At 45.1% G+C, this 71,111-nt stretch overlaps 3 protein-coding genes and 1 pseudogene across 4 annotated transcripts; 2 read left to right on the top strand and 2 right to left on the bottom strand.

Moving 5' to 3' along the window:
* Positions 1–5,218: 5,218 nt before the first annotated feature.
* Positions 5,219–16,875, top strand: SYCE1 (synaptonemal complex central element protein 1). 2 transcript variants are annotated; one of them, XM_065920179.1, is made up of 13 exons: positions 5,219–5,350; positions 11,820–11,882; positions 12,535–12,594; positions 12,930–13,004; positions 13,635–13,682; positions 13,928–13,982; positions 14,673–14,762; positions 15,009–15,072; positions 15,831–15,897; positions 15,975–16,095; positions 16,166–16,276; positions 16,427–16,514; positions 16,741–16,875. In XM_065920179.1, exons 1-13 carry the CDS (start codon positions 5,281–5,283, stop codon positions 16,798–16,800), a joined length of 972 nt encoding a protein of 323 aa, XP_065776251.1. In that variant the 5' UTR covers positions 5,219–5,280; the 3' UTR covers positions 16,801–16,875. The 2 variants fall into 2 exon arrangements, with proteins under 2 accessions (XP_065776251.1, XP_065776252.1); XM_065920180.1 differs by lacking the exon at positions 12,930–13,004.
* A 15,912-nt stretch (positions 16,876–32,787) lies between these two features.
* Positions 32,788–34,917, top strand: LOC136157319 (craniofacial development protein 2-like; annotated as a pseudogene).
* A 3,811-nt stretch (positions 34,918–38,728) lies between these two features.
* CYP2E1 (cytochrome P450 family 2 subfamily E member 1) lies at positions 38,729–48,983 on the bottom strand. Its single transcript, XM_065920178.1, has 9 exons — positions 48,807–48,983; positions 47,757–47,916; positions 44,522–44,671; positions 44,079–44,239; positions 43,450–43,626; positions 42,314–42,455; positions 40,243–40,430; positions 39,628–39,769; positions 38,729–38,919 (listed from the first exon to the last, which is right to left on the bottom strand). Exons 1-9 carry the CDS (start codon positions 48,981–48,983, stop codon positions 38,729–38,731), a joined length of 1,488 nt encoding a protein of 495 aa, XP_065776250.1.
* Positions 48,984–56,437: 7,454 nt separating this feature from the next.
* On the bottom strand, positions 56,438–62,821 carry LOC136157318 (olfactory receptor 13A1-like; the record flags this gene model as incomplete). The annotated part of the gene is made up of 2 exons (XM_065919240.1): positions 61,877–62,821; positions 56,438–56,449 (listed from the first exon to the last, which is right to left on the bottom strand). Coding segments are annotated over exons 1-2 (957 nt in total), but the record flags the coding sequence as incomplete, so codon positions are not given.
* Positions 62,822–71,111: the final 8,290 nt, after the last annotated feature.

Raw genomic sequence — 71,111 nt, 5'->3', positions numbered from 1 at the left:
CAAGGAGAGATAAGAAAGCCTTCCCCAGAGATCAATGCAAACAAATAGAGGAAAACAATAGAATGGGAAAGACTAGAGACATCTTCAAGAAAATTAGATATACCAAGGGAATACTTCATGCTAAGATGGGCACAATAAAGGACAGAAATGGTATGGACCTAATGAAGCAGAAGATATTAAGAAGAGGTGTCAGGGATACACAGAAGAACTATACAAAAAAGATCTTCATGACTCAGATAATCACAATGGTGTGATCACTCACCTAGAGCCAGATATCCTGGAGTGTGAAGTCAAGTGGGCCTCAGGAAGCACCACTATGAGCAAAGCTAGGGGAGGTGATGGAATTCCAGTTGAGCTATTTCAAATCCTAAAAGATGATGTTGTGAAAGTGCTGCACTCAATATGCCAGCAAATTTGGAAAACTCAACAGTGGCCATAGAACTGGAAAAGGTCAGTTTTCATTTCAATCCCAAAGAAAGGCAATGCCAAAGAATGCTCAAACTACTGAACAATTGCATTCATCTCACATGCTAGCAAAGTAATGCTCAAAATTCCCCAAACCAGGCTCCAAAAGTATGTGAATCATGAACTTCCAGGTGTTCAAGCTGGATTTAGAAAAGGCAGAGGTTGGATGGCATCACCAAATCAATGGACATAAGTTCGAGTAAACACCAGTATTTGGTGATGGACTGGGAGGCCTGGTGTGCTGCAGCCCATGGGGTTGCACAGAGTCAGACACTACTGAGTGACTGAACTGAACTGGCCAAGAAAATAATCATCTTGTCCAGGCCTGGTTGCCAGTTTCTTTTATGAATCAGAGATGGGGAGAAGGTGAGGGAACAAAGTAAAAAGACTATTCAATCCTTGCAAATGTCCCCTAGAATGGTGAGCCTCAGGCAAGGGAATGTGTTAGTTTCACTTCCTTACAGTCCTTTAGGAGTGGGCAGCTCAGGTTATCTCCCTGAAGTAGGCCATTTTGTATGTTTATGATAACAAAAAAGGGTTAAAGTCACAGAAGCAGATCCAGCTTAAATTTAAAATCAACCCTTCCTTGTTACTATTCCTGCCTCTCAAAGTCCATCCCACTATCTTGTGGGAGAAGAGGGGCTGTTTTGCTTGTCAGATGGATCTTCCTGGGAGTGTCTGCCATCAGTGCCACTATTTTTAAATGTTGAGACTTGTCTTCCTTTATCCCCCTTGGAAAAGTACCTACTTTATACCTGCAGACTTAGAAATGCTAAACTTCAAATGGAAGAGGCAGCATCTCAAGTTAAGAAATTCAGTGCTTTTCTATGCGTGGGAAGATGCAAGAGTCAGGGCTCATCGAATCTATTTTATATATCTTAGATATCTGGGGCCTGTAATCCTGCATTCTCAGAGTTTCCTCAAGGTTCACCACAGGGAGTGACTGCAGTGGCTGCAGTCTGATAACTGCCAGGTGGCAGGTGCATTCCCCGTTCTCAGGGCACACTGGCTCACACTGAAGAGCTGCAATTGCTGATTCCATTTCTCAGGTATTCCCCTCTTGGTCATGAATGACCATTAATGGGAAACATTTAAAGATCAATGTTTGTCCCATGTCAATGGAAAGTTCATCCCAGTTCAGTCAAAACACTCTTGATATATCACTTTAGGGGTTAAGTTTTGGACCAGGCCCCATCAATAATTAAAATTCTCTGAATTCTGTCTAACTATAATCCAGGAGACATTTTCCCTTGTTGTTTCTTCCCATATCTAGAATCACACTATTACAATTACTTCCTTAAATATTTTTAGTCATATTAACTTTGTTGAAGGTCTGATTAACACACTGGCTACTCTAAGAGGCAACAACCTTACAAATCAGACAGAATGTAAGCACCGCAGCGCAGAGTGGCGGACGCAGGCATCAGAAGGCAGGAAGCACATGCTGAAGACGGAACGCGAACGCGTGTGACTGGCGACTGGTGGGGGTGCCTCTGACCCAGAGGAGAGGACACGGCCCCAGAGGCCCTGCTGAGCCCCCTGATGCTCCAGGCCGCTTGCATCCATCTGGGACTGCATCTTCCTATAATAAATCTTTCTCTGCCTGACTGCCTGACTCGCTCTCTTTTTCTCCACGCTTACCCTACACATGTGTCATTTTGAATTCTGATATTCTCTGGATCTAAACCCAGCAATGGGATTGCCAGATCATATGGTACCCCTGTGTTTAGTTTTTTAAGGAACCTCCATTTTATTTTCCAGAGTTCCCACACCCGTTCATACTCCTCCCCAGAGAAAAGGAGGATTTCCCTTTCCCTATGCCCTCTGCAGGATTTAGTCTTTGTAGATCTTTTTGATGCTGGCCAATGTGACCAGTGTGAGCTGATTCTTCATGGTACTTTTGGTTTGCATTGATTTAATAGTGAATGAGGTACAGTATTTTTCCAGATGCTTTTGGAAATTACACATCATGAATACCATTTACCTCTTGAAACTGACCTCCTGGAGTCGCCGTTTTGAATTATCTTCCAATGACTTACCCTGGGACATTACTTGAGAGCACGTGTCAAGACAGCCCTGGAGGGCTTCAGAGCGATGAGTCCATCAGCACTGATTTTTAGTTTCTGTTACAGGAAGTGGCCACACGGCAGCAGCATTTCTTCATGCCCGATTCTGTTTCCTTGGGCAAGTAGAGTTTAGGGAAAACCCTGTTCCCAGATTGTCAATTAGAAAGGAATATTCCAGAAGAAGCACTCAAGGCTTGTGTTTCATTACTTCATCCCCCTTACCTTGATCCCCAAGACACATCCCAATTCCTGCAACACTACTCTGTGGAGGATGCTAGCATTTGTAGGTTCAGTTCAGTTCAGTCACTCAGTTGTGGAGGACACTGTGACCCCATGGACTGCAGCATACCAGGCTTCCCCGTCCATCACCAACTCCCAGAGCTTGCTCAGACTCATGTCCATCGAGTCAGAAATGCCATCCAACCATCTCATCCTCTGCCGTTCCCTTTTCCTCCTGCCCTCAATCTTTTCTAGCATCAGAGTCTTTTCCAATGAGTCGCTTTGTCACATCAGGTGGCCAAAGTATTGGAGCTTCAGCATCAGTCCTTCCAATGAATATTCAGGACTCATTTCCTTTAGGATGGACTGGTTGGATCTCCTTGCAGTCCAAGGGCTTCTCAAGAGCCTTCTCCAACACTGCAGTTCAAAAGCATCAATTCTTCAGTGTTCAGCTTCCTTTTATGGTCCAACTCTCACATCCATGCATGACTACTGGAAAAACCATAGCTTTAACTAGATGGATTTTGTCAGCAAAGTAATGTCTCTGCTTTTTAATATGTTGTCTAGCTTCCCTTCCAAGGAAGGCAGTCACCATCTGCAGTGATTTTGGAGCCCAAGAGAATAAAATATGTCACTGTTTGCATTGTTTCCCCATCTATTTTCCAAGAAGTGATGGGACCGGATGCCATGATCTTAGTTTTTTTAACATTGAGTTTTAAGTTAGCTATTCACTCTCCTCTTTCACTTTCATCAAGAGGCTCCTCAGTTCCTCTTCATTTTCTGCCATAAGGGTGGTGTCATCTGCATATCTGAGGTTATTGACATTTCTCCCAGAAAGCTTGATTCCAGCTTGTGCTTCATCCAGCCCAGCATTTCCCATGAAGTACTCTGCATATAAGCTAAACAAGCAGGGTGACAATATACAGCCTTGACGTACTCCTTTCCCTATTTGGAACCAGTCTGTTGTTCCATGTCCAGTTCTAACTGTTGCTTCCTGACCTGCATACAGACTTCTTAGGAGGCAGATCAGGTGATCTGGTATTCCGATCTCTTGAGAATTTTTCAGTTTGTTGTGTTCCACACAGTCAAAGACTTTGGCATAGTCAATAAAGCAGAAGTCGATGTTTCTGTGGAACTCTCTTGCTTTTGCTAAGATCCAGCAAACGTTGACAATTTGATCTCTGTTTTCTCTGCCTTTTCTAAATCCAGCTTGAACATTTGGAAGTTCTCAGTTCACATACTGTTGAAGCCTCACTGGGAGAATTTTGAGTATTACTTTGCTAGTGTGTGAGATGAGTGCAATTGTGCAGTAGTTTGAACATTTTTGGCATTATCCTTCTTTCAGACTGGAATGAAAATTGACCTTTTCCAGTCCTGTGGCCACTTTTGAGTTTTCCAAATTTGCTGGCATATTTAATGCAGCACTTTAACAGCATCATCTTTTAGGATTAGGAATAGCTCAGCTAGAATTCCATCACCTCCACTAGCTTTGTTCATAGCGATTCTTCCTAAGGCCCACTTGACTTCAGACTCCAGGATGTCTGGTTCTAGGTGAGTGATCACACCATCGTGATTATCTGGGTCATGAAAATCTTTTTTGTATAGTTCTTCTGTGTATTCTTGTCACCTTCTTAATGTCTTCTGCTTCTGTTAGGTCCATACCATTTCTGTCCTTTACTGTGCCCATCTTTGCATGAAATATTCCCTTGGTATCTCTAATTTTCTTGAAGAGATCTCTAGTCTTTCCCATGCTATTGGTTTTCTCTATATCTTTGCATTGATCACTGATTAAGGCTTTCTTATCTCTCCTTGCTATTCTTTGGAACTCTGCATTCAGATGGGTATATCTTTTCTATTCTTCTTTACCTTTTGCTTCTCTTCTCAGCTATTTGTAGGGCCTCTCAGACAACCACTTTTCCTTTTTGCATTTCTCTTTCTTAGGAATGGTCTTGATCACTGCCTCCTGTACACAGGAATCTCTGTCCACAGTTCTTCGGCACTCCATCAGATCTAATCCCTAGAATCTATTTGTCACGTCCACTGCATAATTGTAAGGGATCTGATTGAGGTCATACCTGAATGTTTTAGTGGTTTTCCCTACTTTCTTCCATTTAAGTCTGAATTTTGAGGGGAAATTCATGGCCAACCTCCAGAAGGACACCCGGAGGCCTTGGGTAAACCGCCAGCCTCTCAGCATGTGAAGAGACTGGCTCCCCACCACCAGGTTCGGGTGGGCGACGCCACGTGGGACTGGGGCTGAGACCTCTGTCACGCGCAGTCGCCTGCTCCTCAACTAGCCAATCGCCAGCCTGGATGACAGACCCTGCGCGACCCACACCTGCTCTGCATGGAATCTGTTCCGGGTGGACTCAAGCGTGCGCACTGGCGCTCGCCCAACCGTCACCCTAACTGTCCGCCAGAAGGAGCGTGCGGCGCAGGGGCGCACTGCGCAGGCGTCCTGAGGACGCCCCGCCCCTGGCGCGGGTTCTGTCCAATCCCAGAGGCTCCCACGCGGGCGAGCTGAGAGGACATGGCTGGGCGGCCCGGATCCTCCAATGCGGAACCGGCGGGAGCCGTGGGCCCGACTGACGAGGCCAGAGGTAGAGCTGGGCCTGGCGGCGGCCCCCAAACTATACTGTAGAGGGCTGGGCAGGCAGGGAATGTATGCGGGCGTTGCTTCCTCAGAGTCTGGGCGGGCGTGAGGAAAAATGACCTTCAGCCCCATGAGAAGGATCTTGGCAGCTCTGCCGGGTACCGCGAGGAATCTCACCCACAGGCCCGTGTCCCCCGTTCACTCACTTCCTTTGGCCTCGTTTGCCCCCGTCTGCTCTGCTTAAGTAGCTTAAAGTAGGCAGAGGACATTCTTTCAGTCTCATCCTAAGCGTCTCCACAGGCATCTCCTGCAACGGAAAGGGACTTGTTCTTGGGGCTGTCTCACCCGAGGGGAGGCGTCTGTCCCATATCTCTCACCTCACAGCACCGAACACCTGAATTTCGCTGTTCCATAATGGGCCTCAAAAACAGATTCCCCCTCCCCCTAAACCAGGATCCAGACTCCACCCCCACCCCCCCCGCCCCCCATAGCATTACGTATTTTTCCTTCCTGACACTGACCTGTTGAGCAGTGGCTCCCACCTCACCGGGAAAGGAGAGGCATGGCAGCTCATTATGGTTATAAAGTTTTCTGAAATTACAGCCTAGCATAGAGAAGAAAGATAAAAAAATATTCCCAGGCTTGTTCACCCCTCGAAGGATATGCTCCTAGGTGTTAACACAAAAGGGGAGAGAATTGTACAAGGAACACCCATCCCTCAGCTTGTTGACTCTGCTTTTCTTGGCCTACCTGTCTCCCCGTATTAGGATTCTCTCACGGACCCCCCTTGGTCATATCCTTCACACCTGCAGGCAGTAGTGCAGTTTTGGTTAGAACATGACAGGTGCTTTGTGGCCTTTTCTTTTTTATATAAGTAAAATGAAAGTTTAAATAATGAAATAAACTTAGCACAGAAAGCTTGCTTGGGGCAGAGAGTGGCATCCAGTGATAATCCTCAGCTAAGAACAAAAAGAAAAACAGAACAGATGCATATAGATCTCTTTTCTTAAGCACCTACTGTGGTCACCACTGTGCTAAGGAAACTTCTTAGTATCTTTGTTTCAAGTTCATTAAGCTAGCATATTTAGATGAAGCTGCAGTTGACTTCACCAGTGTCTTATATCTGGTGAAATACCATTTCTTGTGTGTGGTGAAGACCAGTTTCTTGAATCTTAGATGTCCATCTGTGTCTTCACAGCACAATGGGCAAGGGAACTCTCTAGGTTCTCTTATAATGTGCTAATCTCATTCATGAGAGCTGCAGCCTCATGACCTAATCACCTCCCAAAGGCCCCATCCCTTAATACCATCTTATCAGACTTTAGGATGGCAGCAAATGAAATATGGAGGGACACAAACATTCATTCTATAGCAATGAAAGAAAATAAGGAACATCAAGATTCCATTTTCAATCTATTAGGTTGTTTAAAAAAGGGGGCAGTGGTACTATCTAGTGTTAACAATAGTGTAAAGTTACAGACCATATCATACTCAGATGAGAGGAAGAAAGGGTAAAAGCTTTTCAGTAGTCCTTCTGGCACACATTTTAACATTTAAATTATTTTTTCTCCTTTTTGGTCACATTCCTAGAGGATTGCACAAGACATACATAGACGCATGGATTGGATAGTCACTGGCGCCTAGATGGTGGTAGGAAAACTTGGGAAGGGAATAGCTAAATCCCATGCACACTGGGATATACCTGTGTGGTGGATTTCTAAAGTGAAGAGGAAGTGGAATTAAAATCTACTTAACCAAGTCAACTTTAAAATTATTAGACATACAGATACAATATGATCTTCAAACAGAATTTTTATGAGAGTAAAGCAAGATGGAAAAATTGCAATACTGTGTAGGTTGCACAGAAATATGTCTGGAGGCTGCTTTCCTAATTGATGACTCTGATGGAGGGATCTAGTTTCTGAGGGCAATGCAAAGGTGAAGGAACGTTTTTAATCTTAATATTTGTTTTTTTCTACCAAGACTATGTAATTGACACTTGTGGAACTTTTAATTTATAAAAGTGAAAGTGGGAGATATTTTTTAAATGCCACTTGATGATCACATGTTAATATATGTCACTGCTATTCTGTTTTAATTGTTGTACTGTTGTTACTACACAGGAGCATGTCCTTGTACTTCAGAACTTCACACTGGGGTGTTTGGGAGTAATAAAGAATTGTGTATGCAACTTATTCTCAAAGTTCAGGATTATTAGCAAATGTAAAATCGGGGTGAAGGGCACATAGAGCCATGTGTTCTATTTCTGCAACTTTTAAGTAAATTTGAAATTATTTTAAAATAAGTAAAAAGTAGGGGGCTCATACAACATAAGCAGCTTTGTACCCTTGATTTTTTTTATTAGCAATATGTTAGTTGACTTGGTTCAACAGATATATTCTGCTTTCCCACTCTGTGCCTTACCTTATAATATGAAATAAAGAAAAAAATAAAGGTGCAGCTCACTGCATAGTCTATTAACAATAATACCTGGGCAAATGGTTGCTCAAGAAAACTATAAATTCATTTTTGGATCACCTAGGGAAGTCTATTAACTTTTAAAAGTAAAACCATATGCAGAAGTATACAGTGAAAAGTAAACATTCTCTTACCTATCCTTCCACTTCTACTCTCCAGAAGTTGAAAATACTTTTGTGTGATCTGGGCCAGAAATTTTCTAGAAGTAAGACACATATATTTTTAGACTGACAAAATATTTTTTCACCTCTTTTTGTAGCCAGATGGGATTCTATAATATACCATTTTGCACTTCCTTTCCTTTCAGTCTATCTAGGATCTCTTTCATTGTTAATACATATAAATCTACCTCCTTTTCAATGTCTGCACAGTATTCTCTTGTGAGCATGAATCATAAGTTCTCTACTGATGGGCATTCAAGTTTCCCATTTTTGACATAGATATGTAACCAAGCATATCTGATGGATAAATTCCTAGAAGTGAAATTTTGTCTTGAAAATGTTGATGCAGCCAACCTGTCCTCTGGAAGTTTGCATCAGTTTCCACAGTCTGTCAGTGTGCATTAGTGCCTGTTTCCCTACATTGTAATAAACATGAGGCATTATCAGACTTACTAATCTTTACCAAGCTGCTAGATACAACTTGTCATTTTCATCTTTTTAATTATGACTAAGGTTGTACATCTTTTCAGATATTATTAACCATTAGTGTAGTTTTTGGTTACCTGTTTTCTCCATTTTTCCATTCTTCTGTAGAAATGATTACTTACCTTCTCTATTTTGATTGGTTGTTTGGTTGGGTGATTTTTTTAAAACCTTTTTATTATGGAAAAGTGTAAGCATATACAAAAGAATATAGGCACATGAAGAGATACTCAACATTGCTAATTATTACAGAAAAACACATCAAAGCTACACTAAGATATCACCTCACACTGATCAGAATGACAATCATGAAAAAAAAAAATCTACAAATAATAAGTGCTGGAGAGGATGTGAAGAGAAGAGAATCCCCCCATACAATGTTAATCAACCCTGAATAGTCACTGGAAAGTCGGATGCTAAAGCTGAGGCTCCAGTACTTTGGCCACCTGATGCAAAGAACTGACTCATTGAAAAAGACCTTGATCCTGGGAAAGATAGAAAGCAAAAGGAAAGGGGGGCAGCAGAGGATGAGATGGTTGGATGGCATCACCGACTCAATGGACATGAGTTTGAGCAAACTCCAGGTGATAGTGGATGATAGGAGCCTGGTGTGCTGCAGTCTAAGGGCTCATAAAGAGTCAGATATGACTTAGTGAATGAGCAACAAACAAGATAAAAAGAATGAAATAATGCCATTTGCAGCAACATAGGTGGACCTAGAGGTTATCATACTAAATGAAGTAAATCAGACAGAAAAAGATAAATATCATATGATATCATTTATGTGTGGAATTGAAATGCAAATATAGTCAACAGGACCCTACTGTATAGTACAGGAAACTGTATTCAATATATTCAATATTTTATAATCTATAATAGAAAAGAATCTTAAAATGTTTATATATATTGCTGTGCAAGGAGGAACTTATACAACATTGTTGACTAACTGTAACTCAATTTTTAAAAAAATTAACAACTAAGGATAATTACCCTGTGAACTCATCTTTCAGTTTTAGCAGTTATCAGCTCTTGACCAATCTTGTTTCTTCGTTATCCTCACCCACTGCCTACCACCTACTCCACTGTTTTATTTTGAAGTATCCCAGGCATCATAACATATCATCCATAAATATTTGCATGTATATCTCTAAAAAATAAGTACTGTTTTCAGAAAAGTAACCACAGTGGCATTACCACTTCTGAATGTGTGTGTTAGTTGCTTAGTTGTGTCCAGCTCCTTGGACCTCATGAACTGTAGCCCACCGGGCTTCTCTGTCCATGGAATTCTCCAGGCAAGAATACTGGAATGGGTCACCATTGCCTTCTCCAGGGAGTCTTCCTGACCCAGGGATTGAACCTGGGTCTCCTTCATTGCATTTATCATCAGAGCCACCAGGGTAGCCCCACATCTGAATAACAGCTACAATAATTCCTTTGTTTCAACTATTTATAGTCAGTTTTCAAATTTCCCTGATAGTGTCATCAATATTTTAAAAAGCATGCTGTATTGAATCAAAATCCAAATATTGTCCATTTATTGAGATTGGTCTATATGTTTCTTTAATCTCTTTTTGTCTGTAAGGGTCTTCTTGTCTCCTTTTTCCCCTAAAATCTTTTTTTTTTAATCTTTTTAAATTAAAAAAAACTTGAGTCATTTTTCCTGTGAAGTTTCCCAGTGTGGATGTTGCTAATTGCATGCCCATGTGCCACTTAAATGGTCCTCTATCCCTGTATTTCCTCTAAATTGGTTATTGAGATTGATAGGCTTAACAAGTGTTAGCATCATTTTTTTGACAAGAATCCTCCATTGTATTTTTATATCAAATAGCTCATGATGTCCAGTTATCTTTATTGTCATGTTAATAGCACTAATAATAATTGCCTGGATCTACTAATTTATTAAGGATTTAAAAATAAATGTCTATGTTGACTATAAGTAAGTTAATATGAAACATATATATAGAAAAGCTATTTGTATTTATATGTTTAAAGATACATCATTAGATTTTCTCACTATTCCTTGTGAGGTTTCTTTGGGTAACAGTCTCTATAAATCTATAGTTGATTATAGATGACATTATAGATGACAATCTACCAGTTACAATGACTTCTAGCTCCTTGTTTCCAATTTTTAATACTACTTCTTTTTTTCTGTTATTACATCCTGAGCTTTGACCAAGATTTGAACAGTACCAGCAGAATGTTCAGTTCATTCACTCAGTCGTGCCCGACTCTTTGCGACCCCATGAATCACAGCACGCCAGGTCTCCCTATCCATCACCAACTCCTGGAGTTCACCCAAACCCATGTTCATTGAGTCAGTGATGCCATCCAACCATCTCATCCTCTGTCGTCCCCTTCTCCTCCTGCCCTCAATCTTTCCCAGCATCAGGGTCTTTTCAAATGAGTCAGCTCTTCTCATCAGGTGGCCAAAGTATTGGAGTTTCAGCTTCAACATCAATCCTACCAATGAACACCCAGGACTGATCTCCTTTAGGATGGACTGGTTGGATTTCCTTGCAGTTCAAGCGACTCTCAAGCGTCTTCTGCAACAGCACAGTTCAAAAGCATCAATTTTTCAGCGCTCAGCTTTCTTTATAGTCCTACTCTCACATCCATACATGACCACTGGAAAAACCATAGCCTTGACTAGGCAGATCATTGTTGACAAAGTAATGTCTCTGCTTTTTAATATGCTGTCTAGGTTGGTTATAATTTTCCTTCCAAGGAGTAAAGATCTTTTAATGTCATGGCTGCAGTTGCCATCTGCAGTGATTTTGGAGCCCAGAAAAATAAAGTCAGCCACTGTTTCCACTGTTTCTCCATCTATTTGCCATGAAGTGATGGGACCAGATGCCATGATCTTAGTTTTCTGAATGTTGAGCTTTAAGCCAACTTTTTCACTCTCCTCTTTCACTTTCATCAAGAGGCTCTTTAGTTCTTCACTTTCACCCATAAGGGTGGTGTCATCTGCATATCTAAGGTTCTTTATATTTCTCCTGGCAATCTTGATTCCAGCTTGTGCTTCCTCCAGCCCAGTGATATACTCTGCATATAAGTTAAATAAGCAGGGTTACAATATACAGGCTTGACGTACTCCTTTTGTACCCCTTCTCTTACTCTGAGTTTTATTAAGGGGAAATCTGTGGTGTCAATCTCCCTTTAGGAAAAGATGACCATGAAGGGGTCTCTCTGATTCGTCTCTTCTGCAATGTCTCCCTCAGGTCAAGAAGCAGAGGCACCACTCTGCCTGGAGATCTGCCCTCAGCCCACTTCAGTCCCAGCCCAAGTTACCAGATCCTTCCTTAGGCTTCTCATTACTGCATACTAAAATGTTTGGTTTTGTCTCCACAGGGCAGGCCAAGTCTTCACAGAAAATTGAAGACTTAATGGGAATGGTGAAGAAGTTGCAGAAAGGTCACGTGTCTCCTCTGTAACTGAAGCTCAGCCTGAGGTTTGGGGTCAGGCAGAAGTAGAATCAATTTTAAGCCCCTAAATTCACCACCTTTGGAAATTGACTCATTTGTTCTCTCTTAGTTTCAAAAGTTAATTTTTTGAAGTAAAAATATGACTCCATGATTCAAAATTTAAGTATAAGGGGATAAAATGCAAAACATTTTCCCAAAACACAGTCCCCTTGTGGCCTGTGTTTCAGTCCCCTTGCTGGCCATCCATTTGGCTCCCTCTGTACTCTATTGAATCCAGGATTTTATCTTTACCTTCCTTCCCCCCACATCAAATCTGCTCTCTGCTAGCTACCTTCCCACATGTTCCTATCTCAGAGTAGGCCTTTGTACTGACTGTCTCCCACCCCAACCCAGGGAACTGCAAGGCCTGCCCTCCTCACTTGATTTGGGACCCTCAAGAGGTCTTGCCATATCTGAAGAAGCACTTCCCACTCCTTCACTTTTTAATCTGTTGCTCCTCTATTTCTCTTGAAGTTATCACAACCTGACTCAGTATCTCTATGTGTCCTGCCTCCCCTCCCCAGAATGTGAGCCCTTCGAGGGCACCCACCTTCCTCTGCCTGCCCTGTCATTTTCACTCATCCTCCTTTTTCTCCCTGCAGTGGGAAGCCTAGAGCCCAGGGTTGAGGTCCTGATTAACCGGATTAATGAGGTTCAGCAAGGTAAGCTCAGGACCTTGACTTGTCTGCCAGGAGTAGTTACATGATTTGCAGGGCCCAGTGCAAAATGAAAATGCAGGGCCCCTTATTCAAAATTACTAGTGTTTTGAAATGGGAGCATTAAACCAAACATGGATTGGTCCATCTAAATACAGGTGCTACAGTCACATTTATTAACCTGGCCCTGCTGTCAGCTGAGCCCAAGAAGGGCTTTGGCTCTGGAAGCCTTGTTTCCTGCTCTGTAAAATCCTCTAGGGGCCCCTCTAGGTTTACTTGAAGACAAATGTGAAATGTTTGCAAGGATAGACACTTACACAATGTCCTACGGTTTGGCACAGCAAAAAAGAAAGCTAGTGAGGAGCTGGGAGATGCCCGGACTGTCTGGGAGACCCTGCAGAAGGAACTGGACTCATGTAAGCCTGTGGGGGATCACCCAGAGGTCCCCACAATGTCGCGCATCCTTGAACTCAATATTCCAGACAGTCAGCACCGCTGCTGTGGCCAAGCAGTCCTGCACCCTCTCCAACCACAGGGCCTACCAGTCTCCCCCATCCCACTCTGTTTTGGGGAGTGTTCCTGAAACACCTCCAAGTATACTCCTACCTCAGGACCTTTGCTAGGCAGTTCCCCCGTATAATACAGATTCCTATTGCCTCATGACATCATTCAGCTCTCAGCTCAAATGCCCCTTTCTCAGAGAGGCCTTCCCCAATCTCCCCACCCAAAGTCAGCAGCCTGCCCCCACCTAGCCACATGCCCCTTACTGCTTGATGTGCTTCTTCACAGCCTTTACCCAACTTGACGCGCCGTGTTTTTCTCTTCCCTCCGTGTGACTGCACTGGCGTTCCACAGGGTCCTCTCAGCCACCCTTTATCAGGCACCCTGTGGTGCCGACAGGGAGCACGGGCACAGGAGGGGAAGGGCAGTTACCTCGAAGGGGGTCTGCGTCTGGGGCTGGGGTTGGGGTTAGGGCTTAGCAAGCCCGGTCTCTCAGGATACAGCGGGTGGTTGGTAATGCCCGAACATGTTTCTGTGTTTTTCAGTGAGTGGAGAGAAAGTACGCCTGAAAGAGATCTTGAGCAAAAAGCAAGGTAATTGCACCTACTTTATCTCCAGGTTTTTGCCTTTGCCACCTTTCAGAAACCCACTGTATGGCAGTAAAAGCCTTTTGAAGCCTGAATCACCTTGCCTCCCTCCTGTGCCTTCCACCAGACATGTAGTAGATGACAAAGTCCTATCAGCTCTTCAGGAGACCTCACATAATCTGGTGTTTTACCCCTGCCCAAACCTCAGCCATGATGGGCTGTCACAGGGTCCTAACTTCCTCTCCCTGCAGAGACCCTGAGGATCCTCCGGCTCCACTGCCAGGATAAGGAGAATGAGGCAGAGAGGTAAGAGCTTCCACCTAGCCCCTGTGAGCACTACCCCTTCATTCTGGTAAAAAAAAAAAAAAAAAAGAAAGAAAGAAAGAAAGAAAAGAAAAGAAAACGAAGGGAAATCAGCCTTAGACCCACAGCTCTCACCTTCTTCCTCTATAAAATAGGGAGACCGTGACTCCCAACAGTAGGTGGTAGTATTGATTACCATCTTATTCACTGAGATAATCATTCATTTGCTAGAATGTCAATTAAATTCCTTCAGCTGGTTTTTATTCTGTACTTTTTATCATTTCATCTGTCCCTTCATTTCAGTGTCAAGCCAACCATCTGTCCACCAGCCTCTCCCCATTCACCCATTATCCTTCTATCTACTGATCTCTCTAGCTCCTGAATGCTTATATTGCTCATTTTGTGACCAGAGGCCCCCAAGCCCCTAGCATGCCAACACTGAATATGTTTGAGGAATTCACATGAGATCAATATGTGTGTGCTTTTGTGTGTTACCATGCCCACATTGATCTCCATAATCTTCACAGTGACATTCCAGAGGGAATGAGTTCATACCACCCCAAAAGTTACAGAAAGGAACTCAGTCTGGAAGGCTAGAACAGATGTCAGGAGAAGGAGATGGGAGCTCCACCCCAGGTCCCTCCTAGGGAGAGATTATTCAGAAAGCATGGTGACTGCCTTGCCTCTTGCCAGGAAGCAGAGCATGCTGCAGGAGTGCAAAGAGCGGATTTCTGCCCTGAGCTCCCAGATTGAGCAAGAGAAGAACAGACAGAGGCAGCTGAGGTAAAGTCCACCTCCCGAGGCCTGGGGGGCGGGACGGGCTGTGAGCGGGGAGGAGGTAATACTAGGAATGGGGATTAGAAGAGGGCCTGGCTGAGTGGAAGCTTGGAGGGTCAGGGAGGCAAAGGTGCTTGCAGCAGAGCGAAGAGGCAAGCTCCCTCACGTCTGTGCATAAAGACGCCAGTGTGGGCCAGGTTGGGAGGGGAGTCTCAGCCCACAGCCCCTCAATCCTGTGTGTTTGCTTCCCAGGTTGGATTTCGAGGAGCAACTGGAGGATCTAATGGGCCAGCATAAGGACCTATGGGAATTCCACGTGAGTCACTCAGAGCTACTCTATCCACCTTCCACATCTTCCCTGGCAGCACCAGGCCCAATACTCAGTGTCATCCTCCAGGCCTCCCTCCTGTCAATTGCCGCACCCAGTTCCTGAGCAAGCCCAGGCAGCCATATGTCAGACTCACACTGAAGCTAGTTCCTCATCACCCTCACTGCCACCAGATGTTGCCATCTTTACTGACCCTGCCCACCCATCTCTGGTGCCTCCCAGGGGTCTTAAGAGTTCAACAGGAGCTCTGAAGAACCGAGGAGGGGCTATCCATTAAGGAGATTCATGGATGTCTTTGGGGCCATCACAGACACAGGGCAGATAGTGGGGAAATAAGCAGGCCACTATTTGCCACCTAGGGATCCCAAACAAGAAAATAGGCAGAGAGAGTGAAAGTCAGGATGGATGGACTCAGTGAGGTCACATGGAGGGAAGAGCAGGAGCTACAGTGCTGGACTCTTAACTTACTCTCCAGAGAACAGTCTTGAATTTTGGTGTTTGCAGGATCTCCTTGCAGAATTCCTGAACACTAACTGCCTTATGAGCTTCTCCTGCATAGCACCATAGGTATCTGGGGTAGAACAATTCCAGACAGAGGAAACGGCCAATGCAGAGGCCCTGAAGCTGGACTATGCCTGGCACGCAGGAAGTGAGGCCTATAAGTAAAGACCAGATCCAGATCGGCTTCTCTGAGGCACATGGGAGAAAGCCAGGAGTTGTAGACAGGTGTCCTTTCTATCCATCAGAAACCAGAGCGGCTGGCCCTGGAGATTGGCACCCTGGACAGCAGCAAGGAGCAGTTGCTTAAGGAAGGTGAGGCCTGGAAGATGGGGATGCCCTGATCTGCCCTGCCCTTCCCTGCCCTGCCCATCTGTTCCTTCCTGCTGCAGAGAAGCTGATGGAGGCCAAGCTGGAAGATGTGAAGCATCGTCTGTGCTCACAGTTTGGAGCCAAGGGCCACACGATCAGTGAAGGGCTCTTCCTCCGCAGCCAGGAGGCAGCAGCTGTGGTGTAAGACAGGGATGGGGAGGGGGGATGCGTGGAGGGAGGGAGCTGCCAGCACCCATGGCCCCACCCTCAGTCATCTGTTTGAGGAGGAGAACAAGAAAGCCCAGGAGCTGCTGGAGGCCGCTGCCCAGCGCCAGGAGCAGCTGCGACAGAAGTGTCAACAGCTGCAGCAGAAGAGGCATAGGTGGGCATGGAGCCCTTCCCCCGAGCCCCCAAGAGGAAGGTGGCTGAGGGAGTCTCTGCTCCCTCCTAGACTTTGTCTCTTGGTCCCTTTACAATCCTACCCTTCTCCTTCCACATCCTCCTACCCCACTTCCAACCTCTTTCTATCCAGGCTGAAGGAGGAACTGGAAAAACTTGGGGTACACATCCCTGCCCAAGGCCAGAGCAAGCAGGAGGAGGAGGCCGGCCTAGGAGAAGCTGTGAGTCCTGGAATCTGGAGCAGGGAGCAGAGAGAGCTTGTGAGAGGAGCTGTGGGTGGGAAGGCACCTCAGAAGATGGTCCTCAAGGAAGGGCATTTCCAATGGGACACATCCCAGGCAAAAGTGCAGAGGCTGGCAGTAGTCGGGTGAGGAGGGACAGTACACATGGAGGGTGTGGGCACAGGGATCTGAGGAGACTCCTACCTCAAACCCTGACCTCCTACAGGCCAATCCCAAGCCCCTTGGAGTCAGTGAGGTGAAAGACCCAGAGCCACCCTCCAAGTAGCGCATGATACCCTGAGGCAAGGAGAACCCACCGTGCATTGGAACTTATGACTTGGACTTCAGTAAATAAAGGCGCTACTTCAGTACAACTGCCTCAGCTGACTCTGTGCTAGGCTCGGGGAGGAGGGGTATCCATCCCGGGACACCAGGCACCTGAGTCTGAATGAAAGCCTGGCCACACTCTGCCTCTTGTCTTCAGCCAGAGACCCACAGCAGGCACTCAATAAATGTTTCCCTAACCTCACAGTCCCCTGACTGCTCATCTCTAGCACTTGACATGTTGTTCTGGGTCCCCACGCAGAGGGATACAAGACTGAGACCATCTCGCAATAGGCCCACAGGTTCTGCACACCGACCCTGTGATTGTCTTCCGTTCCTTTTTCAGGCCTGGACCACAAAGAATCCCAGAAATATCAACAATGAGGACCAAAGTGCTGGGGTCCTCAGTCAGTCAGTTCTGTACCCACAGTACCCACTGATTAGCTGAGAAAAAGAATTCTAATCGGAGCCTAAATGTAATTTGTGCCCTCACGGGCACAAAATCTATACCTGAGACACTTATTACAAGAACATAGTATGTTATCCTCAGTGTTCTGGGAGTCAATCATTCTAGGAATGTTGTGTGTTTATGGCATGTTTCAAATCCACAGGAATGCATCAACTCAAGGGCAATGATGAGAGTCAAAAGTCTGTGCTCTTGAGTCAAAAGACAGTGAATTCATAGGTACAAGGAGATTCCTTCTCTTGAAAGACTTCCCCATTCAGGTAGGACAGTGAACATAGGGAGGTAGATAACCTCAACAATTCTCATTTCTGTATACATCACCAGTTTCTGTAACTTTCTAATGGAAGAAAGTAAAGAGGAACTAAAGAGCCTCTTGATAAGAGTGAAAGAGGGGGGAAAAAAAGAGTGAAAGAGGAGAGTGAAAAAGTTGGCTTAAAACATTGAAAAAAAAAAAACCATACTAAGATCATAACATTCTGTCCCATAACTTCATGGCAAATAGAAGGGGGGAAAGTCGAAGCAGTGACAGGTTTTATTTTCCGAGGCTCCAAAATCACTGCAGATGGTAACTGCAGCCATGATATTAAAAGATGTTTGCTCCTTGGAGGGAAGTTATGACAAACCTATACAGAGAATTAGAAAGCAGACATCACTGCTGACAAAGGTCCGTATCGTCAAAGCTATGTTTTTCCTGTAGTCGTGTATGGATGTGAGAGTTGGACCTAAAGAAGGCTGTTGTTCATTCACTTCCAACTCTGCAATGCAATGGACTGCAGCACCCCAGGCTTCTCTGTCCTTCACTATCTCCCAGAATTTGCTCAAACTCATGTCCATTGAGTTCATGATGACATCCAACTGTCTCGTCCTCTGTCACCCCCTTCTACTTCCAGCATCAGGTGGCCAAAGTATTGGAGCTTCAGGTTCAGCATCAGTCCTTCCAATGAATATTCAGGGTTGATTTCCTTTCAGATTGACTGGGTTTTACCTCCTTGCTGTCCAGGGGATTTTCAAGAGTCTTCTCCAGCACCACAATTTGAAAGCATCAATTCTTTGCAACTCAAAGGTCCATATAGTCAAAGCTATGGTTTTTCCAGTAGTTAGGTATGGATGTGAGAGTTGGACCATAAAGAAGGCTGAGTGCCAAAAAACTGATGCTCCTGATGCAAAGAGCTGACTCACTGGAAGAAAGTGAAAGTTGGTCAGTCACGTCTGACTCTTTGCAACCCCATGAACTATACAGTCCATGCAATTCTCTAGGCCAGAATACTGGAATGGGTAGCCTTTCCCTTCTCCAGGGGATCTTCCCAACCCAGTGATCAAACCCAGGTCTCCCGCACTGCAGGTGGATTCTTTACCAGCTGAGCCACAAAGGAAGCCCAAGAATACTGGAGTGGGTAGCCTATCCCTTCTCCGGCAGATCTTCCTGACCCATGAATTGAACCGGGGTCTCCTGCACTGGAGGTGGATTTGTTACCAACTGTCAGGGCAAGATTAAGGCAAAAGGAGAAGGGGGCAACAGAGGATGACATGGTTAGATAGCATCACTGACTCAATGGACATGAATTTGAGCAAACTCGAGAAGATAATGAAGGACAAGGGAAGCTGGTGTGCTGCAGTCCATGGGGTTGCAAAGAGTTGGATACAACATAGTGACTGAACAACAAAAACAAACTGGCCATGGAATCATAGCTGGTATTTATAACTTCCCTCACCTTCCACCACACATTCTGTATCCCTTTGCCTTCATCAGGCAACTCGGTTGTTTGTGCACTTTTACCTGGTGGAGTGACCCAGACCTTTATCCCTGAAAGATCTGGGGTGCTAGTACTCTGCTGGGTTGGGTTGTCAAAGTTTTTCACTGGACATGGTAGCACTGAAAGAAGCCCTGAGCTGTCTCCTGCCTGACAGCCTTGCTTCCCTTACTTCCACTGTAGGGAAGTAGTCCAGTTTCTGCAAAGTCATCAGGGTCAATCACACCAGCCAGCACAGTAACTTCCTTCTTTGCCTGTTGATTCACAGGCATAAGAAGGTCAAAGTGGCTGAGCAGCAGTCTTTAACTTCCAGTTCAATGGAATCATCATTATATCTTCCAATGTAAGCATTCCTCCCTCTGGCACTAAGACCTCTAGGCCAGTGGAATATATGGTTGTAGGAACAGGAAGCAAAAGTCTCCAGCAGATCACTAGGGACAACACTGAGTGTTACCACTCCCATTTCACCCCCTGATTTTTGGACTTTTGAATGCTGGCCACAGGAGACAGCACCATAAATTAGACACTGATTCAGAACATACACAACCTTCTGGAGAACCCCGTCCCAGCTCTGCAAGGTACTTCCAATTATCTGGCATTGTAACTGAGTCTCCAAAAGACGATTCCACCATTCTGTCAAGCCAGCTGCTTTGGGATGGTGGGGGGCATGGTAAGACCAGTGGATTCCATCAGAGCTTGGCCTTCTGCAGAACTTTTTTTGTTAAGGGAGCTTTTTGATCAGAAGTAATGCTGTGTGGAAGAATACCAGCACCACGGTGGTGCTGGATAGAAATTCTTAAGTTTGCAGAAGGCAATTTTGGCCAAAGTACTGTGTGCAGGGAAGGTGAATCCATATCCAGATGTATCCCTACTCTCATCCCGTCTGGAGTTGCAGTCATTAGTGATATTAACCAAGTCACGTAGTTCACTTCTCAGAATACACTCTGCTAGACTTTTTAAAAAGGCCTTCAGTAGCACTTTTAGCTTCCTAATAGGCTTTTGATTGCTAGTTTAATTGAGAGACATAATGGCCTCCTCAGACAATTTTTTAAATTCCACTCCAGCAAATGGACCCCCTATATGGGTCTCTGTCTTGTCCCAGGTCTTAATTTCTTCATTCAAGTCCCCTCGTGAAACTGTACCCTGTAACTTACAAGGTCCATATCGTAGAAACAAACTGATACACCAAGAACACCAGAGAGGGACTTCCCTGGTGGTCCAGTGGCTGAAACTCCACATTCCCAATGCAAGGGGTCAGCTTTGATTCCTGGTCAGGTAACTAGATGCCATGTACCACAACTGAGAGTACACATTCCACAACTAAAGAATCTGCATGCTACAACAAAGACCCAGTGCAGCCAAATAAATAAATATTGAAAAAAAAGAACACCAGGGAAACTGCAGATAGGAAACAACTTGCTGATGCACAGATGCATTGAGGGACTAGATTGACTGACAGTGAACTTTAGATTGCACAGGCCAAAAATCCACCTCCAGTTATATACAAAATACAACAAATTTGCACATATGACACATGAAGAGGCAGAAGAGCAGAACAGCAGAGAACTCAATACTTCCATTGAAAGTTAAACTTACTTTCCACCAATCATTTCTGAGCTCCCTGCCCACCTTTCTCCCTCCTTCCAAGATAAATACACCAGTTTGCCTCCTATCTCCTTACTTGGGCACTCTACAATAAAGCCTTTTTCTTTCTGCAAAAGACTGTTGTCTCAGTATTTGGTCTTTTCTATTGTGTAGCAGGAAATGAGACCACATGCTCAACTAAAAATTGACTGACATCTCCACATACTCCAGGACCATTCTCACAGGCAGCGTGGACTACCAAATAGATATATAGAAAACTCCACTTAGTAAGTGGAATTCACATTTGGAGATTACAATAAAATAAAAACCATATCGCATAAGGATAAAACCAGAAAACCTCTACTTGTTAGTGATATTCTCACAGGCAGCGTGGACTACCAAATAGATATATAGAAAACTCCACTTAGTAAGTGGAATTCACATTTGGAGATTACAATAAAATAAAAACCATATCGCATAAGGATAAAACCAGAAAACCTCTACTTGTTAGTGATACATGCTGGAGGATAATCAATGTCAAATGACAAAAGTCAGTCAAGTGGGTTGTACACCACTCTGTTGAATGTTGGTCTCCTTACTATTAGTCTGGGTGCTTTTATTGGTTTGCAAACCAGAGTCCCAAACCTTCCAAGGAAGCCACTGTTTAAACCAACATGGTGAATGCAGGTCCACATGCCATCACTTTTTAAAAATTATTTTATTTATTTGGCTCTGCTGAGTCTTCATTGCTACATGATTTTTTTCTCTAGTAGCAATGAGTGGGAACTACTTTCTAGTTGTGCTGCATGAGCTACTCATTGCAGTAGCTTCTCTCGTGGTGGAGCATGGGCTCTCGGGCACGAGGGCTTCAGCAGCTGCAGCTCCCAGGCTCTAGAGCACAGGCTCAGTAGTTGTGGAGCACAGGCTTAGTTGCTCCATGACATGTGGGATCTTCCTGAATCAGGGATCGAACCTGTGTTCCCTGCACTGGGGGGCAGATTCTTTACCTCTGAGCGACCAGAGAAGTTCACTACTGTCTGTACGATTCTAGGAATTAATGGAGACTATTGCCTTTCCCAGGAGACAACTGCCATCTGTCAGTCAATCCCTCAACCTGCTCTGGAAAGCACAGCACACTCCTCAGTGCCTCTCCTACTCCCTGCTCCAGCTTTCCACCACAAACTCCCACCTGGAGTCTCCTACCATAAGCACCATGACCGCCACTTTCAACTGGTAACACACAATTATGACGAGTCTTTGCACTGACTTCACTATCAATCTATACTCCCCAGCAACATAGTGGCCAGACCTGCCACACGGAACCATGAAACTGAGACTTTTACTGTTTGGTGCAAGGTATATTCTACACTCCGAAAGTCTCATCATTTATTTAGGCCACTCAAATACCCCAAATAATTGAGCTCAGTCTTGACTCAATTTTGTGACCCTAGCTAGATGAGTTTACCCTCTGAAACAGTCCGTTAAGGCCATACTCCCAGGCACCTTATGAGTTGCACCCTCACACTTCACTACTGTACAACTGCCCTAATCATCCCAGAGCCAGGTAACAGAACAGTCAGGGACAGCCTCAGTGCCCCAAAGTGTACTGAAAATATTCACATTAGCCAATCCCAAGCCTGTTTGCCATGCCTGTCCCTTCTCTTGTTGCTGAATCCACAGCACAGGCACTGGTACACGGTTCAGTCTCTGCTCTATCTCTGAGTGGCTCTGCATGATGTGCCATTTCTTCCCAGGAAATTGTAACTAAACTGTAAAACTCTTTCTGGATTCTCTCTCTTGATTTGTGCCCAGTGTCACCAACCTCATGCAAAATAACAGAATCACAGCAGGATCAGAGAGGTGATGGCCAGTTGTTAAGTCACAATAAAAGGTTTCCATGCCTAGAGAGTCAGTTGAGAGGCACATGACCCCAAGCACCCAACAGGATGGATTTCAGCTTCTTCACAGTGGTCACCAGCTCAGTAGCACACACTTTATGGGCTTTTCATCCTCTCCTGTGTCATTTTCCCCACTCCCTCATTCTTGCTTTTTGTAATCACTTCCCAAATATACTCTTTACACAAGCTTTGTCTCACCTGTGTTTCAGAATACAAGATGAAAGACAACAGGAAAACCAAGCAAGACAACACAACCCCTACTCTGATCTAGTCAAAGATAAATATAGGGACTCCAGCCAGAAATAAATTGATACCTACTTAACCCCTACTCAAAATTAAGGAGTGGACAGCTCCCAAAGCAAGCAGTCCCAAAGCAGTCACCAGCAGAATCAATATCACCACCAGGAGAGTTAGAAGTCCTCCTGTCCCGTTTTTCAGAAGAGCTGTAACTTAATGTTGGATACATCTGCTCGAAGGAACCTGAATCAGATACAGGATTTTAACTGCAAGGGATTCTGGTTTCCTATTGCTATGGTAAGAAATTACTGCAAACATAAGAGTTTTAACAAAAAGAAATGCATTCCCCTACATCTGGGAGACAAAAGTTTAAGATCAGTGTCACAGGTCTGAAGCCAAAGCGTTGGCAGGGCCCATCTCAGAGACTGTAGGGGAGAATGTACACCTTCCAGCCTCTGCTGGCTGCTGGCAATCTTGCACATCGATCTATAATCCACCCCTTGGTGGTCTCAGAAGTCTCTTCTCTAAGTGTCAAATCTTCCTCTCTTTTACAAGAACATTTGTGATTGCATTTAAAGCTCCCCCTGGACAATCCAAGAAAATTTCATTGCAAAATCCTTAATTTAATCTGTACAACTCTTTCCATATAAGGTAACACACACAGGTACCAAGAATTGAGATCTGATATCTTCAGGGGCATTGTGCAGCCTTCCATATATAGAAAAGAGCTTTTACATTTCAAGCTTATTTAATGAGCAAAGGCATCCTATCTCAGGTTGGACTTGCTGTATGTCAAGTATGCCATTATATATTATCTACTATACTCTACCAACCCTGATGCTGGGAGGGATTGGGGGCAGGAGGAGAAGGGGATGACAGAGGATGAGATGGCTGGATGGCATCACCGACTCGATGGCCTGAGTTTGAATAAACTCTGGGAGTTGGTGATGGACAGGGAGGCCTGGCGTGCTGCGATTCATGGGGTCTCAAAGAGTCGGAGATGACTGAGTGTCTAAACTGAACTGAATTGATACTCTACCAACAGCAAAATTAGTCATCCCTGCCCCAACTCCCCATTCCCTGCTCACAGACACCTGGATATCTCCCAAAGAAAGAACCATCCCTCTGCAAGGCTCATGATATCCCTCCAGGTCCTTTTCTGGGAAAGCCAAGCATGGTGTCAGCAGAGAAAGGAGAAGTGTAGCCCCAGCGTGGAAAGACGGAGCCGCTAAGGGCAGGCTTCTAGCTGAGGCCAAAACCTTCACAGCTGTCAGGCACATGACTCAAGTACGAGGTGAGATGACCTCAAAAAGAGAAAAGCTTCAATTTTGAAGAATTATCTAGACAGAAAGCAAAGGAGCCAGGACTTAGGTTAGGTTTTAAAATGAAACTGTTCCTCCTTTCTGGATTCTCCAGTCAGGAAAAGATTCTCATAAATATGAAATGAACTTCAGATCAAAGATAATTTCAAGACATTATCCATACAAGGTAGCCTCAGAATAAATCTCAGATCAAGGGTGTTGCTGTAAGATCCTTTCTTGAGACTCTTAAGAGTATGCCTTGTTAACCCTCACAGACAGATGGCAAATAGTCTTCAACAAACCTTAGGAACACCATCCCCACAACACTCTCAGTTTAAGGTAAAGGAAAGAAATGCAGGTGTGGCTTTCATCTAACGGAGTGGATCACAATTTGATGTATCATGAATCTAGAAAGCTTTTTTTTAAAAAAAAAAAAAAAAAAGGATTTCAATTAATTTGAAATAAGCGGTTTAAAAATTGTTCAAATGAAAAGACCCTTCTGGGAATTCCCTTGAAGTTCAGTGGTCAGGACTTGGTGCTATAATTGCTAGAGCCCTGGGTTCAGGGCTGGTCAGAGGACTTCCTTTCAATGTCATCCCTGGTCAGGGAACTAAGATCCTGCAAGCTGCATAGTATGACAAAAAAATAAAAATAAAAATAATTAAAAATAAAAGAGCCCTATAAGTAGGAAGTAGGACTGAAGGAACTAGGTACAAAATCAAGCTTTGTCTCATGGAAAATGAAAGATGACTCAGTGCAGAGTCTTGGAAATCATTCCCTGAACCACTACACCCTAATCAAGGTACTAATGGTATATCCTGCTAGAATTAGCCAGTGTTAGCTAAATGTCCCCCAATCTGCCACCCCTTTGAATGGACTGACTCTTGGTATCCCATCTCTGTGCTACCACTGTCTGTTGAGTGATTGCAAGGCAGATAACTGAACAATTCAGGTCACCCATCTTCAGAATAAGAGAAACCATGAACACAGAACTGCCTCCAAAGAGCCTGTGTGTACCTCGACCTGATATATTTGGTTGGCCAAAAAGTTATTTTGCTTTTTCAAGTTAAAATAAAAGGGATATTTTTCATTTTCTGCCATTTTTCAGGCAACTTCATAATTCCATATTCCCAAAACTTTTCATCTTTTTAAGCAAAGAAGTGTTCCAGGTACCTTTTACTGTCTTTCAAGGAATTGAAATTTTTTCCATTAAGAGATTTTTGTAAAGACCAAAACAAACAAACATGCAAATGTGCAATGTCTGATGAATATAGCGGATTAATCTGAACTTCCCAGCCAAGCCTTAACAGTTTTTATCTGGTCATCAAAGAAACATGAGATCTTGCATTATCCTGATGGAAGAGTATGCTTTTTCTGCTGACTAATTCTGGGTGCTTTTTGCTGAGGCTACCTTCAGTTTGATCTAATTGGGAGTGTACTTTTTGGAATTAAGTGTTTGGTTTTCAGGAATGAGCTCATAACAGAGGACTTCCTTTCAACGTCATCGTACACACAATATCACCTTCTTCGGATGAAGGCCAGCCTTTGGTGTGGTTGGTGGTGGTTCATTTCACTTGCCCCACAAAATTTTCAGTCATTATTATACAGTATCCACTTTTCATCTTCTGTCACAATTTGTTTTAAAACCAGAATGCTTTTGTTACAAGCAGAGAATCACATACAGAAATATGGTAAAGAAGTTTTTTTCTCTTAACTTCTGTGGAATCCAAATATCAAGTGATGAACATAACCATGCTGGTGCAAATGATTTTCAACACTTGACTTGGATATTTTTAAGTATGTTAACTATCTTCTACATGGTATAACGCTGACTGTTCTCAGTGAACATCTCGATCATTGTCAGCTTCAACTGGTGTATCTGACCATGGAGCATTGATTGCCCAGTGAGAATTCTCCAGCCTGAAACTTTGCAAACCACTTCAGTCACAGAACCTTCTCCATACACTGTACAAATCTTTTGCATTTCAGTTGCATTTTTACCTTTCTTGAAATAAAGAAACATAATATACCAAAATGTAATATTTTCTTCCTTCTTCAAAATTAAAATGTCCACAAAAAAGTTCACCAATTTTGATGTTTTTTAAAAAGGTACACTGATATGACAGCTGTCACAATACAGTCTAACAGTTGTTTCAAATGAAGTTAAAGACAACTAAATGCTACTAGAGCCATCATCTGGAAAAAACCAAACAAACATTTTGGCAAGCCCAATAGATGGCAAGATCCTGGATTTTTGAGCCAACGGCTTTTTAAAAATGAGATTTGCAGGAGACTCGGTGTGAGTATTTTTTTGTATGCAAAAGCTATGTGAATTCTGGCCATGAAGTGAACATGTCATACTATTATCTTTCAAAGATGGCCACATTAACATGTCCCGTCCTGCACACTCTTCTGCAAATTGCCCTTGCCGCATTCCCATCAAAGAGGAAGAATCTATTTCTCCCCTCCTCCAAAGCCTTGCAGCTGCTCTGAATATGAAAAGGCAGAAGTGTCACTGTGCTGGTACCAGGAGTATTTTTTCAATACATTATTTAATATTTCTGTCTGAAACCTTTCATCCACATTACCTTAGCTGATGGTTTTCTTTTCATTAGAAATTCTGATATACATAAAGTTGTAAGTTTCATTTAAAACTTTGACACATCAAAGATATTTATAAATTTTTACTTTATTCTCAGTGTTCAATGAGCTTGACCTGCCTGATAAAGGCATTTCTATATTTCTTGCATTCTTGTCTCTTCATATGATTTGGTTTTTCCATCAATTGACTGGGAATGAAAGATGACAACACAGGTTCTATCCTGTGTCAATCAGCTGCACAAAGATCAGTAACTTCTCACAGAAGTCTCTCTCAAATTCATAAAATGAACTGGCCACAGTGGACTGGTAATGTTGTAAATAGATTACACATGGGATATTTATAACAGTGAATATTCCTCACTCAGGTAAAGTACAAATGAACTTTGTATGTCTGTGTGTGTGGAGTTGGGAAAAATCTCTGCTCTCCATAATTAATCCTTCCTGTCTTAAGCCATGGTTGCCATCTCCACCCAATGGCCCCCAAGGCAAACTGGAGGTAAGGGGAAGGGTAGGGGTGGAATTTGTACTTCAGAACTACAGGGCATAAAAAGTTAGCAGGAATGCATGAAATCTGGGTGGCGGTGCAAGGGAGCTGGCCTGGAATTACTATTTATCATTTGTGTTCAAATTCTCCTTGCCAGAGTTCAGTTTTATGGTCCCACTCACAGAAAAGGAAGGCAGAGAAATGCAGGTTAACTGTGCTCTCAAAAGAAAAAGAAAGTGAGCTTGGTGTACACACAGCCAGTGTCTGATATACACGATTTCTCCCCTGTGTGAGTTAGCTGATGTTTGCTGAGGTGTGATCTGGCAAAAGATTTTTCCACATTCATTACATTATTAGGGCTTCTCTCCTGTGTGAGTTCTCTGATATGCAGTGAGGGCTAACTTCTAGAAGAAAGTTTTCCAACATTCTTTATATCCATAGGGCTTCATTCCTGTGTGTGCTCTCTGATGTCTAATGAGGGTTGACTTTCCACAAAAGGTTTTCTGGCATTCATTACATTTATAAGATTTCTCACCTGTGTGAGCTCTCTGGTATACAATGAGTTTTGACTTCTGGTAGAAAGTTTTACCACATTCTTTACATTCATATGGTTTTTCACTTGTGTGAAGTCTCAGAGGTACAGTGAATTTTGGCTTCACATAGAAGGATTTCCCACATTTATTACATTTATAAGATCTGTCTCTTGTTTGAGTTTTCTGATGTACTGTGAGGGCAGGCCAGTGGCCAAAACATTTCCCACATTCTTTACATGCATAAGGTCTCTCTCCTGTGTGAGTTCTCTGATGTGCAGTGAGTACTGATTTCTCATGCAAGGTTTTACCACAATCATTGCATTCATGAGGTGTCTCCCTATTGTGAATCCTTTGATGAGCAGTGAAGGTTGACTTCTGAAAGAAGGATTCCTCACATTCATTACATTCGTAGGACTTTTCCCCTGTGAGGATTCTCTGACAAATAGTAAGGTCTGATTTATGGCAGAAGAGCTGCCCACATAGATGACATGCATATGGTTTCTCTCCTGTATGAGTTCCCTGATGTTTAGAGAGATTACGCTTTTTATAGAAAGCTTCACCACATACATCACATTCAAAAGTTCTGTCTCCTAATTGAATTCTCTGAAGCTGTGAAATGTAATTTCTTTCAGAAATTATTCCCACTTTGATTACATTCATGCTGCTTCTCCTGGAAGTCAGTTCTGTGGAGATTCAACTGTGTTGGTTTCTCACAAAAGGAGACATCACTTTGCTGACAAAGGTCCATCCAGTCTAAGCTATGATTTTTCAAGTAGTCATGTATGAATGTAAGAGTTGGACCATAAAAAAGCTGAGTGTCAAAAAATTTATGCTTTTGAACTGTGGTGTTGGAGAAGACTCTTGAGAATACAGGAATGCAGAGAAGAAATCATCAGAGAGGCCATGACAGAAGCTAATGGGCAAGAATTTCCAGGAGACCAGGGACAGTAGCTTCAAGATGGCCAAAGATTCAAGTAAGGCAAAGATTATTATAGCATAGACATCAAAACTAACTATAATTTAGGATATAGGTGAGCTTGAGAAGAAATGAATTAAGAATCATGTGAACTAGGTTAAGGTGCAAAAGAGCAGTGGAAACATTTGCCAGAAAATATAACCTTGAACAGTGTGTTATACAACCTGCATATATCAACTAGCTGAGAGAAATGTATGGAGAATTATTCAAAGAACCTGAGTCAATTCAATCCTCCAGACATCCAACATTTTGTCTGTGCACCAAGTAGGGCCTTCCAAAAGCTGTCTTGGGCCACACTATTTTAGCAACTCCAGAAAAATCTTTTCAACAAGTTCTCCTTCAACACTAGGTAACTGTCAGCACTGCTGAATGCATGCTAAGTGTTTCTTTCCAGACTGACTTACAGTGAAACACTGTCCACTCCACTTCAGATTTCTGTGCCTACAAGTTATCATGTCTCAAGAGAATGCAGCACTCTTTCTTCTAAGGGTCCATTCTGATAAGGGAATAGTTGTATCTGTGTTTTTGCCATTGCACTCACCTTGGATGACTCTAAGCTCATATTACCTGCCTATATTCACAAGCCACCTTTATCTCATTTATGTATATTGCCCTGAAGCTGAATTTTACTTATTTTCACTTCCTCTTTTTACTTTAAGGACCGTCAAAAAGCTTATACAGCAAAATATAAAAACAAGTTGAGGAAAAAAACAACTTACCAGAGATTTATTCATTTCCTGCTGTTCTTAAAAACACGTAGAGGACTCTAGAAATATAGTTGAGAGAGAAGGTTAATGGAGACATGTCAACTGAAATTTTTAAAGATGCTTATTTAAATAATGGTTGTTGTTTTATTTAAACAATGGCTGCCTCTCTGTATTGATTGCCCTGTGACGTTCCCTACAAATGACATGGGCTTTGCCATCTGACTTGTGTTGGCTATAAGAACATATGATGCAAACACAGATGAAAAACACTCTTTCACTAGAGCCTGCTTTCTGTGAACACTGTCATCTCATGAAGAAACCTGGGGCTAGACCGCTAGGGACGTGCAGTCTAGCCAGCAGCCAGCACAGACTACCAAAGTAAATGAGGTCATTTCAAACCAAGCAGCGCCCTCAGTCAGGGCACCGGATGCCTACAGCTTCACTTGCGAGCCAGACACAGGAAGGAACCAAACCAGCACAGGAACTGGCCAATTAACTGAGCCCAATATGCTAAACCACACGCCTAGGACTGTGCATGGAATCAGAAAAGATGGTACAAATGAAACTGCTTATGAAACAGAACTAGAGTCACAGATGTAGAAAACAAATAAGGTACCAAGGGGGGGAGAAGCAGAGGAGGGATAAATTGGGAGATTGGGGCAGACATATACACACTACTATATATAAAGTAAATAACTAATAAGAACCTATTGTACATAACAGGGAACTCTACTCAGTACTCTGTAATGACCTGTATGGGGACAGAATCTAAAAACGAGTGGTATCTGTATAACTGATTCACTTTGCTGCACAGCAGAAGCTAACAGAACATTGCAAATCAACTACACTCCAATAAAAATCAATTTGAAAAAAACAAAACAAAACAAAATGCTTAACCACAGAACTTGGAACAAATTTTTAAATTATTTTTTATTTTTCAAGTCAGTAAACTTGTGTTGGTTCATTACTGAGCAAATTCTAAATGATATGTCTAGACCTCAAACTCAATGTTTTTAACAAAATTATGCAGAGAAGGAAGTCTTATATTACAAGGTGAATACAATCAATAGGACTTCATAACCATAAGTAGAATTTTTGAAAAGAAAACAAGTGTCACTTGGATGGACCTCGGTAAGGTTGTTGCAATGAAGAAACCACATGAATTTTACAAATCAGCTGTAAAAGGACCAGAAAACTATGGTTCAACTTTTCAACATTTTAAGTCATGAGTCTGTTATTTCTATGGGGGTATATGCTGTGTTTTACTTACATTTTTAAAAATCAGTTTGGGGCCAATTAGAGTGAAGAGTGATTCACTCTAAAAGGAAAAATAATTTTCCTAGTTTGTTTGAAAATAGACTTCTGTTATTGTGCTATAGAATTTACGATTATCAAGAACAGATGTTAAATGGGAAACATGTTACTAGCCCTTGGAGCCCACTTAGTCCACAGAAAGTATTAACAAAAAAAGGATAAGCATATTTAAAGCAAGGTCTTCTAGAAATTATTTGTTCTTAAAAGTGAAAGTGTTAGTCACTCAGTCATGTCCCACTCTGTGAGACCCATGGACTATAGCCCACCAGGCTCCTCTATCTGTGGAATTCTCCAGGCAAAAGTACTGGAGTGGATTGCCATGTCCTTCTCCAGGGGAGCTTCCTGACCAAGGGATCAAACCTAGGTCTCCTGCATTGCAAGCAGATTCTTGCCTGTCTTAAGTTGGTTGCATCTCTCAAAAATGTCAAAAATAAACATGTGCTTTGGCTTAATGGTGGCAGATTGGATAATATCCAAAAGTCAAGATACCTGATGTATACAAAAAATCACGTGAGCCTAGCCAATCACTCATGTCTTCAAGTTCTTTTTTCTCTCCCCACCCCTAACCCAACCCTATTCACTCCCCAATCCTTATTATAAGGCAGAAATACCCTAACAAAACATTCCTGAACAGGAAGAACCACCAGGAAGAGAGAGCATCACCTTACCCCTGGATATCAAATTTGAGGGTATAACAGGTGTGATAGTGTTCAGATCACAGAAACAATGAGTGCAGAGTGATGGAATGGGAATATTTAGGGAGCACTGTACACAGATTCTTTCAGCTGTGACAGGTTATCCCTCCATCCCAGACCACACTCTCAGGATCTCTCCAATAAGTAACATTTCCTTAGCCTTTGCCAAGCTCAATGGTAAAGAATCTGCCTACCAATGCAGGAGACACAAAAGATGCAGTTTTATTCCCTGGCTTGGGAAGAGCCTCTGGAGAAGGAAATGGCAGTCCCTTCAATATTCTTGCCTGGGAAATTCCATGGACAGAGGAGGCTGGTGGGTTACAGTCCATGGGGTCTCAAAGAGTTGGACACGACTTAGCAACTAAACAACAACCCCTCTCAGCCCAGTTCAGGTCTCCTTCTGAAAACCGGTCCAGTCCTTCCCTGCCTGTGTGCCTGCTCAGTCACTCAGTCATGTCCTACTCTTCGTGACCCTGTGGACTGTAGCTCGCAAGGCTCCTCTGTCCATGGGATTTCTCAAGCAAGAACACTTGTGGGTTGCCATTTCCTCCTCCTGCAGATCTTCCCCACCCAGTGAGCAAACCTGCATATTCTGTGTCTCCTGCATTGGCAGGTAGATTCTTTACCACTGAGCCACCTCCACACCTTCCATTATTACCCAAATCTCATGCACTCTGGGCAGAAGCATTGATAATTTCTTGGCTATGCAAAGCTAGTATCTTCTCCTTTTTGTGGCTTTTCTGCCTCTGCTCTGAAGCGCTAATGAGAGGGTTCAGATCGTGGGGCTGTCTTTCCGAAATAAATCTGTTCATAGGGCACCTCCCCTTCATGCTTCATAATAGCTACCTTATTCCAGGAAAACAGGATGGCCATCCAGAGCCCAGTGATCCCTCCTGGCACTCACAGTCCTTGAAAACTGGGTCCTGTGTAAACTGTACATGAAACCTGGAGTGCTCAGCAGGCTACACAGTGCCTTAGGGGACCTGACACTTCACCTGCTGAAAAGACCCCACAAACAACTGCCACATAGTAAGACTCCGCCTGCACTTCACATTGACTTTTCTGGGAAGCTGGGTGCAACTCACTAGTCCTTAAAGGTGCTTGGGCTACAGATGAGCAAACCGAATGTTACAGAAAGTGAAGTGAAGTGTTAGTCACTCAGTTGTGTCCACGTCTGCGACCCTATGGACTGGGGCTCACCAGGCTCTTCTGTTCGTGGCATTCTCCAGGCAAGAATACTGGAGTGGGTAGCCATTTCCTTCTCCAGGGGATCTTCCTGACCCAGGGATCGAACCCTGGCCTCCTGCATTGCAGGCAGACTCTTTACTATCTGAGTCGCCAGGGAAGCTCTTTCAATGTCATAGAGGTTCACAACATTGACAGGCAGAGCTGGACAGTGAACATGGCCTGCCAGCTTCCCATGCTCGCTCGCTCGGTCCTCAGGCCAGCCCCAGCCTTGTCAACACCTGAACTCCACTCCCAGGTCATGAAGCCTCCAGATGCGGGCACCCAGCAGTCCACAGTGAACCTTCTTCTGACCATGTAACACTCCAAGCAAAGCGCAAGCCGGCCCTTCCCAGCTTGGGAACATCAACAATAGACATCTGCTTCTCACAGTCCTGGAGCTTGCGTAGCCCGAGGTCGACAAGCCGGCAGACTCAGTGTCTGGGGAGAGACTGCTTCCTTGTGGAAGGCAGTTTCAGTGTGTCCTCACACGGCAGGGGGAAGGCAGCTATGTGGGGTCTCCTACATAAGGGCACTAATCCCAGTCAGGAGAACTCTGACCTCATCAGCTCCCAAAGGTTGAAACTCCTGATACTGTCACACTGGGGGCTAGGGCTTCCACATATGAATTTGGGGGAGGTACACATTGTCCATCTATAGCACTTGTGATGGGGCTTTTAAAAGTAACTCTGGTAACAGCTCAGAATGGAGGGGAGAGTTGTAGAGAAAACTTTCACTTCTTAGAGCATTTTTCACATTCATGTACAAAATATTGCCAGATGTATGAGTGATAAAGACCATATTGAAAAGGTCTTGGAAGGAAATGAGGATAAGTTTATTGGACAATGGAGAAAAGGTGATACTTGTTATAAGTGGTAAAGAACTTGGCTTAATTGTGTTCAAGGTGCAGTGTTTTGTGGAAGGCAGAACTGTTTAAATGGTTCACAAGTGAAACTGGACATATAGCATAGAGTGGACAAGACTTGGTGACTGAAAACCAACAACGTATTTGTTGGTCACACTTTTAAAGTACTGATGGAGCAAACTGGCTCCTTCTAATTGCTTCTAATAAAATGCAAGAAGAGAAGAAAGACTTAAAGATAGGATCATTAAACAAGAAGGACCAAGAACTTAAATGTTTGGGAGGTTCTTAGCCTAGAGGGCAGATAGAGTGAAAACCACAATCACAGAAAACTAACCAAACTGACCACATGAACCACAGTCTTGTCTAACTCAATGAAACTATGAATCATGCCATGTAGGGCCACCCAAGGTGGACGGGTCATGGTAGAGAGTTCTGACAAAATGTGGTCCACTGGAGAAGGGAATGGCAAATCACTTCAGTATTCTTGCCTTGAGAAACCCATGAAGAGTATGAAAAGGCAAAAGGATATGACTCTGAAGGATGAACTCCCCAGTCAGTAGTATGCTACTGGAGAAGAATGGAGAAGTAACTTCAGGAAGAATGAAGCCAAAGTGAAAACAATGCCCAGTTGTGGTTGTGACTGGTGATGGAATTAAAGTCTGATGCTCTAAAAAACAATATTGCATAGGAACCTGGAATGTTAGGTCCATGAATCAAGGTAAATTGGAAATGGTCAAACAGGAAATGGCAAGAGTGAACATCGACACTCTAGGAATCAGTGAACTAAAATGGACAGGAATGGGTGACTTTAACTCAGATGACCATTATATCTACTACTGTGGGCAAGAATCCCTTAGAAGAAATGGAGTAGGCCTCACAGTCAACAAAAGAGTTGGAAATGCAGTAGTTGGGTGCAATGTCAAAAATGACAGAATGATCTCTGTTCGTTTCCAAGGCAAACCATCCAATATCACAGTAATCCAAATCTATGCCCCAATCAGTAATACTAAAGAAGCTAAAGTTTAAAGGCTCTATGAGGACCTACAAGACCTTCTAGAAATAACATTTTTTTTTAAAAAAATGTCCTTTTCATCATAGGGGATTGGAATGCAAAAATAAGAAGTCAAGACATACCTGGAGTAATAGGCAAGTTTGGCCTTGGAGTACAAAATGAAGCAGGACAAAGGCCAACAGAGTTTTGCAAAGAGAATGCACTAGTCATAGCAAACACACTGCTCCAACAACACAAGAGAAGACTCTACACATGGACATCACCAGATGGTCAATAGAAATCAGATTGATTATATTTTTTGCAGCCAAAGATGGAGAAGCTCTACACAGTCAGCAAAAACAAGACCAGGAGTTGACTATGGTTCAGATCATGAACTCTTCATTGCAAAATTCAGATTTAAATTGAAGAAAGTAAGGAAAACCACTAGACCATTCAGGTACAACCTAAATCAAATCTCTTATGATTACACAGTGGAAGTGACAAATAGATTCAAGGGATTAGATCTGATAGATAGAGTGCCTGAAGAACTATAGACATAGGTTGTGACATTATACAGGAGGAAGTCATCAAGACCAATCCCACCCAAGAGAAAGAAATTCAAAAAGGCAAAATGGTTGTCTGAGGAGGCCTTACAAACAGCTGTGAGAAGAAGAAAAGTGAAAGGCAAAGGAGAAAAGGAAAGATAAACTCCTCTGAATGCAGGGTTCCAAAGAATAGCAAGGAAAGATAAGAAGACTTCCTCAGTGATCAATGCAAAGGAACAGAGGAAAACAATAGAACGGGAAAGACTACAGATCTCTTCAAGAAAATTAGAGATACCAAGGGGATAATTCATGAAAAGATAGGCACAATAAAGGACAGAAATGGCATGGACCTAACAGAAGCAGAAGATATTAAGAAAAGGTGACAAGAATACACAGAAAAACTGTACAAAAAAAGATCTTAATAACCCAGATAACCACAATGGTGTGATCACTCACCTAGAGCCAGACATCCTGTAATGCGAAGTCAAGTGGGTCTTAGGAAGCATCACTACTAACGAAGCTAGTGGAGGTGACGGAATTCAAGCTGAGCTATTTCAAATTCTAAAAGATGCTGCTGCTAAAGTGCTGCACTCAATATTCCAGCAAATTTGGAAAACTCAACAGTGGCCACAGGGCTGGAAAAGATCAGTTTTCATTCCAATCCCAAAAAAAGGCATTCCCAAAGAATGTTCAAACTACCACAGAATTGCATTCATCTCACACGCTAGCAATGGGCTTCCCTTGTGGCTCAGCTGGTAAAGAATCCGCCTGCAGTGCAGGAGACCTGAGTTCGATCCCTGGGTTGGGAAGATCCCTTGGAGAAAGGAAAGGCTACCCACACCAGTATTCTGGCCTGGAGAATTCCTTGGACTGTACAGTCCGTGGGGTCGCAAAGAGTTGGACACAGCTGAGCAACTTTCACTTTCACACGCTAGCAAAGTAATGTTCAAAATTCTCCAAGCAGGCTACAACAGTATGTGAACCAAGAAAAGGCAGAGGAACCACAGATCAAATTGCCAACATCTGTTGGATCATTTAAAAAGCAAGAGAGTTCCAGAAAAACTTCAACTTCTGCTTTATTGAATACAGCAAAGCCTTTGACTGTGTGGGTCACAAAAAACTGTGGAAGATTCTTCAAGAGATGGAAATACCAGACCACCTTACCTGCCTCCTGAGAAATCTGTATGCAGGTCAAGAAGCAACAGTTAGAACTGGATATGGAACAATGAACTGATTCCAAACCAAGAAAGGAATACATCAAGGCTGTACATTGTCACCCTGCTTATTTAACTTATATGCAGAGTACGTCATGTGAAACGCAGGGCTGGATGAAGCACAAGCTGGAATCAAGATTGTTGGGAGAAATATCAATAACCTCAGATATGCAGATGACACCACCCTTATGGCAGAAAGTGAAGAGGAACTGAAGAGCCTCTTGGTGAAAATGAAAGAAGAGAGTGAAAAATCTGACTTAAAACTCAACATTCAGAAAACTAAGATCATGGCATCCCATCACTTCATGGCAAATAAATGGGAAAACAATGGAAACTATGACAGAATTTATTTTGGGGGGGCTCCAAAATCACTGCAGATGGTGACTGCAGCCATGAAATTAAAAGATGCTTGCTCCTTGGAAGAAAAGCTATGACAAACCTAGACAGCATATTAAAAAGCAGAGACATTACTTTTCTGAGAAATGTACATCTAGTCAAAGCTATGATTTTTCCAGTAGTCATGTATAGATGTGAGAGTTGGACCATAAAGAAAGCTGACCACTGAAGAATTGATGCTTTTGAATTGTGGTGTTGGAGAAGACTCTTGAGAGTCCTTCGGACTGCAAGATCAAACCAGTCATTCCTAAAGGAAACCAGTCCTGAATTTCATTGGAAGGACTGATGTTGAAGCTGAAACTCCAATACTTTGGCCACCTGATGCAAAGAACTGACTCATTTGTTAAGACCGTGATGCTGGGAAAGATTGAAGGCAGGAGGCAAAGGGGACAATGGAGGATGAGATGGTTGGATGGCATGAGACGGGTTTTTGGACATGAGTTTGAACAAGCTCCAAGAGTTGGTGATGGACAGGGAGGCCTGGTGTGCTGCAGTCCAGGTGTGCTGAGGTCATAGAGTCAGACACGACTGATCAACTGAACTAAACTGAACTGATTGAAAAAATATATTCATGTTTTAAAGAGAACATCAAGGGTGTGACTCAGTGCCCCTTGGATAAGGAAATTATTATTGGGTGTGAACTGGGAATTAATCAGCTACCTCAGCAGGAAAATTGCCAGTTTGGAGTGAAGATGGGAAGCAACCAATAAATGCTGTTGGACTTTGTGGATTTTACAGGATGAGATGACAGAGCTATTCAGCTGTGAAGTGTGTTATACTTTTAGACAAGTGACGCATGACTCCATAGGTGACTCAGATCATCAGGGCTGATTCCTTGGTTTCAAAAATGGGAATCTTTGATTTGCTTCCAACAAGATAGACTGTTCCCGTCTGAACTACTGGAGGCAGGGCTGTCTGACAAAGACCTAGCGGCATGACACCTGCACAGCGGAGAACCAAGGGTAGGACCTCTGTCCCACTGGCTTCAGCAGGCAGAGCTTCAAACCAAAAGGGATCCTCAGGCTTCCAGATCTCATAATTTGCTCTGCTAGGTTTTGGGTTTGCTTGAAACATGACACCGCTTTCTTCTTTCTAAGCTATAAGTAAGCTACCTCACATGGAAGGTGGAACTTTGAATATGTAATGGATTAGTGTAAGGACCCTGAGAACAGGAGGTGGTCCTGGGTTACCTGGGTGGGCACGATGTTATCACAGGATCCTCCTACATGAGAAGCAAGAGGGTCAGTGAGAGATGGGAAGAGGCTGGGGTGACTCACTTCACTAAGGGGCCCGGGACACACACGGGACTCGGGTGCTACACAGGGTTCCAGAGCTCTGCATGGCCCCCGCTCAGCCCTCACAGCTCTGCCCTGGAGGGGCTGCTCTCACGCCCCTTTAACCGACGGGGAAGTCAAGGCAGGAGGGCTGGGCATACAGTGGTTTTCCTGGTGTGTGCCCAGTGGACGGGGACAGTGTTCTTGTCCCAAATTATTCTTCTGTTTCACAGATTCTTCTGAGATTCAGGTTATGGAGCTGGTTAATGATTTCCAAGTTTCTGCCTCTTTCCACACTAGAGTCTCCACATGCTTAGAACTTCCCCTTGCAGGCACAAAGTCAGACTTTAATATTAACAGATAATAGTAGATGTCTATGCTGACTCTTCAGATATATTTCAGTCTTAAAATAAAGCACAGGATGATGCTACTAGTGAAACTGAAGGAAGAACTTCATATCCTAGGGAAGATGGCCAAAGCTATATTATTTTTATTTTTTCTGAACAACAAAATAGCATTTGTTTTCCTCTTTGTGACTCCTCTATAAGACATACTGACTCTGGTGACTGGGTAGCTCTATTTTTTCAGAAGTTTAAACTATACTAATATGTTCTTACTTCTCATGATTTCTAGGAACTCCAACACAAGCTAAGTCACAGTTTACTTTAATTAGTTTAATTAGTTTGACACAGTCTTTTTGCACTTTCCTTTCAAATTCTGTCTGAGGAATGTGGCCTGGAAAGCAGTGTCTCTGGCCCAGTGGTTCCCTCTGGAGCCTGGGCCGTCCTCGCAGAGAGCATGCAGGGGAGCCCAGGGCTTCAGAGCGTTCGTGCCTCACACTTTTGAGCGGGGAATGAGACAGAGCTTGTAACGGGGAGGGATCTTGGCAAACCCAACTGCAATGGGGCTGAGGTCGATATCCTTGGGGTCAACAAGCGACTTCAAGTTAAAGTGCTGCAGGATGGCGGCCAATAACAGGAACAGTTCCATGCGAGCCAGGCCTTCTCCAACACACACCCGCTTTCCTGGAGGCAACAATGGTGCTAAGACTCTGCCCCAGGCCAGGATGCCGGGGGAGAGGGGGTGGAAGGGGGCCATGTGTCATGGCACCGAAGCAGAACTGGGCCCCATCTACCCACTGAACGGGAGCCCAGAGTGGATTTCAGTGTAGGAGGATCAGGGCCTCAACCACCAGCACTCAACTGCATAAACCTGTGGTAGGTTGGGAGAACGACTCTGCCAGTGCTCAGCCTGATGTCCCAGAGGAAGAAGGGGGGCCCACGTGGAAGCCAGCGCTCTCAAATTGAGGGTTACAGATGCAGAGTTGGTCACAGACCTTCCCTCACAGCACACCAAGGGGAGGCCTTCCGTGGGGAGGGGAGACAGCCCTATGATGGGGTCCAGGTGACCGAGTACTAGGTTTTGCTCAGTGATCCTTGTTTAAAATTATGGAGAGGCAGCAATATAGCTGTGAAAGAGTTCACCAAGTTCTACTAAATGAAGTATCTGAGGGAAAAAAATGACTCATCCTCAACTCAGTCTCAGGACTTCCAGTGACAAGATGTCATTTAACCTCTCTGCACAGGGAAGACCACACTTGGGTCAGGCTAGGGACAGAAGTAAGGGACATGATGCAGATCACATGTGGAGCAGAGAATAGGAATCAGGGACAATCCCGGGTCTGCCTTGCTTGTTACCCCAGCACCCCGGTGCTGCCTCTGAATGCTTCTTACCTGCAGAAAATGCCTTAAAATGGTTACTGTACTTGAACTTTCCATTTTCATTCAGAAAGTGCTCTGGTTTAAACTTCTCTGGTTCAGGAAACTCTTGCTTATCATACAAGAGAGAGTCCAGCGTCGGAATTACGATTGTGCCCTGGAGGGAACACAGGCCACCTTGGTCAGTCTGGTGAACATAGCAGAGGGGCCCCCAGTTGAATTTTACACTAGAAAAATGGTACATTTCCAGTTGGAGGAGTTTTTCACCTAAGGGCAGATAGAGAGCAGGTGGAGTCATGACTAAATGGTGAGGAGAGCTCTCATCTTCTTGGGCCAGTAGCTTCTCTTGAGTGACACATCCAGGGCTGGATGGTACTGTTGTCTGTTTCTGGTTCTGGGACATACCACCACCCCAGGCACCACCTGAGGAACCCCTTTCCCAGACGGCCTCATTTCTGGGGTCACCAGGTCCACACCAGGCCTGTTGGGGAAGGGGCACTCTGCAGGCATGGATGCTGGCCCAGCCCCTGGTGCTCAGCAACACTGGCCAAGACGGGGTGCCCTTGGCCCCATGCTGTTCCCTGGAAGGCAGCTGATCTGCTGGGTGTGCACTGCAGGCTCACATCTGACCTTGGGGATGACGTATCCTCTGAACACTGTGTCCTGGGTTGCTTCGTGGAGCAGATTGGAGGGAATGAGGTCGATGAATCGCTGAATTTCATGCACCACGGCATCCAGGTAGGGCATGTCCAGCCTGTCCTTGACGGCAGGGATTCGGCTTGGCCCAATCACCCTGTCAATTTCTTCATGAAGTTTCTCTGCCAAGACATGCATGGAATAAGTGCATGACTCCAGGCTGGCTCAACACCCATCCACAGACCCAGAAGATATTTATGGAGCTTCAGATTATTGGACAATTCATCCACACGTATCAGTAAGAGCTAAGCTCAGTGAAGTTATATGCAGTCTACAGCATTCACATGTCTATTTATGGATTCCATTCTCTTAGATGGTCATGGCTAGGCCAGTGCTTGTCTTCACGCCAGGAGTAGAGAATAAAAAAGGATCTTGGGGATCTCTAGCAGGAGGGAACTCTGTATTAATTGTTACCCCAGGCTGGCTTATTGCATGCTTCTTCGGAGTATGGAGGCAAATGGAGAATGGAAAGACAAGCATGGTGCTCTCTTGAAGGGCCTTGGAGGAAGGACTCTGGAAGTCCCTCTCCTGGCAAAGGCAACAACAGCCTTTGGCAGTTGCTTGGCCTTGCTAGGTTTGAGGTTGCCTGTGGGCCTTTGTAATATGTTGAGAGAACTACACAGCTCCCTGCAGTATGGTAACCAAGTAAAAAAATTTCAGCACATATAACAATACAGATGCTATTACTTAGTAAATGGTAAATACTAACTAAATACTTAGCAATTGGTAAATGTAAGAAGCTCTATATGGGATGCTACACAGCACTCCAGGAAGACTGCAGTCTGGGGTGGGCGGGGAAGCCAGGGAGGTGAGGTGGGTCCTCAGCTGGCTCTGCAATCTGCTTTCTTTTCAAGAGCTCTGAGTCAGTACTGCAAAATGGTAACATGTTAAATTTGGCAATGGATGTATAGATGACTGTCATATTTATTTTCTTTTTCTCTATACTGGAAATTTGTCATAATTAATAATATAAAACAATTTTGGAGGCTGTGGATCTCCTAGCACAGAGTGGTCAGAGCTCCTTCAAAACTGCTACGGAACCCAGAGGGACGTTGCTCTGTGGACTCTGGGCTCCTTCCCCTTACTTTTCTGTCTGGTAGAAAAGCGAAGGCCTTGGAGTCAGATGGACCGAGTCTAACCCTGGATGGGTCACATACCCATGTTCCTGAGGAAATAACTTCATGCCCTTTCACATCAGCCTTTAAGATCACAGTGTATTAAAGGGCTAATACCCACAACTGGCACACAGTGGGAACCAAATAATTATCATCAGCAACAAGCATGGCTGAGGTGGTGAGGGGCTCCTTGCAGTGGGGACCCCCACCGCAGCTATGGGCCCAGTGAAAGGTGGGGGCTCCAGGCCTGAGAACTGGTGTTGGCTCCTCTACCTCCTCTTTCCTTAGGGGTTAGTGCTGACCAGCCTGCTAACATACAGTACTGCTCACCTATGGGCCGGGGTAGGGGTGTTTCTAATGCCTGATGCTCTGTGCATGCGGCCCCCAAAGCCATGCCTGACCCACCCCAAGTTCACCTGGTCCAGGCACTGGGGAGGAGCCCTGAGAAGGAGGGCTGGACCCAGGGCGGCAGGCAGACTTGCAATGCTTTACCTGGGGTTCCTCCTCTGATCCCCCTTCCAATCTGGTGTGACAAGCCAGCAGGTCTTGCCCCTGCCCGCTCCTCCCTCCCAGATCTTCCTGAAAGGTTGGGTCTCAGGGTGATGGGCACATGTTAACCCTCTCATAAACAGATCATGTCCTGGAGTGGATTCTGGCAGTATGGCGTTTCTTCACTGGGCTTTCTTTTGCAGTCTGGGTGTGTCAGTGGGTGTGGTGCCTGTCATGTACAAGAACACGTCCCCCAAAGCATTCTTCCAGTGATCCCAGTGTCACTCCTTGTTTTGCAGACAGGAAGCTGAAGCCTAAATGTTCCAGCCTGAGGAACGTAGTGTCTCGGTCCACATGTGACAGCCACAGTGTCCAGAGTCCTGGCCTATTATTTGTCCTACCTTCAATCTCTGGGTATTTCATGAGAATCAGGAGCCCATATCGCAGGGTGGTGCTGGTGGTCTCTGTCCCCGCAAAGAGCAGGTCGGCCACAGTCACAGCGATGTTCTCCAAGGTATACATGGGGTCTGCACTGTGCTTTTCCTGTGGGTGAGAGACAGGAACTCAATGAGGGAACATCTTTAAGTGGATGAAAAAGAGATCCTGTGTCCCTGAGCAGAGGAGCACCTGCCCACCCCACCAGCTCCTCGGGGGGCCCTGCCCACTCCTCGGGCCCATCCTGAACAGACCTGTCAACCCGATCGCACAGTGAGGGAACCAAGGCTCCCAGAAAAGGATGGTGAGCAGGGCAGTAGCCTCACCTGGCTATGAGACTGGCAATCCTTCTATGCCACCAAGGGCCCTCCTGGGGGCTGAGGCCCTCCCTGGCCCTGTGCCATGACCCCCAGTAGCCCAGGGCTGTCCTTGGCCTCCTACTGCCCCCGCAGCTGGGCCTCTCGGTCCCAGGAAGCAGGTTATGGTGGGAAGAGGGGTGGGAGGGGCCCAGCAGATGGAGGAGGCGCCCAGACAGCTGGAGCAAGTCATCCAGGGAAGCCAGGAGAGGTGCTCCAGGGCCACCTGTGGTGCTAAGGAGCGAGAAGTGTGGCCGATCTGGGTGGGGACCCAAGAGGGTGTCAGGGAGGTCGTGTTGGGAAGGGTTGTGCCCTCTGAGGTCGTGCACAATTTGGGAGTTAAGTCTGAGGAGGAATGCTGAGGGCCTCTCCCCAGATGAGACACATGAGAAGTGGTTAAAAAGCATGGGCTGGAGGGAGCCAGGGTGAAGGTCCCACTCACCCCAATCCACACCCCCCAGACAGCTTCCCCAAGAGAAGATATCTTGTTGGTGAGCTCAACAGACAGCAGAGTGCAGTGTGGCCCAGCAGGCTGGCCGAGTATCAGTGTGTGTGTGGTTACGCTGAAGCCAGCGCATCTGTGTAGAACCGAGAGCATCAGAATACACCCAGTGTGGGCGGCGTGGAGACCACAGTGCAAGTCATCATATAAATCTGAAGAAAGCACCCCCTGCCCTGCAAACCCGTCTCGTAACAGCCGAGCGCTCAGCTCCACTTGGGCCGGAAGCTGTGAACTCCAAGTGTACCTTCACCATTTCTATCAGCATGGTGTCAGTGAAGCCTCGGGGGCAGCTGGGCTCCAGGGACTTCTGGTGATCCTTCACTCTTTCTAAAGCATAATCTTTTATTTCAGACACATTTTTCTTTAGCTTTCTATGGCTTCCAGGCAGGTACTGTAGGTAGTCTGGGAAATTATTATAAAGCTAGAAAGAGAGGGAGGAAGGGAGAGAATTTTCTTACTATACACATTTTTTCTGGGTGCAATAGCGTTTTGTGTACCAGGATAATAACCTTCTCCAAACTCAAATTTATGGCTGTCAATATTGTATTATTTAGAATATTTTGGCTGAAAGTATCTTTTGTGGCACCACTCTATGAGACCATGTGAGTTCTGTGGTGGGAACGTGAGCACATAGGCAGAGTACCACCTGCCTGGTGAGGATCAATTTAAAGAGTGAAACTGTAAGTGTCCCAAGACCAGCTGGGTGGAACCGCGGAACCCATGGAAGTCTCCAGAAGGAGCGTTCCTGCTATCTAGTCTTGTATGCCCGTCTGTCCACACACATACAAATGACCCTTCTTATCCTTTTCTTGCTGTAAACCATCAAATTGAAGCAAGGGTGCAAAGCATGCAAGACAGAGGAAAGTGCTTCACCTGGATCCAGGGGGTACTGAGCAGGTAGAAGTTCTCATTGAACAAGCTCATCAACCTCAAACTCTTCTTGTCTTTATAGTCAAAGCGTTTGTGAAAGAGGATGTCAGAGATGACATTGTAAGGCGCGAAGCCGATGACAAATGTGGGGTCAAAGGGCTGGCCTGGAAAACAGGGGAGTTGAGAGGGCACTTGACTCGTGGGTGCGGCAGGAAGGACATTTCCAGTGCTTGTGAGGAAACACCCTAGAACCGTGAGAATTCTTGGGAGGTGGTGGAAGTGTGAGCCACTTGGGTTTTCCTTACTTGTCAGTGATTCAGGACACACCAGCTACACCCTCATTGACCACCATACCATCGGGATCAGAGAGGAAACCGACTCCTGAAGTGGTGTCTGTGGGCTAACTGTCGGGGGAGGGGTGGGTGTGAGCCCCAGGCTGTACGTACCCTGGGTCTTCCTGAGCACCTCCAGCAGGAAGCGGGCCTCCGTCTGGATCCGCTGCTCATTGCCCTGTTTTCCCATCCCTAAGTCACGGAGGGTGGTCAACGAGAACCGCCGGGTGTCCCGCCAGGTTGGTCCATTGTTGAAAATGACCCCTAAGGAGAGGGAGCAGGAGAGCCGTTACCACAGACATTTTTCTCAGGTGAAGGAGGGCAGGAGTGACGGGCTCGGCCCTGCAGGGGTCACTGAGGGGCCCACTGACCACACAGGGACCAGAGCTCCGGTTTGCAGGCAGACCTTTGGTGGGAGCCTGGTTTTCTCTGTTGCTCAGGTAAGCTCCTCAGTCACAGCCTCCATGCTTCCCTCACTATGTCTGCGTCCCCCCACGAGATGGGGACCATGCCTGACTACCAAGAACTGCCTCCTGCCTCTTTCCTGCCTGCTGACTAATTCCTTTGAGGCCATTTTGCTTTCGGTAATTTTTTTTTTTTTTAACACCAAAACATTTTGTATTAGGGTATGTGGCTCAGGTGAAAAATCTGCCTGCACTGTGGAAAACCTGGGTTCGATTCTTGTATTGAGAAGATCCCCTGGAGAAGAGAATGGCTTACCCACTCCAGTATTCTGGCCTGGAGAATTCCATGGACTGTATCGTTCATGGGGTTGCAAAGAGTCAGACAGAACTGAGCAACTTTCACATGAGAGTAGCCACATAGCTGATTAACACCACTGCGATAGTTTCAGGTGAGCAGCAAAGGGACTCAGGCATACACATATATGTATCCACTCTCTGCAAAATTCCCCTTCCATCCAGGCTGGCACATAACATTGTTTTCAATCATTTTTGACCCTCACATTACAGATACCTCAACTTGCACTTTGTGGCTTCAGAGCAAGTCCTTACTAAAATCCAAGGTCACCGGGCCAGCAGACCTCGAGATCTGGGAAGCCCTCAAGCTGTTTCCCTCCTGCGTGTCCAGGTCTGAGCAAGGCCATGGTCCCAGTCTTTCCCAAAGGAAGCCTGGCCAGGCCTGAGAGGACACTTGGATGGCCTGCAGAGGAAGCACCAGCGGGGCTGGAGGAGCGGTGTGTGACCCAAGGAGGTAGCCACACAGACAAGCCCATGGTGGAGAGCATGACCAGTGGCGGGTGCGTGGGCGCCGAGGAGGCCCGTTCACAGGTACTCTCCACCAAGTCCAGCACACAGGTGGGCCTGAGCCAAGGCCGTGTACTCAGGAGTCCTGGCGCCAACCGACTCCTGTGGGACATTGCATAACGGGCCGAGTGGAAGCTGGGTGTGCAGCAGAGCAGCCCGAGAGGGCACCGAGGGGAGGGGCATTCCACACTCACGGGTGTCTATGCCCTTAGCCAGGCCTCCATGTTGCTGGCCCAGGACACAAGGTGGACAAGCAAGGGTGGCAGGGATCAGGGAGTGTGTGCTGAGGAGGCCGGAGGACAGGGCAGAGGCTGTGCCCCGAGGCCTGAGGGCCTGAGATGCTAGAGGAAAGGCAGGAAGGAGAGGTGCTGGGGGGCCGCTCTGAAGAGCACGTGGTGAGCAGAGGAGGTGGTTGAGGAGGGAGAGGCAGGAAAGAAGGGAGTGGAGTTTAAAAATGTTTGGGGGAGAACTGTGTAGAAAGAAAAGAAGATACAGAAAAATGTGAGAAGAGACAAAGAGAGAGAGAGAGACAGAGGCAGAGATGGTGAGACGCAGAGACGTACAGATGAAGAGACAGATCCCAGAGGAGCACCATCGTTTGGGATCAAACAGGCTGAAACGGAGGCAAGGAAGCTCCCTTCCCAGAGCTTCACAGACTGACTGAAGTGATGGGCATATCAGCCCATTGATACGCAGCCGCTGCTCCACACTATGTAATCCCAAACATTCACGTCACTCTTCCTGGGGACCACAGACCTGGTTCCAGCGCCTGGCTGAGGTGCAGGGTCAGCCCTAGGCTGTGTGGGACATGCAGTGCATGTCCCACAGTGTGGGGCAGGCAGGGGGTAGTCAGGCCCCTGGTGTCCCAGCTGCAGGACGTGGAAGCCGGCTCCACCTGACTACTTTCAGGGGCCCACGACTTGCAGCAGGGCTCCCTGGATGCCCCTGACCATGACAAAGCTCTTTGACCCCAGAACTCCTGCCCTCCCGGGGCTCTCCTCCAGTAAACCTCCTCTGTGTAAATGACAAAGCTTAGATGCTTAATTTGGTTTCAGGAGCTCCTAAGAAGAAAAACAAAAGCACAGTATCTAAGAGAGACAATCAAATGCCTCAGAAATGCACACTGGAAAATTAAGGCAAGAAGTCCATATACAACTGTAAGCACATCAATTTGGAAATTCTCCATAAAATGAATAAGAGTTTTCCAGAAGTTCATCACCAAAATTCACTCAGGACGAACTGAGGGTTCCAAGTTTTGTAGGGAAAAGGGACACTGTTTCACCCTAATCTGCTTTAGAATCTCACTTAAACATGGGAGAGCAAGCAGCAAAGGACAAGAGGCTGAGGTCAGAGGCCAGCAGGGGGGCTGGGAGCCTTCAGAGCTGGGAGGGCAGGAGGGGCACTCCCACCAGCCGGTGTCCCCCACCCTGGCTCCACGACTTCCCAGGAGATGCAGATGGTGAAGTCTAAAGTCAGGACTCTGGGAAATACTCCAACAAAGACCAGTTAGATCCCCAGGCTTCCTCCCCTGCATAGGGGAACTCCTGGGTCTGGAGCCTGGGGGCTGGGAGGGGCAGAGGAAAGAAGGATCACAGGGACATTTCAGCACCCTCCTCCTGATCTAAGAACAGCCCCGGGAGGGACATCAGAGACCCCCTCAATGGAGAGGTGGGTGCCATTCGTGGGTGAGGGACTTTAGTAGATGGAGCCCAACATCCTGGAGCAGTTGCAGCTGTGAGTGGAAACAGCTCCCAGGAGAGCCTGGGGACCCACGGGGGCAGAAAGGCCTGTGGAGAGAGGCGCCGCTGGGCCAGACAGCAGAGGCAGCTTCCTCTACTTTGTTTTTCTACGAAAGTGTCGGTCTTGCTGGTCAGTGGGTAGATGTTCCAGGTCTTGTCCACTCTGGTGTGCAAGGCTCACACAGTAGCTTTCATCAAAACATGCAGAGCAAGGACTGAATGACCCAATCATCACCTGACTTGTCTGCGGATTGCATCACCATTCTGTCTTTAGCAAGTTGTTACTATCACTTCAGGGCCTCCCCCAACATCTCTCCCAGCACCCCGACCCCAAGTAGGACGCACCATTGTTCTTGTGCACCTGGAACCCGGGGTTTTCTCCTCTGCCAGAAAACTCGTTCTTGTAGTCAAGCAGTACCTCCTTCACGGGCTTGTAGCCATGCACAACCATGACGCGCCGAGAGCCCAGGTACAGGGTGAACACCGGCCCGTACTTCTCTGCCAGCTGCGGAGACAACAGGCCGCAGAGTGAGCCAGCGCCGACTCCAAGAGGAGTCCCATGCTTAAAGTGATCCCCAAGGCCGCTGCTGTTGACCAGGAGAGCCCAGAGTACCTGGGGAGGCCCTCCCCACGGTGGCTTCGTCCACAGGGAGTGCGTCCCGGCGCAAGCACACTTGGCCCACGCACCTGGGTGCACCTAGTTCCCCTCCCTCCCAGACACAGTTAGCTCAGAAGGCCTGGCTGATTCCCCCGGTCCCCGCTGAGGTCTCTCCGCGTGACTGCCCCCACCTCCTCCAGCCTACTGTCCCCAGTCAAGGTCCTGAACCTCCCTAGAGAGTGAAGCTCGTCAATGCCTTTTAAAGCGACTCTGTGCCCTAGGACATTCTTTTGTTAACTCTTTTATTAGATTCATCAACGCATTTAGTTTCTAGATTTATGAGTTCATTCACTGATCACAGCAAATGCAGTAAGAGGTGTGTGCAGGGGGGTCAAACACCTCACTTTTCCTCTTGTTCTTTGGCACCTAAGAAGAACTGCAGATTGACACCCAGCCAGTGTGCATCAGGTGTCTATGCAGGTCCCTCCTTGCATAGCAGCGGCAAACAGTGGCAGCCATGGCCACATTGGGCTGGCCAAGCCACCCAGCGACAAGGCAGTTAACACTGCTCAAGCAGAACCTCTGGGGCCAACCGTGACCCGTGCCCACTGAGCACCATGCCCAAGCTGCATCAGTAGCTTAACATTTTGATTATCACTCTTGGGTGGTACTGGTAATTCTGTTGATTCACAACAAGCTAGTATTGAATTATAATTTGTCTGAGAGTGAGTTGAATGTACACATATTACATCTAATTTCTGAAATCTCCCCCCTCAAATCAACAATATTTCTCTTACCTTGGTGAAGGATTTGGGAATGTTCTTAATATCCAGTTGTAAAAGATTCCCAATGATGGGCAGTGGGAAAGGGCCAGGGGGCAGTTTCCAGCTGCTGTAGATGTGCTTCCAGATGGAGATGAGCAGCAGGGTGGCCATCCACACCAGCAGGGCGACCGTGATGCCCAGGGCGGCCATGGTGCCCTTGGAGGATCTGCCGACTTTTGGGGATGCTCCTGTGGAGAGGCAAAGCTCTTATAATGCATTCTTGAGAAGGAGGGTGAGCAACTGACCAATGCCACCTTCCTTATCCTCCAGTCCAAGATATTAGTTTATTATTAGCTGCGGTTGGCCATCATTTCAAAGGCTGATCCCTTCAGCGGCAACTTATTAGAACTTCATCCAGGAACCCACATGGCCATGCCTGGGCTCTGCCAACACTGGTTGTTGACACCTGCACCAATATCAGTAAACACAGCATCCAGGGGAGCTCCACCAGCCCATAGGTCAGAACGTGGGGTGGGGGCCTGTCCTCCCTTTGACATCGGGTGGACAAGGAGGAGTAAGGTCCTGTTTACATGGGTTTGTTTCTGGTAAGATTTATGTAAGGCAACATCAGTTCTGTGCTGATCATTTCCATGGCAGAGTGCCTGACCTCATGGTGCAATCCTCAACCCCTGAGCAGGAGTTCTGTCTGAGCAGCCCCAATGGTACTGAATCACCAGCAGCCAAACTCCTGGCCAGAGAAGAAAAATTCAGCACCCGAATGTTAGTCCACTTTGTCAAATCAACTGGCAGATTCAGCAGAGGGGAAAAAAAAGAGTTGACGAATTGTGAAAATGCTAATTTCTGACTATTAAAAAAGGCGCATGTTCATTATAGAAAATTAGGGGATATTTACTGTTTAGAAGCATTTTGTCAAATTCTAAAATCAAAAATATTGGAATTTTTATTGTGTATGTTAAAATCAATGAGCTACCTGAGTAGACTTTATGTTTTAAAATGTCCTAGCTTTATCTGTGCAGGACACCACAGAGCTCCAAGTTGTTTCTGTTATAACATTCTGGGTATTTTACAGAGGTTTTCTGTGTCATTTAATTCTGTCCTCTATCTGGTGACATAGGAAGATCTTAATTAATAATTTCTAATTTTATACTTTTAAATAAGTGATCCTTCTCTATGTACAATACAAAATATGAAGGAAAGTGGAAAGAACAAAATCACCTCTATGGGGGGTGTGGCTCTACGGTAGAACATGTGCTTTGCACATACTTAACACTGAGGCTGCATTCCCAGCACTGAGCTCCAACCCACTCTCCCTCCCAGCCTGTTAGCAGTGTGACAGTCCCTTGATTGTTCTGCATTTAGAACGATGGCCACGTTACTGGTGTCCGACTTGTTACCTTCCTGTGCTATGAAGGGGCGCTGATGTCGGCGGGAGTCTCGGGCCTGTTTTGTGGGCTGAGGGCCCTGTCGAGGTGTGTGTGCGGCATCGTCCCCTCCCAGGGGCGGATGTGGGATGGCAGGGCCCCGTCCCCAGAGTGGAGACAGAGCCACCCTGCCCCCTCTGTCCTCTTCTTCCACCCTGCCAGGCAGACGAGTCCACACAGCATTTTTCTTTTTGGTTTGTCCTTTCTGTTTGTGCTGGAGGGTCAGGCAGGGTCAGCCTTCCCTGGGGCTCCAGGTCAAGCCCTGACAGTTGGGCATGAGGACAGGATGTGTGTGAGGCAAACCAGGCTCCCACAGGCCAAAATAACTACACGTGGCAGCTTATCTGAGCGTGTGCATGCTGGACAGGGGGCCCACAGGCAGGTGCAGGTGAGCCTAGAGCTCCCAGGGATGCAGCACATGGTCTGGGGCCAGGCCCTACTATTCTAGGTCCTCTGTGGAATAGTTTGGATGGCCAAACAACAAATTCTAAGTGTAGATACAGATGTCTTTATAAAGTAATGACATTTTTGAGCATATGTTTTCAGAAGCAAGTGTTTTTTTATTTGTCTTATATTTTATTTAGGCGCCTGCACCTTCTCAAACAGTGTTGACTAACTAGGGTGACAGAGGCGGCCTTGGCCCTGCCTGGCAGGAATGGGTGCTTCTCCGTCAAGATGACAGAGGTGGGATGAGGGGAAGGATGCTTCTCCATCAAGTGTGTGGTTGACTGGTTGTGGCAAAAAGGCAATCATATTGGGACAACGCTCTTCTTTCTCTAGTTGACAAGGAATATTTAGCAGGGATGAGTATTGAGATAGTGAAATACCTTTTTAACTGAGACAATCCTAGGATTTTTCTTTTTAAATCTGCTGGGACGATGCTGGATGAAAACACTGCTTTGTGTATGAGCAGTCTTACAGTTCTGCTTCACAACCAAGAATTTCATGGAGCCACACTTTTTTTTACATGCTGATGAATTCAACTTGTTGAACAGTATTTTTAGTAGTTTTGCATCTATATCCATAGATAAAATTGGGCTTCAGATTCTTATGTCTTATTATGTTCTTCTATTAGCAATGTGCTAACTTTAGAAACAATTGAAATTATCTTCATCTTTTTTCTATTGTCTGGGATACTTTAGAAATTATTTTAAAATTTTTTGTTTATTTATTTTTGGTTTCACTGGGTCTTTGTTGGTACGTGCAGGTTTCTCTAGTTGTGGTACACGGGCTTTGCATCGTGGCAGCTTGTCTTCTTACAGAGCACAGCTTTAGGCTCGCAGGCTTCAGTAGTTGCAGCGCAGGGGCTCATTAGCTGCCTGTGGCCCTGGAGCATGCATTCAGAAGTTGTGGCACATGGGCTTAGTCGCACCACAGCAGGTGGGGTCTTCACAGACCAGGGATTGAACCCATGTCCTCTGCATTAGAAGGTAGGTTCTTCTCCACTGCACCGCCAGGGAAGTCCCTGGGATACTTTAAATTGTTAGGGAATTAACTGAACTTCGAAACTTCGAGAGAAATCACAGGTTAAACAATATGTAAAGGACTTACTGAAGTTGCTGTTATTCAGTCACTAAGTCCTGTCCAACTCTTTGTGACCCCATGAACTGTAGCACACCAGGCTTCCCTGTCCTCAACCATCTTCCAGAGTTTGCTCAAACTTATCTCCACGAGTCAGTGATGCCATCCAACCATCTCATCCTCTGTCATCCCCTTCTCTTTGTGCCCTCAGTCTGTCCCAGCATCAGGGTCTTTTCCAATGAGTTGGCTCCTCCCTATCAAGTGGCCAAAGTATTGGAGCTTCAGCTTCAGCATCTCAATCCTTCTAGTGAAGATTTAGGGCTGATTTCCTTTAGGATTGACTAATTTGATCTCCTTGCTGTCCAAGGGACTCTCAACAGTCTTCTCCAGCACCACAATTAGAAAGCACCAATTTTTCAGCACTCAACCTTCTTTATGGTCCAACTCTAACATCTGTACATGACTACTGGAAAAACCATAGCTTTGACTATGTGGACCTTTGCCAGCAAAGGAATGTCTCTGATTTTTAATAAGATTTTGGAGCCCAAGAAAAGAAAATCTTTCACTGTTTCCATTTTTTCCCCATCCATTTGCCATGAAGTGATGGGACCAGAGGCTACTCTGCATTTTTTTAATACTGAGTTTCAAGCCAGCTTTTCGATTCTTCTCTTTCACCCTCATCAGTAGGCTCTTTATTCCTCTTCACTTCCTGCTATCTGAGTGGTATCATCTGCATATCTAAGGTTGTTGATCTTTCTCCCAGCAATCTTGATTCCAGATTGTAGTTCATCCAGTCCAGCATTTCGCATGATGTTATTGAACTTAGACAATTGTTTATAAAAATTAGAAATATCACCTCAATTAAGAAAGTAAGACAAAACTTTTCCTTTACTGTTTTCAGAATTTATGTATCCAACTCTTTGCGACCCCAAGGACTGTATCCTCCATCCATGGGATTTTCAAGTCAAGAATGCTGGAGTGGGTTGCCATTTCCTTCTCCAGGGGATCTTCCCAACCCAGAGATTGAACCCAGGTCTCCTGCATTGTAGGCAGATGCTTTACCATCTGAGCCACCAGGGAAATGTTCTTTCAGAATTTAGATCATGTTTAAAAAGAACTCTATTTTGAGATTACCAAACATTGATGTTATATTGTTGTCTCTGTTAATTACTTTTTAATCATGTCTTGGAGTACATCAAGGCTGTATATTGTCACCCTGCTTATTTAACTTATATGCAGAGTATATCATGAGAAACCCTGGGCTGGAGGAAGCTCAAGCTGGAATCAAGATTGCCAGGAGAAATATCAAGAACCTCAGATATGCAGATGACACCACCCTTATGGCTGAAAGTGAAGAAGAGCCTCTTGATGAAAGTGAAAGAGGAGAGTGAAAAAGTTGGCTTAAAGCTCAACATTCAGAAAACCAAGATCATGGCATCCTGTCCCATCACTTCATGGCAAATAGATGGGGAAACAGTGGAAACAGTGGCTGACTTTATTTTTGGGGGCTCCAAAATCACTGCAGATGGTGACTGCAGCCATGAAGTTAAAAGAAGCCTACTCCTTGGAAGGAAAGTTATGACCAATCTAGACAGCATATTAAAAAGCAGAGACATTACTTTGTCAACAAAGGTACGTCTAGTCAAGGCTGTGGTTTTTCCAGTAGTCATGTATGGATGTGAGAGTTGGACTATAAAGAAAGCTGAGTGCCGAAGAACTGATGCTTTTGAACTGTGGTGCTGGAGAAGACTCTTGAGAGTCCCTTGGACTGCAAGGAGATCCAACCAGTCCATCCTAAAGGAGATCAGTCCTGGGTGTTCATTGGAAGGACTGATATTGAAACTCCGATACTTTGGCCACCTGATACAAAGAGCTGACTCATTTGAAAAGACCCTGATGCTGGGAAAGATTGAGGGCAGGAGGTGAAGGGGATGACAGAGGATGAGATGGTTGGATAGCATCACCGACTCAATGGACATGAGTTTGGGTGGACTCTGGGAGTTTGTGATGGACAGGGAGGCCTGGCATGCTGCAGTTCATGGGGTCACAAAGAGTCAGACATGACTGAGCGACCGAACTGATGATGAATTGAATCACGTCTTGTCATTTCTAAGCAAGATGGGCTGATTTTTCACATTATAATCATGTTTTACTAGAAGATGCTTTATTTGAAAAGTACTTCGATACATTCAATGCACATTAAAACTGGTGATTTGTCTTTTACTGAATTGTACTTTTAGCAGCATAAACATATTTTTGTCCCTTTTGATAATTACAACCAGGTATTTTGTTTGTCCCAGCATTTTAAGTATCTCTATGTCATGTTGTCCTTGAGAAACACCTCTACCATCCTACAGCTTTGACACAACTAAAGTTTTTCTTTTTAACAGGAGAATCACATTTCTTGTGACTGCTGGTGAATATGGCTTTATGGTATATATCTTTTTCTATCAATTTCTTGCTGAGACTGTCATATTTTGTTTGTTCCTTTTCTTCCTTGATGCTTTGGTGTATTTCTGTCCTGTTGATATTCTACTAATGATTACCCTTAAGTCTGAAAGTACATAGACTTATTAACCTGAAGAGTTAATCAATATCATTTAATCTGATCAAAAAGAGACCTTTAGCATACTTTTCTTATCTATTTTCCAAGCAATGGATCTTCCCTGGTGGCTCAGAAGGTAAAGCATCTGCCTGCAATGCAGGAAATGCAGATTCAATCCCTGAGTTGGGAAGATCCCCTGGAGAGGGAAATGGCAACCCACTCCAGTACTCTTGCCTGGAAAATTCCATGGACTGAGAAGCCTGGTAGTCTATAGTCCATGGGGGTGGCAAAGAGTCGGACACGATTGAGAGACTTCTCTTTCTTTCTTTCTTTCTTTCTTTTCCAAGCAATACACCACTCCTTCCCAAATGTTAGGAATTTTAGTTTCATAACACTAGTTTTGGATTTGTCCAAATGTATTTTCTTGTTTTTGTAAGTCAAATTTTGCAATTACATTAATATTTATAGTCACTTTATCAAGTAAGTATTTGTATTTAAATATTCACTTTACTGGTTTCTTTGCCTGCTTATTCTACATCATATCTTGTATTTCTTGGATTCCTGCTCCTGAAGTGTAAATTTACACTCAGCCAGGGCTTATGGGGAGAGAATGGAGGACATGTTTGGGATATCTAGTGAGCCTTTTCCCTGCAAGACAGCTGCTGGCTGTGGCCTCTTCCCACAGGCTCATTGATCTTCCTCCAGGGGTCAAGTTCCCCTGAGCAGTAGATTCAGTGGCAACGGTGTTTTCTATCAGGTTGATGTAGTGCACTGGTTCTCCCTTCCCTGCTACTCACAGGAAGGACATACAGCTATCCCCAAATTTCCTGAAGAGGCAACCCAGCAGTCGTGAATCCTTAGACCAAAGAGGTGAAAAGTAGATTATTACTTCTCTGGGTACCCAAAAGGCAATAGATAAGCAAGAAGGGAGTAAAATAGAGACTGAGTTGAAAATATGCTCAAAGAGTTGCTTTAAGGAAGCTCTCCTGAAAATTCCCTCTTACTTTGTATGTAAAAGGATCAAGAGCAGACAAATTAAAGTGTGGGCAGGCAAGTATGTAACATTTAATGCACTCTGGGCTAAAAAGAATGACCTTGACAAAAGTCAAAATCTCTTCCAAGTTAAACAAAAGCAGAGAACACACAATTTCCCAGGTACAAAGGGCCAGCTGGCTTGGACCAGGAACAAAACTTTTCACATCAAAGGAACTGGGGAGCATAAGCATGTGTTCTCTTATCTGCCCCTGGTTCTACCTTCATCTCAGAGCTGCTGTTGAAGATCGTGGATCAAGCAAAACTGTTTACTTGTGTGCAGAAGTTTTAACCCTCCAGGTGGAGACAGGGGCCCTCCTGGATTCCAGGGGCATGCTTGCAGCGTCCTAAGACTCCAACGGCGATGCCAGCACAGAGTTGTGGGGAATGGCCGGGGGGTCGGCGGGAGAGGGGTGGGGGGCAGGCAGTGGCAGGTTGACGTGGCAAGAGAAGAATCTGCCTAGGATAGTGATGTCTGTGGAAGGAGGATGGACTCAGAGCGGGGACCAGCCATTGTAAGGCCCACCAGAGGGCGCCAGAGAGAGGCAAAAGGAGAAACACCGACTGAAGCTATTTGTTCTTTGCTACACACAGACATCACCTGATAGATGGTCGATACCAAAATCCGATTCGTTATATTCTTTGGTGTCTAAAATGGAGAAGCTCTATATACAGTCAGCAAAAACAAGACCAGGAACTGACTGTGGCTCAGATCATGAACACCTTGTTGCAAAATTCAGACTTAAATTGAAGAAAGTAGAGAAAACCACTAGACCAGATATGACCTAAATCAAATCCCTTACAATTATACACTGAAAGTGACAAATAGATTCAAGGGATTAGATCTGATAGACAGAGTGCCTGAAGAACTATGGACAGAGGTTCATGACATTGTACAAGAGGTGGTGATCAAAACTATCCCCAAGAAAAAGAAACGCAAAAAGGCAAAATGGTTGTCTGAGGAGGGCTTACAAACAGCTGAGAAAAGAAGAGAAGCTAAAGGCAAAGGAGAAAAGGAAAGATATACCCATCCGAATGGAGAGTTCCAAAGAATAGCAAGGAGAGATAAGAAAGCCTTCCTCTGTGATCAATACAAAGAAACAGAGGTAAACAATAGAATGGGAAAGACTAGAGATCTCTTCAAGAAGATTAGAGATACCAAGGGAACATATCATGCAAAGATGGGTTCAATAAAGAACAGAAATGGTATGAACCTAACAAAAGCAGAAGATATTAAGAAGGTGACAAGAATACACAGAAGAACTATACAGAAAAGATTTTCATGACCCAGGTAATCACCATGGTGTGATCACTCACCTAGAGCCAGACATCCTGGAATGTGAAGTCAAGTGGGCCTTAGGAAACCTTGCTAAGAACAAAGCTTTTCTAAAGCCAACTTATATATCTTCAAGTTCTCAGTCCATGTACTGCTGGATCCTAGCTTGAAGGATGTGGAGCGTCACCTCACCAGCATGTGCAATGAATGCTATTGTACAGTAGTTTTAACTTCCTTTGGCATTGTCTTTCTTTGGGGTTGGAATGAAAGCTGAGTTTTTCCAGTCCTGTGTCCACTGCTGAGTTTTCCAAACTCACTGCCATATTGAGTGCAGCACTTTCACAGCATGACCTTTGTGGATTTGAAATAGCTCAGCTGGAATTCCATCACCTCCACTAGCTTTGTTCTTGGTGATGGCCCATTTGACTTCACATTCCAGGATGTCTGGCTTTCAGTTAGTGATCACACCATTGTGGTTACCCAGGTCATTAAGCAGAAGATGGTGAGAGTGAACATCAGCAGTTTAGAAGTCAGTGAACTAAATTGAACAGGAATGGGAAAATTTAATTCAGATGACCACTATATCTACTACTGTGGGCAAGAATCCCTTAGAAGGAATGGAGCAGCCCTCAGAGTCAACAAAACAGTTCCAAATGCAGTGCTTAGGTGAAGTCTCAAAAATGACAGAATGATCTTGGTTCATTTCTAAGACAAACTATTCAACATCACAGTAATTCAAGTCTATGTGCCAACCACTAATGCCAAAGAGGCTGAATTCAAATGGTTCTATGAAGACCTACAAGACCTTCTAGAACAAACACCAAAAGAAGATGTCCTTTTCATCATAGGGGATTGGAATGCAAAAGTAGGAAGTCAAGAGATACCTGGAATAACAGGCAAGTTTGGCCTTGGAGTATAGAATGAAGCAGGACAAAGACTAACATTTTTGCTAAAAGAATGCACTGGTCAGAGCAAGCACCCTCTTTCAACAACAGAAGAGATGACTCTACACATGGATACCACCAAATGGTCAATACTGAAATCAGATTGATTATATTCTTTGCAACAGAAGAAGGAGAAGTCAGCCAAAACAAAACCTGGAGCTGACTGTGGCTCAGATCATGAACTCCTTTAAGTATAAATCAGACTTAAATTTAAGAAAGTAGGGAAAACCACTAGGTCATTCATGTATGAATGATAATCATATCCCTTATGATTATACTGTGGAAGTGACAAATAGATTCAAGGGATTAGATCTGATAGAGTGCCTGAAGAGTTATGGCTAAAGGTTTGTAATATTGTACAGGCAGTGGTGACCAAAATCATCCCAATGAAAAATGCAAGAAGGCAAAATGGTTGTCTGAGGAGACCTTAAAAATAGCTGAGAAAAGAAGAGAAGACAAAAGGAAAGATATACTCAACTGAATGCAGGGTTTCAAAGAATAGCAAGGAGAGAAAAGAAAGCCTTCTTAAGTGAACAATGAAAAGAAATAGAGGAAAACAACAGCATGGGAAAGACAAGAGATCTCTTCGAGAAAATTAGAGATAACAAGGGAACATTTCATGCAAAGATGGGCTCAATAAAGGATAGTAACAGTAAGGACCTAACAGAAGCAGAAGAGATTAAGAAGAGGTGGCAAGAATACACAGAAGAACTGAACAAAAAAGGCCTTAATAACCCAGATAAGCACAATGGTGTGGTCACTAACCTAGATATCTTAACTGCTAAGTTGAAAAGAATGTACAAGAAATGCTTGATGCAAATTAAGGTATAAAAACATAATCCACACCAAGCAATCCACTGCTAACCAGAACTGCCACATCCCCTCCAACTGCATCTGCCTGCCTATCCCCCTGCCTCCCTTCTGAGGTGACCACTGTCCCAAATTTCCCTTCTAATTTTCTCAATAGTTTTATTACTTCTACTGTTTCATTTTCCTTACTTTTGTGTTTTTAGACATGATTCCATCATAACCTCTATGCACCTTGTGAGCTGCAGGTGCCAGTTAGTGACCAGGGTGGTCCACTATCCATCAGATCATTCCCATGTTTCTGTTGCTGCAAAGAGTGTTCTCAGACCATTTTCATGTATGCTTCCTGGAACACTTTGCAAGAGCATCTCTAGATCAGGTGTGTCAAGGGCTACATGATATGTGATACCATGTGACTTCCTAAGTATTTGAACTTATGTCATCTGGTCCCATAACTTCCTGGGAAATAGAAGGGGAAAAGGTGGAAGCAGTGACAGATTTTCTTCTCTTGGGCTCTAAAATCACTGTGGATGGGGTCCGCAGCCATGAAATTAGAAGATGATTGCTTCTGGGCTGGAAAGCTGTGTCAAACTTGAGTGCTAAGTTGCTTCAGTTGTGTCTGACTCTGTGACCCCATGAATTATAGCCCACCAGGCTCCCCTGTCCATGGAATTCTCCAGGCAGGAATACTGGAGTGGGTTTTCATGCCCTTCTCCAGGGGATCTTCCCAACCCAGGGATCGAATCTGTGTCTCTTATGTCTCCTGCATTGGCAGATGGGTTCCTTACCACTAGCACCACCTGTTAAAAAGCAAAGACATCACTTTGCCAACAAAGGTCCATATAGTCAAGGCTGTTTTTTTTTTCCAGTAGTCATGTATGGATGTGAGAGCTGGACAATAAAGAAGGCAGAGCACTGAAGAACTGATGCTTTCAAACTGTGGTGATGGAGAAAACTTGGGATTCCCTTGGAAAGCAAGGCAATCAAACCAGTCAACCTTACAGGGAATCAACCTTGAATGTTCATTGGAAGGACTAATGCTGAAACTGAAGGTCCAATATTTTGTGTACCTAATGTGAGCAGCTGACTCATTGGAAAAAGACACTGCTGCTGGGAAAGACTGAAGGCAGAAGGAGAAAAGGGTGACAGAGGATGAGATACTTGGATGGCATCACCGATTCAATGGACATGAACTTGGGCAAACTCCGGGCAATGGTGAGGGACAGGGAAGCCTGGTGTGCTGCAGTCCATGGGGTTGGGAAGAGTTGGACATGACTTAGCAACTAAACAACAATAAAAAGTCTTATCAGCTGTCCAAGTGGTCCTGTCCATTTGCAACACTAAGTACTAATGGATTTTTTAATGTTTACCCATCTAACAGATTAATGGTAGTTAATCCTGGTCCCAATTTGCATTTCTCTGATTATGAATGAAGTAGAGAATCTCTTCGTGAATGTTTATTCTTCAAACTTGTATCTTCTTTTGTAAAATGCCTACTCACGTACTTACTCTTCCTTTGTGGTTTCTTTCTCTCACTGTTTGTAGGAATGTATATGTATCCTAGTTAATGATCCTTCTTAAGTTTTATGTATTGCAATGATTTTTCCTTCTCTTTGGGCTATGTTTTCACACTATTTGTCGAATTTTTCTTATAAACAGTTTAAAATTATCAGTCTTTTATTTTGGAATTAGCACTTTTTTGACTTTAAGATCTGTCTTTGCCCTAGAAAGATCAGAAGGCTAGTTGCCATTTTTAAAGTTCTGCCTTTCGTATTTACATCTTAAGTCATGTGGAACTGATTTTTGCATATGGTAGGGGCTAAGGATAAAATTTGTTTTTCCCATATAGATGTTAACCATCCTGGGACAGTTAACTAGGCTTTATGGCTCATACATGCAATTTCAGCTGTGGTGCACACATTGATGCTGTCTGTGAATGGTTTGCTCTGTCTGAGCTGAGGCCAGGACAGAAACTGAGAGGAAGTAGTTTCCTCAACTCAGGAACAGGACTTCTCAGGTCCTGCAGCCTCTCTGTTATTTTTCACCCCTTCCTTAGAAAATGTTAAGTTTCTCCATTACTAAGTCTAAGCCGTGGACATCCAGAAAACAGTCACTTCTACTGTTGGGCAGAGAGAGTTCCAGGTAAGGCTGACCACACAGGCTGCCCTACTCTGGGGGTAAACCATGGGCCTCTCCAACCTCATACCCCTGAGCTTTGATGCAGCTTGCATCCAGCCTGCTAAGGGACCCTGCACCTGCATGCCTGCTCTGCTTCTCCAAGGCCAAGGATTCTGATCTTCCCTGGGGTGGGGGAAACCACTCTTGTCTGGACACCAACCTCAGATTCCCCTGGGGATTTGCCTTTGGCCTCAAAACACTTGACTGTTTGGTTGTTGATAAGAGCATTGGAATTTTATCTTAACTCCAAGCTGCACACTCAGACTTTTCGTTATTTCTTTGTTTGCTTCTTTCATAATATATGACCACTTTAAGACTTACTGATGTTGCCTCGATGATAAAAGGTTTAGAATAGAAGAAAGACTGGGAATGAAACATCAATCTCCCTACATTCTCTGAAGGAAGTTTTATTTGATTGAACATGTTCATCTGAAGAGACCCATTATTCATCTATGCAACACCAAGAACAAGAACTAAAATGTAGGGAATTCCCTGGTGGTCCAGGGGTTAGGACTTGGTGCTTTCATTGCTCTTGGCCTGGGTTCATTCTCTGGTTGGGGAACTAATTCCACAAGGTTGTGGTACAGGCAAAAAAATAAAAAAGAACTAAGACGCAGTCAAAGAGACACTTGTTACATGGATTTACAGTTCAAAGTAGAACCAGGGAAGGTTGAGTAAGGCCAGGTAGATTAGGAGTCAGACTGTGTGGTCAAGCTGAACAGGTGACAGGACTCTGAGCCCAGGTAAAACAAGGGATAGTTCCATGAGGCCCAGGTAGAACATGACACAGGCTGAGTGAGGCCAAGTGGAATGTGGATGAGTTATGTGGGCTCCAGGCAGATGTGCAGACAAGCTCTAAAGGCCCAGGTAAAGCGGGACCTGCCATGTGATGCCAGGTAACCAGCTGCAGGAGGCAGAGGGAGGGGCTGTTGGGGCAGATGAAGGAAGTTGAGGGATGTGACAGGGTAACTTGAAGATCAGGACCCAACCGTGCACTGAGCGAGGGTCTGTGCAGAGACCACAGAAGGTGAGAAGGTACAGCCAGTGGCCCTTTCAGCTGGAGCTAGCACTGTGTGGCAGGTTGGGACAACCAAGGAAAAGTTGAGTTGAGAGGGGCCTTGAGGAAGGTAGAGGGTCAGGTTCCTGGAGGCCACCCAGGGGTGGAGAGATGCTTACCTGGATGCAAGAAGGCCACCTCCCACGACCTGGGTCTACAGTTCTGCAGCTGAGGCCTTATTGGGTGCACCGGGCCCCAACTCGAGGGTAAGGGTACTGAGAGGATGACAGCCAGCTCTTTCTCCTCCAAGCTGGTCTCAGGGAGGCAGCCCATGCACCCCAGGGCGGAGAAGGGCTTGCACAAGTCTCCCCAGGGCATGTTTAACCTCCGTGTTCCTCAGAGAGTAGATGATGGGGTTCAGGGTGGGGCTCAGCATCGTGTAGAGCACTGCGGACACCTTGCTTCTCTCAGGGCTGTAGCTGGAGGCCGGACTGATGTAGGCACAGAACACTGCGGAGTGGTACACCGCGACCACCAAGAGGTGGGAGGAGCAGGTGGAGAAGGCCCGCCCCCTGCCGGCAGCCGAGCGCATGCGCAGGATGCTGGCGACGATGCAGCCGTAGGAAGCCAGAGTGAGCAGGAAGTTGACGACTCCGTAGAAGGCATCGGCTAAGACAGTCATAATGCTGTTCACAAGTGTGGGGCTGCAGGAGAGCAGCAGGAGTAGGGGGATCTCACAGAAGAAGTGTGCGATAACGCTGGGGCCGCAGAAGGACAGCCGCGCCATCAGCCCAGCGTGCAGTGACCCGTTGAGGGCACAGACGGCCCACACGCCCACGGCCAGCAGCCGGCACAGCCGCGGGCTCATCCACGTGCTGTAGTGCAGCGGGCGGCAGATGGCCACGTAGCGGTCGTAGGCCATGACCGTCAGCAGCAGCAGCTCGGAAGATGCGCACCAGGTGAGGAAGAACAGCTGGGCCATGCACCCCGGGAAGGAGATGGTGTTTTCCTCGAAGGCCAGGCCCGCCAGCGCCTTGGGTAGCACAGATGAGGTGCAGACAATATCCATGGTAGCCAGATTACAGAGGAAAAAGTACATGGGGCTTTGGAGGCTGGCGCTGTGGCTGACCACGGCGATGATCACAGTGTTGCCCGTGAGCGCCACGGTGTAGAGGGAGAAGAAGCAGCCGAAAGGGGGCAGCTGCAGGCGGGGGTGCTCCGAGAAGCCCTGAAGCACGAATTCTGTCGCCAGAGTCTCGTTGGACCTTGTGGCCCAGCCGGGAGCAGCCCCGAGGCCGTGCTCCATGTGTGCACAGACCTGTGACAGAGAGTACACGACGCTGGCGCCACTCTACCCAGGTGACCGTCTCAGAAGGCAGCCTGGTCTTGGAAAGGGAGGGCTGACCCGACTCCTTCCCAGGAGTCTGTTTATTCCTTAACTTCCAAACCCAACACTCTTCCGAAAGCCGGATACCCTTCATTTACTTCTCTTTTCATCTTGTACTCCGAGAAACACTGTCCTCTCGCGCTTCTAGCCCCATCCCCGTCCTCACTACCTTGATTGTGAGCCGCTTACAGCCGAGCCAGTTCCCAGGCGCCGCGGCTGAGCCCCTCCCCCGGCCCTTGCTCCCGCCTCCAGCCCCGTCTCCATAACCGCTGCTTTTCAGCTGCTCCCCCTGGGTTCCCATTTCCATCTTTTCTGAACTTGTGCTCCTTGCACTCCAGGATTACTTCTGTGGCTGATCCTGCCCTCAGTCCGACATCACTCCTATCTACCCCCAGCCCCAGACCTGTCAACTGCAATTCTGCCTCAAACTACAGGCTTTCAAACTCAAAATTCAAACCTAAACTGTTGGCCCTTGCCCCAAATGTGTTCATCGTGTAGTTTTACAGCAGCAGAAGGTAACTCACCCATCCTCCTAGTCACCCAGCCACCCAAAACCCTGGGTGTAGGCTTTGTGGCAACAGGAACTCGCTTGGACCACATCAAGCTTTAGTTCCTGGTCATGGGAGGTTCTCAGAATATGTTTGTTCCAGGAGCCTTTTATGGTTTTCTTACTTCTCAGCCTCTGGTTCCCGAGGCCTGCAGGCAGAGCTTCCTGCACAATGTTCACAGATGCTCCATCTCTCATTCACAGATATGTACCTAACTTCAAGCTTTTTGTCACCACCTGTATGTCCAGTTTCTCCCTCCAACACCCTCCAGTATGTTCCCAACTGGGTTAATGGTGATGCCCTGGGATGAACACCTGATCCTGACATTTCATTCCCCTCTGTGAAGTTCACCAAGACTTAGCAGAGTGCTCAGGTGAAAAATCACAGAAAACTAACCAAACTGATCACATGGACCACAGCCTTCCCTAACTCAATGAAACTATGAGCCAGGCCTTGTAGGGCCACCCAAGATGGACAGGTCATGGTGGAGAGTTATAACAAAACATGATCCATGGGAGAAGGGAATGGAAAACCACTTGAGTATTCTTGCCTAAGGAACCCCAAGCACAACATGAAAAGGCAAAAAGATACAATGAAAGATGAACTCCCCAGGTTGGTAGGTGCTCAATATGCTACTGTAGAAGAGTGGAGAAATAACTCCAAAAAGAATGAATAGATAGAGCCAAAAGGAAAACAATGCCCAGTTGTGGATGTGACTGGTGACGGAAGTAAAGTCTGATGCTGTAAAGAATATTGCATAAGTACCTGGAATGTTAGGTCCATGAATCAAGCTAAATTGAAAGTGGTCAAACAGGAGATGGTAAGGGTGAACATCAACATTTTAGGAATCATTAAACTAAAATGGACTGGAATGGACAAATTTAATTCAGATGACCATTATATCTACTACTGTGGGCAAGAATCCCTTAGAAGAAATGGAGTAGGACTCAGAGTCAACAACAGGTCGGGAATGCAGTTCTTGAGTGCAGTGTCAAAAATGACAGAATGATCACTGTTCATTTCCAAGGTCAACCATTCAGCATCACAGCAATCCAAGTCTATGCCACGACCACTAATGCTGAAGAAGATGAAGATGAATGGTTCTATGAGGACCTACAAGACCTTCTAGAACTAACACCAAAAAAAGATGTCCTGTTCATCATAGAGGACTGCAATGCAAAGGTAGGAAGTCAGGACATACCTGGAGTTACAGGCAAGTTTGGCCTTGGAGTACAAAATGAAGCAGGGCAAAGGCTAACAGAGTTTTGCAAAGAGAATGCACTGGTCATAGCAAACACCCTCTTCCAACAACACAAGAGACACATGGACATCACCAGATGGTCAATAGCAGAATCAGATTGATTATATTCTTTGCAGCCAAAAATGGAGAAGCTCTATACAGTCAGCAAAAGAAAGACTGGGAGCTGACTGTGGCTCAGATCATAAACACGTTATTGCAAAATTCAGACTTAAAGAGGTAGGGAAAACCACTAGACCATTCAGGTATGACCTAAATCAAATCCCTTACAATTATACAACGAAAATGACAAATAGATTCAATGGATTAGATCTCATAGACAGAGAGCCTGAAGAACTATAGACAGTGGTTCATGACATTGTACAGGAGGCGGTGATCAAAACCATCCCCAAGAAAAGGAAATGCAAAAAGGCAAAATGGTTGTCTGAGGAGGCCTTACAAATAGCTGAGAAAAGAAGAGAAGCTAAAGGCAAAGGAGAAAAGGAAAGATATACCCATCTGAATGCAGAGTTCCAAAGAATAGCAAGGAGAGATAAGAAAGCCTTCCTCAGTAATCAATACCAAAAAGTAGAGGAAAACAACAGAATTGGAGAGACTAGAGATCTCTTCAAAAAAATTAGAGATACCAAGGGAACATATCATGCAAAGATGGGCACAACAAGGAACAGAAATGGTATGGACCTAACAGAAGCAGAAGATATTAAGAAGAAGAGGCAAGAGTACACAAAAGAACTACCCAGAAAAAATCTTAATGACCCAGATAACCATGATGGTGTGATCACTCACCTAGAGCCAGACATTCTGGAATGTGAAGTCAAGTGGGCCTTCCAAAGCATCACTATGAACAAAGGTAGTGGAGGTGATAGAATTCCAGTTGAGCTATTTCAAATCCTAAAAGATGATGCTGTGAAAGTGCTGCACTCAATATACCAGCAAATTTAGAAAACTCAGCAGTGGCCACAGGCCTGGAAAAGGTCAGTTTTCATTTCAATCCCAAAGAAAGACAATGCCAAAGAATGTTCAAACTACCACACAATTGTGCTCATCTCGCAAACTAGCAAAGTAATGCTCAAAATTCTCCAAGCAAATCTTCAACAGTATGTGAACTGAGAACTTCCAAATGTTCAAGCTGGATTTAGAAAAGGCAAAGGAACCAGAGATCAAATTGCCAACATCTGGTGGATCTTAGAAAAAGAGAGTTCCAGAAAGACATTGACTTCGGCTTTATTTACTATGCCAAAGCCTTTGACTGTGTGGATCACAGAAACTGTGGGAAAGTCTTCAAGAGATGAGAATACCAGACCGTCTGACCTGCCTCTTGAGATATCTGTATGCAGGTCAAGAAGCAACTTTTAGAACCAGACATGGAACAACGTACTGTTCCAAGTTGGGAAAGGAGTATGTCAAGGTTGTTTATTGTCACCTTGCTTATTTAGCTTCTATGCAGAGTACATCATGTGAAATGCCAGGCTTGATGAAGCACAAGCTGGAATCAAGATTGCCAGGAAAAATATCAACAACCTCAGATATGCAAATAACACCACCCTTATGGCAGAAAGCAAGAGGTACTGAAGAGCCTCTTGATGAAAGTGAAAGAAGAGACTGAAAAAGCTGGCTTAAAGCTCAGCATTCAATAAATGAAGATCATGGCATCCAGTTCCATCACTTCATGGCAAATAGATGGGCTAACAGTGGAAACAGTGACAGACTTCATTTTCTTGGGTTCCAAAATCACTGCAGATGGTAACTGCAGCCATAAAATTAAAAGACGCTTGCTCCTTGGAAGGAAAGTTAGAACCAAGGTAGACCGCATATTAAAAAGCAGAGATATTACTTTGCCGATATTACTTTGTCTAGTCAAAGCTATGGTTTATCCAGTAGTCATGCATGGATGTGAGAGTTGGACCATAAAGAAAGCTGACCACCAAAGAACTGGTGCCTTTGAACTGCGGTGTTGAAGAAGACTCTTGAGAGTCCCTTGGACTGCAAGAAGATCCAACCAGTCAATCCTAAAGGAAATCAGTCCTGAATATTCATTGGAAGGACTGATGCTGAAGCTCTGATATTTTGGCCACCTGATGTGAAGAACTGACTCATTGGAAAAGGCTCTGATGCTGGGAAAGATTGAAGGCAGGAGGAGAAGGGGACAACAGAGGATGAGATTGTTGGATGGCATCACCAACTCAATGGACATGAGTTTGAGCAAACTCTGGGAGTTGGTGATGCTTCAGGGAAGCCTGGCATGCTGCAGCCCATAGGGTCACAAAGAGTCGGACATAACTGTGTGACTGAACTCAACAGGTGAGCTGATGCTCCTTACCTCTTGAGATGGCCCCGTGACCCCTCTTGCAGGTTTCCTCACTGAGGCATCAGTACCCACCCCAGCCCTCAACTGATAATCCCTGGAGGTGCCAGTTCTTCACACAGCTTCTTCCCTGGAAATACCCTCTGGTTTCCACCTCCTCTTACACTGCCCACAGGAAAAAGACCTTCATCCTTCAAGGTGTGTCACTGCATGTCCTACTTCAGGAAGCTCTTCCCATCCTTATGATCATCTCAAGAAAACTCATCTTCTCCCCACTTTCCTCCCAAGAGCTTGTGCTGTTCAGTTCCCATGACAGCTCTCAAAAGCTTCCATTGTCTTCCATGTACTGACTCTTTTCTCTAAAGGCTTTTCCACAGTAGGATCCACAGCCCATTTTTCTTCCTATCTCAATGCTGACCTCTGAGATTGACAGAGAGCGTTTCTCAATCAAGGTTCAAACAATAAATAGATGAGTGACTTTCATGACCATATTGGGCTCTTCACTGACCCCAAACTCGTCCCTTACCAGCCAGGAATTTAAATAGCAAGTGTTTCCACCAAGGCCATCAGGGGCTCTGTTATCACTGAAACTGGGGGGAGGAGTGGTACTCAGCAGACCCCTGGCAGCATCTGGCAGCTACGCTGTGGTGGCTTCCATCCAGAATCGGGACTCTTGCTGCTGCATCGCTATCACTCCCACAGGCTCTCACCCAAGCTGAAGGTGTGCCAAGGCCAACTCCTGCCCATACAGATAGTACGTCTGTCTGACCGTGCTTCCTTGCTGTCACAGAAATAGAAAATTGCTTCCACTTCATCACCACTTGAAAATCTCACACTAATGCCTCTCATTAGCAAAATCAAAGTCACAACAAGAACCAGCCTAAGGAACTCTAGCAAACCCAGGTTTTGCATCACAGTCGATTTGTTCAGGCAGTAACACACAGGTGGGTGGTGGGTTCTGCTCCCAACAACAGAGCAGTGATCACACTGGCCATTCTTCAGCTAATAAGCATCATCTGTAGTCAAATGTTAAAACCACCACTTGAAGTCTTCAAAGAGCATTCAGAAGGAGGCAGGTGTCAGGTGAGAATCTACCTGGGGAAGGAGGGATTTTTCTGAAGATTTCTGCTTTATGGCTTTTCACCTAAGGCTACTCACAAGCCTGTACAGATGTGAGTCTGGTAAGATAAGCTGAAATCTGAAATTTTATAGGGTTTGTTTTGATGGAGAATATTCACCTCACATTTATTCACAATAGCCCAAATCTGGAACATCAAGGAAATAAATGGGTTAACAAACTGAGGTATATTCATAAAACTGGAACATTGCCATAGAAGAGACTGAACTAAATACATAATAACATTGGTCACAAAGCAAAGGGGAGTGAAAATAGGCTGGTCACAAAGAAAATCCATTATGTGACTCCATTTATGTGATTTTAGAACAGGCAAAACTGATCTCTGACAGGAAAAAATGAGATCAGTGCTTGCCTTTGAGGGCCTGAGTGGGGCTGACCAAAAAGGAGCATGGCAGGAATTCTGAGTCAAGAAAGTGTGCTGCGTTTGACAGAGGTGGGCTACTTGGCATTGCACTCATCAAAACATCTGTCACATGGCTCATCTACGACGCATGCATTTCATTAGGTAGTCCAGTGGTAGAGAATCCACCTGCCAATGCAGAGACACTGGTTCGATCCCTAGGTGGGGAAGATCCCTTGGAGAAGGAAATGGCAACCCACTCCAGTATTCTTGCCTGGTAAATCCCATGGACAGAGGAGTCTGGACAGTGAACTACAGTCCATGGGGTCACAAAGAGTCAGATAGAAATTAGTGACTAAACAACAATTTCCCTTAAAAACTGCAAATAAATCTTATGTTTGGTTTTAAAAATGGCATAGGTCATCTACCCTGAAACTGCTTTCTGTGTGTCTCAGGCCTCAGCAAAGGGGTGATAGGAGCCACTTGCTGAGAAGAGGGAGAGAAACGGCTGCATGGTGCAGTGTTAAGCCTGGAGACCCCAGGCATTGATGCCTTTGGGGCAACTCTATCAAGGTGTAATTTGGAAATTTTTCACTGATGTGTATGTCAGTGAAGCCATCACCACTCTCCTGTGATCTCATGTCTTAATGGATAGATGGACACTGGAATAAGTGTGTGTGTGTATACACAGCACACCCTTTCTACCTCTGTCCTCTGAGACCAACTGAAGCAAGGAGAGATGAGTAACTATGAGAATCCAAACTTTTATCCCTAAAGATCAGTCTCCAGTAAAAAGACCCAAGGTTGATTCCATGAGTGGGGCAAGGAAAGCACAAGATGAGTTCAGAATATCTTCCTTTGTGCCAAAATGTGAGAAATTGCTCAAAGATTGATGACAATACATCAAAAGGAGACAGAGGCAGTCTGACAGGGTTCCAACTGGTAAAGTCTTAACCCATTTGAGAACTAAAATAAATAATGTTAAAAAAGGACTAAACTCCACTGAGAAAGATTCGTGAATCTACATTTACGTTAAATAATTTGAGAGAAGGGACAATATGTTCTTAAAGTATATACAGCTAGTGAATTTCATAGGAAAAGGGGCTCCCAGACCATCAGTCATTGTAAAAAGTGGTGGGTGAGTGAAAGCTGGCCCAGAGGCAGGGCTTTTATTACCTAGTCTCTACGTGGATTATTTTCCCCACATTTTATCTGCTAGTCAGAGAGGTAAACAGTAAGTTCCCTTTAATAGGCAGCTCTGCTGAGGAGGGGCAAGCGTCTGCCCTGGGGTATGTGCAGGAGCCTGCCTGCTTCTTCCAGTGCCTTGTGGAAATTACATCAGAGACAGAAGGGGTGGACTGGGAACCTCACCCCAGTAGACACTGGCCACCCCTGCCTGGACCTGGCCTGGGAGACTGCCTTGCCTGGGCTAATCCACCTGCCCAAACTCGTGTATTCTCTGTATAGTATTTTGTATAAACAGCTTAGATCAAATGATAAGATTAGAATGACTCATTTTAAAAAAATCAAGAATTGGTCTGATTCCTGTCCATTTTCCTGAACAGAGACTATTTTAATGCCTGTCTTCCTGCTGGCAGGAGAGGTAAGTATTCTTATCCCTGTATTTCAGGTACAGGAACTGACATCCAGAGGGTATGAATCACGTGCTCCCCAGCCCCAACACACAGAGGACCAGGCGAACAATTCTCTGGATGCACATTGAGGGACCTTCGCACTCATGCAGGCTGTTTGGGAGTAGAGCTTGGGCTCTGAAATGTCCATCCAGAGAAGGCCAAGAGTTGAGAGGCTGGGGCTGCCCCATGCAAGAGAGGACGCCAACTGTCTGGAAATGAAATGGTACTTTCATGGGGCTTGGGGCAGCCTCACAACAGTCCACAGGCATTGAACAGGGGAATGATCCTACAGGGCTGACCACCCACCTGAGAGCTGAGATCCAGCAGAACATGGCCACTTTGGGCCCAAGTTCTGTTCAACTTGAGATGCCCCGGGGCCCGTCAGCCCCAAGGTGGGAGCTTTGTGCCCCACCCAAGAGCACAGCCCTCTCATCACTGTCCTGGCCTCTCTGAACTTCCTCTCCTGGTTTTTGCTCTGACTTGAAGGTCAAATGATGTGAATGTTTATTTAGGTGGTTTCTTGTCATCCAGGGGCTTGTGAGCTCTGATGTGACTGGGTCAGTATTTTTCTTTCCTTGAGAGGCAGGGTCAGGGACTGTTGACAAGGGGTCAGAGGCTACAGCAGTTTCTCAGAGTTCTCTGGAGGCCATGACTGAGTGAGAGGACCCCTAAGTCTTGCCTAGTCATAGATATGGGTGTTAGATTCTTCAAAGTTTGTTTCATTTCAAAAGTAGATTTATTGCATTACAAATGAGTAAGAAAACCAGGTTTTGAACGTGGGTAAAAATAACACGTATGAATGAAAATTGTCATTAAAAAAGGATTGATATTATTCTTTTATATAATGGAACATAAGACCAAACTTTTCTACCATATCCTTATCTTTGATCAGTAACTTCTCAAAAAAATTTGAAGAAGTGTTAGTTCACTTAGAGTACAGTGCCAGAACTCCACATTGAGTTCCAAGAACCATGACAAAACTCCAT

The sequence above is a fragment of the Muntiacus reevesi genome, chromosome 2 (genome assembly GCF_963930625.1).
Source record: "Muntiacus reevesi chromosome 2, mMunRee1.1, whole genome shotgun sequence".
Taxonomy (NCBI): Eukaryota; Metazoa; Chordata; class Mammalia; order Artiodactyla; family Cervidae; genus Muntiacus; species Muntiacus reevesi.
This window is presented reverse-complemented; position numbering and strand designations above follow the sequence as displayed.

What these genes read in the sequence shown, in the direction of transcription:
- SYCE1 (XM_065920179.1), top strand. Translation starts at nt 5,281, where the DNA reads ATGGCTGGGCGGCCCGGATCCTCCAATGCGGAACCGGCGGGAGCCGTG. An exon ending in GATTAATGAGGTTCAGCAAG is followed by an intron (nt 12,595 to 12,929) that starts GTAAGCTCAGGA and finishes GGTTTGGCACAG; the next exon opens with CAAAAAAGAAAGCTAGTGAG. An exon ending in CAGGAGGCAGCAGCTGTGGT is followed by an intron (nt 16,096 to 16,165) that starts GTAAGACAGGGA and finishes CCCCACCCTCAG; the next exon opens with TCATCTGTTTGAGGAGGAGA.
- CYP2E1 (XM_065920178.1), bottom strand. Translation starts at nt 48,983, where the DNA reads ATGGCCGCCCTGGGCATCACGGTCGCCCTGCTGGTGTGGATGGCCACC. An exon ending in GAAATACCCAGAGATTGAAG is followed by an intron (nt 40,431 to 42,313) that starts GTAGGACAAATA and finishes ATGTCTTGGCAG; the next exon opens with AGAAACTTCATGAAGAAATT. An exon ending in TTTTAAGGCATTTTCTGCAG is followed by an intron (nt 38,920 to 39,627) that starts GTAAGAAGCATT and finishes TGTTGCCTCCAG; the next exon opens with GAAAGCGGGTGTGTGTTGGA.